Genomic DNA, 70986 nt, shown 5'->3' on the forward strand with positions numbered 1-70986 from the left:
ATCAAAGTACCTTTCCTAGGTATAAGTGATTTACATGATCTCATGGTCATAAGGACTAGGTAACTATGTATTGAAAGCTTATAGCAAATAACTTAATGACGAGATCTTATGCTACGCTTAATTGGGTGTGTCCATTACATCATTCATATAATGATATAACCTTGTTATTAATAACATCCAATGTTCATGATTATGAAACTAATCATCCATTAATCAACAAGCTAGTTTAAGAGGCATACTAGGGACTTCTCGTTGTCTACATATCACACATGTACTAATGTTTCGGTTAATACAATTATAGCATGACATATAAACATTTATCATAAACATAGAGATATAAATAATAACTACTTTTATTATTGCCTCTAGGGCATATCTCCTTCATTTAGGAACAAGGCCTAGGGATCATACTTTCACTAGTGGACACTCTCAACATTGATCACATAACAGAATAGATAAATGCATACTCTACACTCTCTTGTTGGATGATGAACACCATTGCGTAGGATTACACGAACCCTCAATGCCGGAGTTAACAAGCTCCACAATTCAATGTTCATATTTAAATAACCTTAGAGTGCATGAAAGATCAACACGACTAAACCAAGTACTAACATAGCATGCACACTGTCACCTTCACACTATGTAGGAGGAATAGATCACATCAATACCATCATAGCAATAGTTAACTTCACAATCTACAAGAGATCATGATCATAGCCTACGCCAAGTACTAACACGGATGCACACACTGTCACCATTACACCGTGCAGGAGGAATAAAACTACTTTAATAACATCACTAGAGTAGCACATAGAATAGTAGTGATACAAAACTCATATGAATCTCAATCATGTAAAGCAGCTCATGAGATTATTGTATTGAGGTACATGGGAGAGAGATGAACCACATAGCTACAGCGGAGCCCTCAGCCTCGGGGTGGATTACTCCCTCCTCATCATGGAGGCAGCGATGGCGGTGAAGATGGCGGTGAAGACGGCGGTGGAGATGGCTCCGGGGGCAATTCCCCGTCCCGACAGGTGCCGGAACGAGAGAGTTCGTCCCCCGAATTGGAGTTTCGCGACGGTGGCGGCGCCCCGGAGTCTTTCCGGAGTTTCGTCAATTGGTACTCGCGTTTTTAGGTCGAAAGGGGTTTTATAGGCGAAGAGGCGGCGCAGGAGGGCCGACAGGGTGGCCTCACCCTAGGCCGGCGCGGCCAGGGTCTGGCCCGCGCGGCCCTATGGTGTGGGGCCCCCCTGGCTCTCCTCCGACTCTCCTTCGGTGTTCTGGAGCCTTCCGGGGAAAATAGGAGGTTTGGCGTTGATTTTGTCCAATTCCGAGAATATTGCCCGAACAGCCTTTCTGGAACCAAAAACAGCAGAAAACAGCAACTGGCCTTTCGGCATCTCGTCAATAGGTTAGTTCCAGAAAATGCATAAATATGACATAAAGTGTGAACAAAACATGTCGGTATTGTCATAAAACAAGCATGGAACATCAGAAATTATAGATACGTTGGAGACGTATCACTCCTCCTCTACCACATGCTTCTTGCCCTCCACAATCTCTCTCATTTTTCCAGGGTCCATGGCTAAGTGTGTGCGTAGGTTTGTGTATTGCAGAGTTTTGTGCTTGCGTAGCACTGGTGGTGGCCATTTTATACCATACGGTCCCCTGTCCCCCTCTAAATCATGGCGCAACAATGGTAAGCACCAGATCCTCCATGAAGCTCTACCGTGACCAAATCTCAGCCAGATAGGAAGGTTTTGATACACCTTCCTCCCCTGCCACTGCAGATTTTGCGCTACCGACTTTTCCTCGATCTTAATAATCCTAGTATCTGCTCTGGCAAATTCCTTTCTGCTATATGGATCTTGATCGCCTCTATTTATCTCCATCGATTTATTTAATTCTACTACCAAATCATCCCCTTTATTGGATGTATCACCTTTAGCCTTGAGAAAAAAGATTCTTTCCGTTTCACTAAGATCAAGATCTCGAGACATATTTTGATTGACTTGCTCTAACAGATCTGCACGCGATTGTACAGGGATGGAATTAGGATTAGAGGTTACCTTGTAGACATTCATGTTTGACAGTGTTCTCCCCTCCAGGATTTCGAAGGATCTTCGTTTGAGATCCCTTATCTCCGGCATCAGGTGATCGTCATCTCCACCAAATTTGGGGGAGGAGATATTCCTGATTGATTTGGCCTTCCGGGCGATCTCATGAACGCGATTGCGGAAGACCTCTCGGTCCCAGAGGTCTACCTCACATGGCCGCACCCTCATGGGGGCGTCCGCTTTCGTGGGAGCCTTACCAGCATCCCAGTGGTACACCGCGGGCGGCATCGCCGGCACCGCCGCTGTCGTCGATCTCGACTGAAGCTGCTGTCTCTCTCTCTTTTTACTAGGATTATTAAGATCGAGGAAAAGTCGGTAGCGCAAAATCTGCAGTGGCAGGGGAGGAAGGTGTATCAAAACCTTCCTATCTGGCTGAGATTTGGTCACGGTAGAGCTTCATGGAGGATCTGGTGCTTACCATTGTTGCGCCATGATTTGGAGGGGGACAGGGGACCGTATGGTATAAAATGGCCACCACCAGTGCTACGCAAGCACAAAACTCTGCAATACACAAACCTACGCACACACTTAGCCATGGACCCTAGAAAAATGAGAGAGATTGTGGAGGGCAAGAAGCATGTGGTAGAGGAGGAGCTTAGCAGTGCTGCTGAAAATGGCACTCCACAGTGCAAGCTGATGCGAGATGCCATGAAGGGTGGCAACCAGGAAAGACCCTTGCAGATGTACAAGACAAGAATCACTGCTGCCGCGCTATCAGAAGCACTAAAAGAAGCTGCTGTGGGAGATGAGGATGCCATAGCTGTCGACTTTGATGAGGTAAAAAAGAATATGCAGTCACATCTTGTTGTCATTGGTAGATATGTCACTACGCAGATATACAGCATTCGGGGCCTGTTTGGGAGGATGAGGCAGATATGGCATCTTCGTGGAGGAATGGTGGAGAAAGAGCTTGACGGGAACAAATTCCTCATCAAGTTTGAGCAGAAGGGAGACTTCAATCATGTTCTGAAAGGTGGCCCATGGCTATACCAGGACTACCCACTGCTTCTCGCTGAGTATGATGGTAAGTCCTCGCTTGCTGATTTTCCTGTGAATTCAATGGTAGTGTGGGTGAGAGTTATGGATATCCCACCGGGAATGATGACTGAAAAGTGGGCTCGCAAGATGGGAGATCAACTTGGCACGTACAAGGAGATAGCCAAAGAGAGCAAGAATCAAGTATGGGACAAGTTCTACCGTGTCAGAATTGTGGTGGATGTAAATCACCCGATTCGGCGCTGGGTTAAGTTCCAGGACCAGAAAACAAAGGAGATGATAAGGTATGATGTAAAGTATGAGAGGATGCCTGTTTTCTGCTATTTTTGTGGTATTGTTGGTCATTCAGATAAGCATTGTCTGTTGCCGGAAGAGGAAAAGAGGGTGCGCTATTGTCTGGAGCAGAAGGCCTCACCATACAAGCCATTAGAGCACCGAAGCTTCTACCTGCCTGCTGAACCGGTAAAGGTGAAACGACATCTTCAATTTCAGTCTAAATCCATAGTTGATTGGCAGATTGGGGATGTTTCGAGTTAGCCAGGAGAGGGTGGAGAGTGATGTTGCTCCCGAGGACACGGAGGAAGATCATACTGAAAGAGCCAATCCCGAGGATGTGGTGCAGATGGTTGCAGCTGTGGAGAACCTGAAGATGCAAGAGGGTAAGGGCATAATTAATAATCAAATTGTTACTCGATGAACAAGTTAGCACCGTAGCGGAGCAACCTGATGGCGAAAAAACGCTGGGTGCGAAGGTCTCTGCCTGAACACAAAAAGCTGCAGGTGGCTCGTGCTCGCCCTGGTGGCCATCTCGCCCAGGAGGCGCTGGGGGATCCCAGGAAGTATCCACTCATGCGAGTTCCACCAATTGAAGAGTGTCTGCGGCCAGAGAGCAGCCTGCTGGAAGAGATCCGTGCTGACGCAGCACACACAACGCCCTCCTTCCTGAAGCAGAAAAGCAAGATCCTTGGCAAACGGCCGGGGTGCAATGACATGCTGATGCAAGATGCAGAGCACAACCTGGGCAGACGCCTAGGTGAAGAGAGTGACAAGAAGACCAGGGGTGAAGGACAGGCAACACTTGGTGGGCAGGTGGAAGAAGAAGATGAGAAGGAACAGGAGGCAACCAGCCATGGGGCCGCTGGTACCCTAACAGGCGCGGAAGAGCGTGCCTGTCAGGAGCCATGACGCTCATGGGCTGGAACTGTCACGGACTTGGCCCTCCCGCGACAGTTCAGGAACTAGAGAGGCTAGTGCATACTCATAAGCCTAAGGTGTTATTTCTTTCAGAAACTAGGCAAAATAAAGATTACGTGGAAGGGCTTAGATGGAGACTTGGCTTGAAACATGTAATCACCTTCAAAGAGAAGGGTAAGGGGGGAGGGTTAGCTTTGTTTTGGGATGAAAGCGTCCATGTTGAGTTGTTTAAGTTAAGTGAACGCCATATTGATGTAACCATTCATAACCTCCTTGTTGGTAATAAATGGAGATGCACTTTCGTCTATGGGGAACCTCGCACTCATGAAAGAATAAATATGTGGAATTTGTTAAAAAGGATTAAACCTCTCTTGCCAGGCCCCTGGTGCTTGCTGGGAGATTTTAATGAATGTATGTGGCAAGAAGAACATTTTTCTGCTCGCCGTAGAGGGGAGAAACAAATGATGGATTTTCGTGAAGTCCTCTCCTACTGTGATGTGCATGATTTGGGGTTTACTGGTAGACCATGGACCTTTGACAATAAGCAAGCTGGGCATAAGAATGTCCGTGTTCGGCTAGATCGGGCTGTTGCGGACACAGCATGGTCTGATATGTTTCCGAATTACCAGGTGCAGCACCTTACTTCTTCCAGATCAGATCATTGTCCAGTGCTACTGAAACTTGATTGCTCTGTTTCTATGAAGCATTCTCCTCCTGTACGTAGGTATGAATGTTACTGGGAGAGAGAAGCTTCGTTGAGTGAGGAGATAGCATGTGCTTGGAGCATGCACAAGCGGCCAAATGACCTTGGAGAGGTTGCAAACAATTTAAAAGGAGTCATGGATTCCTTACATGCTTGGAGTGGGCGCACGATTGGGTCAGTGTCAAAGCAACTGAGTAAAAAGAGAAAAGAATTGGAGAGAGTGTATGCAAGGACTGATGCAATCAGCAGAAATATAGCTAAAAGGCTTAGTGCAGAAATTGATGAACTACTAGAAAAAGAGGAGATACGTTGGAGGCAGAGATCTCGTGTCTCGTGGCTTAGAGTGGGGGACAGAAATACTAGTTGCTTCCATCGGCGGGCAACATGGAGACAGAAAAAGAACCGAATTGAGAAGCTACAGACAGAACAGGGCAAGGTAATAGGCTGATACGGAGCGAGATGGAGACCATGGCTACGGAATATTTTAGCAAGTTGTACCAGACAGACCCGACAGTGCAGCCAACAATCAGTACCCAATATTTTGAGCAAAAGGTGAGTGATATTGATAATGACGTTTTATGCGCTGATTTTATTGATGAGGAGATCAGCTATGCTTTGTTCCAAATTGGTCCTACAAAGGCGCCTGGACCAGATGGCTTCCCGGCATGCTTCTTCCAACGAAATTGGGGCACACTAAAGGAAGACATTATCAAAGTAGTTCAAAATTTCTTTGCTACGGGTGAAATGCTGGATGGGATTAATGACACAGCAATTGTCCTTATTCCCAAAATCAAGAATCCTCTGACACTTAAAGACTTTAGGCCAATCAGCCTATGCAATGTAATTTACAAGGTTGTGGCGAAATGCCTAGTAAATCGCATGCGGCCTCTGCTTCAAAATATTATTTTGGAAACACAAAGTGCTTTCGTCCCTGGCCGTATGATCTCGGATAATGCGATCATTGCATTTGAATGTATCCATTCCCTCCAAAAAAGATCAAAGGATGCTGGCAAGTTCTGTGCATACAAATTAGATCTCATGAAGGCCTATGATAGAGTTGACTGGAATTATTTAGAAGAAGCTTTGAAGAAATTTGGTTTCGCGGAAAAATGGATAAAGTGGATCATGACATGTGTTAAGTCAGTAAATTTCAGTGTCAAATTCAATGGGAAGCTTTTGAGTAAATTCAGGCCAACAAGGGGCCTAAGACAAGGGGATCCTTTATCCCCCTATCTTTTCCTCTTCGTTGCGGAAAGCCTCTCTTCCTTACTGAAGGAACAAATAAATATGGGTAGTATTCAAGAGCTCAAAATCTGTAGAAGAAGCCCTGGAATCTCACACCTATTATTCGCAGATGATAGCCTCCTCTTTTTCAAAGCCAATGAGGAGCAATCAACAATAATTAATGGAGTACTTCGAGCTTATGAGGCTAGTACTGGACAACTCCTCAGCCCAACCAAATGTTCCCTAATGTTGGGTCAGAATTGCACTGATGAAGAGGGACAGATTGTGGCATCTATCTTACAAGTTGAATCCACAAGCTTTGAAGAAAAATACCTTGGTCTCTGATACGTCCAAAACGTATCTACTTTCCCGAACACTTTTGCTATTGTTTGGCCTCTATTTTGTGTATTTTGGATGCAACTGACACGGACTAACGCAGTTTTCAGCAGAACTGCTCTGGTGTCTCGTTTTTGTGCAGAAATCCAACTTTCGGGAAAATCCTCGGAATTTATGCAGAAGGCCCTATTTTCCTAGAATAATGACGGAGCCAGAAGGACAATTGAGGTGGAGGCCCGAGGGCCCCACACCATAGGGCGGCGCGGCCCGGGGGGCCCGCGCGGCCCCGTGGTGTGGCCCCTCGGCCGGCCTCCGACGCCCCCTTCGGACTATTTATCGGTCTCGACCTAAAAACGCACGGGGAGAAGTCGAAGTCGCCGAAACCCTCCGAACGCCGCCACATCGCGAAACTCCGTCGCGGGAGCCGAAGTCTCCGTTCCGGCACTCCACCGGACGGGGAATTGGAGGAGATCATCACCGCCATCACCGCCAACGCCTCTACATCAACCAGCCATGTTTCCCCCATCCATGTGTGAGTAATTCCCCCGCTGTAGGCCGAAGGGGATGGTAGGGATTGGATGAGATTGGTCATGTAATAGCATAAGATTGTTAGGGCATAGTGCCTAGTGTCCGTAATTGGTACTTTGATGATATTGTTGCAACTTGTTATGCTTAATGCTTGTCACTAGGGCCCGAGTGCCATGATCTCAGATCTGAACATGTTATTGCTTCATCAAGATATTCATTGTTTATTGATCTTACCTGCAAGTTGTATACACATGTCGCTGTCCGGAACCGATGGCCCCGAAGTGATAAAAATCGGGACAACCGGAGGGAATGGTAGTGATGTGAGGATCACATGTGTTCACGGAGTGTTAATGCTTTGCTCCGGTACTCTATTAAAAGGAGTACCTTAATATCCAGTAGTTTCCCTTGAGGCCCGGCTGCCACCGGCTGGTAGGACAAAAGATGTTGTGCAAGTTTCTCATTGCGAGCACGCACGACTATATATGGAACACATGCCTATTGATTGCTTTGTACTTGGACACCGTTTTATTATTATCTCGCAAATGCCCTGCTATGATTGTTACATGAGTTTCTCTCATCCATGCAACGCCCGTTATCCGTCCCCGTGCCTACGGTATTTTAATCCTGCTCGTTTACTAAAATCACTACTCGCTGTCTTTGTTACTCTGCTGCTGTTATTTCACTACCGCTATCTGCTATAAAACTCAGCTACTATCGATAAACCCTTGCGAGCAAGTCCGTTTCCAGTGCAGCTGAATTGACAACTCCGCCGTTAAGGCTTCCAAGTGTTCTTTGTCTCCCCTTGTGTCGAATCAATAAATTGGGTTTTACTTCCCTCGAAGACCGTTGCGATCCCCTATACTTGTGGGTCATCAAGACTATTTTCCGGCACCGTTGCCGGGAGCATAGCTTTATTTGGAAGTTCACTTGGATTAATATTGTTCGCTGCAAATTCTCCATCATGGGTAAACCTCGCGATACTAAGATCGCCATATTACCATCCACTACAAGAAAAGGTACAATTCTGAATACCTCTGCTCGCTCTTGATTCACCATCCGTGATTGATAAACTTGTTTCACCGCCGCATGCTTCACATGCGGGTACTTCTGCTGAATCTGAAAACTCTCATAATATTGATAATGTTTCTGCCGTGCTTGATGATAGTGGTTCATTGGGATCTTTTCTAGATGCTACAATTGCTAGGTCTAGACAAATTGAAAATACTGAAACTCCTAATGCTACTACACCTGTTAATTCACCTGAACTTGATTATTTTAGTGATGATCCTGATGAAGATTATGTGGAGCTTAATGATGATTTTATTGAAAAATGCAATGCTACTACTGATGCAAGAAAAGTTAAAAAGTTGCTTGCAGAACATGCTGTTAGATATAAACTGTCTCCTGATCCTAAATTTGCCACATCTCCTATAAACATTAAGGATAAAGATTATGATTTTTCTCTTGATCTATCTCATATAGCTATTGTTGAGAAAACACCCTTTTGTGGTACTGAAAAAGAAAGTGCTCGTTGAACACATGACTGAGTTATCTACTCTAAGTAGCTTGTTTTCTGATGATGTCAAGATGCGTACTTACTTTGTTGCTAAAATCTTTCCATTCTCATTAAAGGATGACGCTAAAACTTGGTATAATAATTTGCCACCTAATTCTATTAGAAGTCCGAAAGAATTGCTTGATGTTTTCTTCCGCAAATACTTTCCTGCTAGTGCTCAACATATTGCTTTGCAGAGAATTTATAACTTTGATCAGGGAGATGAAGAGAAATTGCCTGAGGCTTGGGCTAGATTTTGCTCTCTTATTAGAGCTCAGCCTGATCATGATTTGGAAAAGCATGATTTACTTGATATATTTTATAGTGGACTAACCATTGAGTCTAGGGCATACCTGGATAGTTGTGCTGGTTGTGTTTTCGGAAAAGAACTCCGGATGACGGTCGAAGAACTATTGGCTAAAATAAGCCGGAATCATGATGATTGGACTACGCCTCGAACCAACTCCAACGCCAATATTGAAGAAGAGGGGTTTAATTAAATTGAATGATGAAGATATGAGGGAAGCCAAGAAGTCTCTCAAGGAGAAAGGTATTAAATCGAAGATGTGAAGAATCTACCTCCTATAGAAGATATATGTGAGATAATTCCCCCTTCATCCATGATTGAGGTAAACTCCCTTCAACGCTTTACTAGGGAGGATATTCCGTATTCGAAACCTCCTGCACAATGCTTAGATGAGTTTGATAATTATATTGTTAAGCAAGAAAATTTTAATATGAGAGTAGAGAATCATTTAATGGAAAATACTCGAGCTATTAGTGAATTGCATGATATTGTGGAGAGAACCTCCAATGATGTTAAGATGCTTGTTAAACATTTTCATATGATTCAAACTCAAATTGATCAACTCACTAAAGTGCAAAATGACTTGTTAGGGAATAATTCTAAAGAGAAACATGCTTATGAAGTAACAACTAGAGGTGGTGTCTCTACCCAGGATCCTCTATATCCTGAAGGGCATCCCAAAAGAATTGAACAAGATTCTCAACGTATTGAACCTAGTGCTCATTCTAAGAAGAAAAAGAAGAAGAAACATAAAAATGTTGTAGAATCCTCTCGAACTCGTTAATGATCCTAATAGTATTTCTATTTCTGATGCTGAAACTGAAAGTGGTAATGAACATGATAAAGATAATGATAAGAATGATACTCCTGATACAGAAGAGGTAGAAGAAGAACCTGAAAAGCATGTTAAAAATAAAAAGTATACTAAAGAAGATTTTATTGCTGAGAAACATGGTAATGAAAGAGAACCTTGGGTGCAAAAGCAAATGCCTTTTCCTGCTAAGAAACTAAAATCAAAGGAAGAAGAACATTATAATAAATTTTATGATTGGATGAAACCTTTATTCTTGCAAATCCCTTTGACTGATGCTATTAAATTGCCACCTTATTCAAAGTATATGAAAGATATTGTTACTAACAAAAGGAAAATCCCCAATGAGGAAATTTCCACTATGCTTGCTAATTACTCTTTCAATAGAAAAGTTCCAAAGAAGTTGGGCGATCCAGGTATACCTACTATTCCTTGTTCTATTAAGAATAATTATGTTAAAACTGCTCTATGTGACTTGGGAGCCGGTGTTAGTGTTATGCCTTTTTCTCTTTATAAGAGACTTTACTTAGATAAGTTGATACCTACTGATATATCTTTGCAAATGGCTGATAAATCTACTGCTATTCCTGTTGGTATATGTGAGGATGTTCCTGTTCAAGTTACTAATAACCGCTTGATATTAACCGATTTTGTTGTGTTGGAAATGCTCGAAGATGATAATATGTCTATTATTCTTGGGAGACCTTTTCTTAACACCGCAGGGGCTGTTATTGATTGCAATAAAGGAAAGGTTACTTTCAATGTTGATGATAGGGAGCATACCGTTTATTTTCCCAAGAGGATTGAGAAAGCGTGTGGAGTTAATACTATTTCTAATGTGAGAACTATCAAAGTGGGAACTATTGATTGTCCTATATATGAGCCTAAAGAAGAATATCAAACTCTTGTGATTGGATCCATATCAATACAATTCAAGGTAACATGATTGATTTGAGGTTTATTTCTTCTTATGCTATGTAAATTTATTTGTTGGCAAGACTTGATCAACCTTGTTAACAAATTCATTTTATATGCATAGAGGAACTAAACAACATTTCTTTCTTACTCCACTTGTTTTACTTGCTGTAGCACTACTTATTTTGCAAGATGCTTTAGTTGTTTAGATGTTTGAAAAAAAAAATCTTTTTCTGCCCTGTAATAATAATTTTAACACCCAAAAATGTGCATGGACACCATGGGATTGATCTCCACTTAGGCAAAAGCCTAAGCTTGGGGGGAGGTATACCGGCATCACTCATTCCTTGCATATTATGGTTGCTGGATACTTGTACATACTTGCTTTGTTCGTTTGAGTGGTTTTCTAATGAGAGGAAGATGATATTTGGGGAAGTGCTGCCTGAAAACAGATTCTGGACTGTTACTAGAAAAATTCGTACGCACATCCAGAGCGTTATTTTGAGCTGACAATTTTTGTGCAGGTTCCCCAGGTTGTTATCTAACTTTCATTAGTTGAACACTTTTCGATCTGAGCAACGTAAGATTTTTGTAAAAATCGATTTCTGTACTGCTGTCAGGTTTTGGCAGATTTCTGCCATCTCGCTTTTCTGTGTTTCTTTTAGTTTGCTATTTCTTGTTTTCGCCTTGTTTCCTTTCCAAAACACAAAAAGACCAAAAATATTTCTGTTGTTTCTCTTCATAATTTGTTTGCTTTGGTTTCTTGCATTTGTCTCACTTTATTTGTTATTGCCAGTTTGCTATAAGAAAACCCAAAAAGATTTTGCTTTGTTCGCTTGTTTCCTTTTGTTCTTGTTCTCAAATTCGAAAATACCAAAAATATTTGCTGTTCCTCTTTGGTTTGTAAAGTTCTTTATGAGTTCAATGGTCTTCGGTGGCTGGAGCGTGGTTTTCATTTCATATTATCCAAGCTACACAAGTGAAAATGCAATAATGACGATCTACGACAATCTGATTGTGGTAAGAGGCTGGTATGAACTCTATTTGTTGTCATTTTTGTACATATACTCATCCATGTGGGCATGCTTAGTTGGTTCATGTGAGGTATATGTTATTTGAGAAAGTCTAGTAGTTCATGATCTCTCATGTTTAGCTCCAATCTATTAATATGAGTAGCATGTCATGGATGTTTGCTTGCATTGTTTTATTCATAAGTAAGTATGGCATTGTGGTATCCTCCTCTGAATAATTCATTTATATCGACTTGGCACATGCTCACGCATGCATATGACTGAACAAAAAGTCAATTAAGCCTCGATGATCTATATTGCTCCAGAGTTCTTGTATCACTTTTATGCCTCCGTTAATTTATTTTGCCGCAAGCATGATTATGACAGTTACTGCTCTCTTGATTTGTCGCTCCCTAGTCTTTTGCTAGCCTTCACTTGTACTGAGCGGGAACGCTGCTCGTACTTCCAAACACCTGAAAACCAAGTTGTTCCAAAAGTGTCCACCATAAATACCTATGCATGGCATTTCAAACCATTCCAAGTAAATTCTCATGCGCTACCTTTAAAACCTTCAAAATGCTTCTCAATTTGTGTTTATGTTTCATAGCTCATGAGGAAGTATGTGGTGTTTAGCTTTCAACCTTGTCATTTACTTTTGACGGACTCTCATACGGACTAGTGGCACATCCGCTTATCCAATAACTTTGCAAAAAGAGCTGGCAATGGGATTCCCGATCCCGAATTAATTAACTTAAATAGACACTACTCCATGGTTTGTGATTGTTGGACGGCACCCGAAGGATTCGGTTAGCCATGGCTTGTGTAAGCAAAGGTTGGGGGAGTGTCATCATCATAATAAAACTAAAATAAAAAAGGCACTCCTTCATGGTATGAGATTGTTGGCAGGCACCCGAGGATTCGGTTAGCCATGGTTTGTGAAAGAAAGGTTGGAAGGAGTGCCAAATAAATATGCAATAATTCATGGGAGCCGCTCTTGAAAGTCCGGTTGGCGAGGTAGTTGGTGAACCCATTACCATTCGTTGACAACAACAAACACCTCTCAAAATAATTTTACTCCTGATTTATAAAAATGAAAAGCTCTAGCGCATGTTAATCCCTCGCTTCCCTCTGCGAAGGGTCAATCTTTTACTTTTATGTTGTGTCTCCATTATTTCTTTGAGCACTATCTTGAGAGCACAACTCGTCATTCTTAGTATAATATGCTTGTCTCAAAATATGATTGATTGTGGTATAACTTTGATGCATTTATCTTTTGACAATCACTACTTCTAGTCTTTCTATGAACTCCAGAGGTGCCCGGGCATTTATGTTTTGCCAATCAAATACAGGCAAGCGAGATACCACTTTATCATACTCTCTTATAAACATTGCAATCTTGCTTATATACATGATTCATAATGCTTATTATTAATTGTTGGTACCTCTTCATGATTGACATAGCTGTTAGATGATCTTATTTGCATGTATCTCATTATGAACTGCTTAAGTATTAGCCATAGCATGAGAATATATACATCATATGAGCAAATGTGTTCGTGAAATTTATTTTATCGCTCAGTTGTTAATCGAATTGCTTGAGGACAAGCAATAAGCTAAGCTTGGGGGAGTTGATACGTCCAAAACGTATCTACTTTCCCGAACACTTTTGCTATTGTTTGGCCTCTATTTTGTGTATTTTGGATGCAACTAACACGGACTAACGCTGTTTTCGAGCAGAAGCTGCTCCGGTGTCTCGTTTTTGTGCCAGAAATCCAACTTTCGGGAAAATCCTCGGAATTTATGCAGAAGGCCCTATTTTCCCAGAATAATGACGGAGCCAGAAGGACAATTGAGGTGGAGGCCCGAGGGCCCCACACCATAGGGCGGCGCGGCCCAGGGGGGGCCCGCGCGGCCCTGTGGTGTGGCCCCCTCGGCCGGCCTCCGACGCCCCCCTTCGGACTATTTATCGGTCTCGACCTAAAAACGCACGGGGAGAAGTCGAAGTCGCCAGAAACCCTCCAGAACGCCGCCACATCGCGAAACTCCGTCGCGGGAGCCAGAAGTCTCCGTTCTGACACTCCGCCGGGACGGGGAATTGGAGGAGATCATCACCGCCATCACCGCCAACGCCTCTACATCAACCAGCCATGTTTCCCCCATCCATGTGTGAGTAATTCCCCCGCTGTAGGCCGAAGGGGATGGTAGGGATTGGATGAGATTGGTCATGTAATAGCATAAGATTGTTAGGGCATAGTGCCTAGTGTCCGTAATTGGTACTTTGATGATATTGTTGCAACTTGTTATGCTTAATGCTTGTCACTAGGGCCCGAGTGCCATGATCTCAGATCTGAACATGTTATTGCTTCATCAAGATATTCATTGTTTATTGATCTTACCCGCAAGTTGTATACACATGTCGTCTGTCCGGAACCGATGGCCCCGAAGTGACGAAATCGGGACAACCGGAGGGAATGGTAGTGATGTGAGGATCACATGTGTTCACGGAGTGTTAATGCTTTGCTCCGGTACTCTATTAAAAGGAGTACCTTAATATCCGAGTAGTTTCCCTTGAGGCCCGGCTGCCACCGGCTGGTAGGACAAAAGATGTTGTGCAAGTTTCTCATTGCGAGCACGCACGACTATATATGGAACACATGCCTATTGATTGCTTTGTACTTGGACACCGTTTTATTATTATCTGCAAATGCCCTGCTATGATTGTTACATGAGTTTCTCGCATCCATGCAACGCCCGTTATCCGTCCCCGTGCCTACAGTATTTTAATCCTGATGTTTACTAAAATCACTACTGCTGTCTTTGTTACTCTGCTGCTGTTATTTCACTATCGCTATCTGCTATAAAGCTGTTACTCTTGATAAACCCTTGCGAGCAAGTCTGTTTCCAGGTGCGGCTGAATTGACAACTCCGCTGTTAAGGCTTCCAAGTGTTCTTTGTCTCCCCTTGTGTCGAATCAATAAATTGGGTTTTACTTCCCTCGAAGACTGTTGCGATCCCCTATACTTGTGGGTCATCAGTCTCCCAGTCCCAGAAGGTAGGATGAAACACGACAAATTTCAGCCAACTAAAGAGAGAATGCAAAAGAAATGTTCGGACTGGTCAGAAAAATATATGTCTGGTGCGGCGAAAGAAACTTTGGTGAAATCTGTGGCGCAAGCAATACCAACTCACGCCATGAGTGTTTTTAAGTTCCCGGCTGGGCTATGCGATGAACTCTCACAAATATTAAGGAATTTCTGGTGGGGGGATGAAGAAGACCGGAAAAGTGTTCATTGGATGGCGTGGGACAACATGACTAAGCCCAAGTGCAAACGAGGCATGGGATTTCGAGACCTCCGGTTGTTTAACCAAGCTCTACTCGCAAAACAGGCTTGGCGGCTTATAGAATATCCTGAAAGCCTTTGTGCCCGACTGTTGAAAGCGAAATATTTCCCGGTGGGAGATTTACTAGATACGGTGTTCATTAAAAATACTTCACCTTGCTGGCAGGGCATTACTCACGGGTTGGATCTTCTCAAGAAAGGGGTAATTTGGCGAATTAACACAGGAGAAAAAGTCAGAATTTGGCGAGACAACTGGGTGCCACGAGGGAACCTGAAAGTAATTGGAAATGTCTCAGGTTCAAGAAGAAGATTGGTATCAGATTTAATCAATCAAGATACAAAGACGTGGAAGAAGCAGTTAGTTAAATCCATCTTCCATCCCGCCGATGCAGACCATATCCTCCAAATTAAGCTACCAAAGGCATCGGGTGATGACTACATTACATGGAACTATGAAAAGCATGGCATCTTCACTGTAAAGAGCGCTTACAGGCTTGCCCTGGACCTACGGGACAACAACCACGGGGAAGGCATGAGCACTAAACAGGCTGGCGAACGTGACCTCTGGCGGCTGATTTGGAAGGCCAAAGTGCCACCCAAGGTCAGGGTCTTTGGTTGGAAACTAGCAACAAATACACTGGGAGTTCAAGTGCATAGATGCAGGAGGAAAATGGATATCTTACCCACATGCTCAATCTGTGGTACTGAAGCTGAAACAAGTTTCCATGCTATGATTGTCTGTACAAAAGCAAGGGCACTGAGGCAGAAAATGCGAGAAGAATGGGACCTTCCTCCCGACAGCAACCTAAGGTTCACAGGGGATGACTGGGCCATTGTTCTTCTCAGCCAAGTAGATGCTAGAATGCGGGCAAAACTCTTGTTTCTCTTGTGGAGAACCTGGCACCTACGAAATAACGTCATTTTTGGCGATGGTAACTGTTCGATTGCGCAATCGTCTGTCTTTCTCCAATCTTATTTAGCGTCCACAGATGATACTAGAGAGATTGAAGAAGTTATCGATCTCAAAGGGAAGAAACCTCTGTATTGCCCGAGTGATACTAGCAGTGATAAAAAGAACACCTCTTCTATCACCTGGACTTTTCCAGCCCAAGGTTGGTGTAAGCTAAATTTTGATGCGGGTTTTTCAGAAGACACAAACACAGGCTCATGGGGGGCAATCCTAAGGGACGAAGTTGGCAAAATCTTGCTGGCAGCCTGGGGTCGTATTGATCATTGTCCATCTGCGGAGGTAGCAGAAGCTGTGGCCGGTATTCAGAGTATTAAAGCCATCCTGCCTGTTTGTGACAGACCTGTGCATATAGAGAATGATTGTGCTGCAGTTATCGGTGCTCTACAAGCTCAGATGCAAGACAAGTCTGCTATATCTGGCTTGATTCGTGATATGAAGGACCTTCTTAGTTTCTTACCAGGTTTTGTAACCGCTAAGGTTGATCATGCAAACAATTTAGTTGCACACGAGTTAGCTAAACTAGGGCGTTCTGTATATGAGCCTGTGTTCTCTACTTCAGCCCCGCCGTGTGTGGTTGGTCTGATCAATAGAGATTGTAACTCTGTGCGTGGTTCTATTTAATATAAGCTGAAGTTTCAAAAAAAAAAAAGGATGCACACAGCCGTTTTGTTGTCTCAAATCAAAAGATAGAAAAAAAACTAGGCGAAATACATATCGAAGCGATGAATCATATGACGCCTATGGTATAGGTGGGGCTTCAATCCGTAGACTATGCTGCCACCCATGTAGGGAAAAATTATTCCTCGCCGTAGCCTCCAACCGTGTACAGACCTCCGCAAATAGGTCTCGGTTCTCCACTCGCTGAAGAGGTAACCACAAACGGAGAATACATGTACATCTGTAGATGACCTGCAACAAAGAACAATTCTTATTATTAAAAATCTTGTCATTTCTACTTAGCCAATGCGCACAGATAACTGCTAGCACCCCCACCCTAAGAAGCAACTTGAACCTTGAATCGATACCATGAAGCTAATTGCCAAAAACATTAGCCACACTAGTCGGAGGATACAGGGAAGATGCTACTTGGATGACTGACCATATAGATCTCTTAAATTGGCACTGAAAAAAGGTTTTTAATGGTTTGATCATGATGATAGAAAACACACCGTGTACTTTCATGCCAATTCCGCTTAACGAGATTGTCTTTGGTGAGAATAACTCCTCGACGAAGATACCATCCAATTTTTTTTATTTTTAATGGTATCTTCATCTTCCAAATTTTCTTATTATTATCAACTGGTAAATCAGAATGAAGGATCGCATTGTATACTGATTTGATCGAGAAGGTGCCATCTACATGAAGATTCCATCTAAATTCATCCGGTTCAGGTGATAGGTGAATATCTCCAAGCCGTTGAAGTAGTGAATTCCATGCCAATAGCCTTTGTCCAAGCAAAACCCGTCTGAACGTCACATTCGGAGGTGAGTAGCCATTACTGTGGTAATGGTATCACCTTTGCGACGAACAATACTATATAAAGCCAGGGCCGGCCCTGACCCTTGGCAGGGTTGGGCGATCGCCAAGGGCCCAGGCCTGGGGGGCCCAAGATGGAGGTTTTTTTTCTATGCTATATGGGCTGGAAAAAAAAAGGTCAGCATGCCCAAAAACGAAATACGTGAAGTTACTCTGTCCGCTCCTCCTCGAATCGCCCGATCAGCCCCTGGCCCCTGCGCACGTATCGCCCGAAGAGTCGCGGCGTCCGCGTGCGTATCGCACTATCGCCTCGCGCCCTCGCCTCGCCAGTCGCCAGTCCTCGCCGGCCGATCCAGGCAGGGGCTGCGCCGGCCGATCTTCCAGTCTTCCCTCCTTGCGTTCGGCTCGCCCGGCCACCGTGCCCGTCCAGCCTTTTTGTAAGTCCTCAACTGATTCCCGGCTAATTTTTTCTTGTAATCTAGAACTATTTTTAGGGTTTTAATTTGAGTTAAATTCATTCATCACTATAGGTGTTACAATGCCACCAAAACAATTGTCTGGTGCTGCGAAAAAAAGGAAGAGAAAGCAAGATGAAAAGATTAGGGAATCGCAAAGAGGCGATTTCAATAAGTATTTTCCGAGCTTAAAAGTAATGTTGATGTCAACAACAATAATCAGAGGCCAATATCTGATCTGGGACAAGCTGATGAGGATAATACAGATGGAGATATTGAGGTCCATGAACAGTCCTCAAATAATAGTAAGTAACTAACTAGCCAGTCCTTAAATAAACTAGCATCACGTTTTCCAAATGTAAGTAAGTAAGTAACTATTTTTTTTTTTTGAATGTAATTGCAGATGATGATGATAATGTTAATGAGGACAATATGGAGGAAGAAAATTTGCAGCCTTCATCTAATCCTAATGGTGATGATCAAGATGATTCTCTTTTATCTATGTATGATCCAAGAACATTGAAGGGGTAATTTCATTCTTCAAAACCTTCGGAGATAATGAGTTTGATAAGAGTATTGAGAGCGCGAAAGCCATTGCATCAGGTATGGGCATAGAACCAATATTTCGTACAAAACGTCAAAGTAAAAGGAAGGGGCATTTGATGAAATCAATGATGATGAGGAAGAATTACAACTATCAGCTATTGAATCCTTCAGAGTTAATTACTTTCTTGTAGTTGTTGATGCTGCAATTGCTTCACTGGAGGATCGGTTTGAGCAGTTGAACGCATTTGCAAAGGTGTTTGGTTTCTTATTCAACTCAAAAAATCTGAAGTCCTTGGATGATAGTAGTCTGCAAAATAATTGCACTACTTTTGCACAAACTTTTACTCATAATAAGGCGTGTGATGTTGATCTTGATGATTTTGTTTCGAGTTAAAGGTTCTCCAAGTAACATTGCCGGATGATTTGTCGGCGCTTGAGATTCTTCGGTTCGTTACAACTGCTGATTGCTATCCAAATGTGTCGGTTGCATATCGCATCCTCTTGACTATACTCGTGATCGTAGCCTCGGCTGAAAGAAGTTTCTCTAAACTGAAGCTACTAAAAAATTGTTTGAGGTCAACTATGTTACAAGATAGATTGAATGGCTTGGCTACATGTTGTATTGAGAAGGATATCTTGGAAAGCATTGATCTTGAAACAATTGTCAATGATTTTGCATCGAGGAATGCGCGGAGAAGCTTTTTGGAGAAGCATTGAAGCATAATTGTCAAAGTACTCATGGTAATTTGGTCTTTATTTGAGGTAATGAAACTAGTGCAAAATACATTTTATATTTTGTTGCCATTTTATAATTATTTGTACTGTAATATGCGCACAAAGTGAGAGTTTATATATATCTAGTTATACTACATATCGTTTTGAAAGGGCCCTTTTTTTTACGTCGCCCAAGGGCACCAAAATACATAGGGCCGGGGCTGTATAAAGCAGGATACTGTTCGTTTAAGCAAGCACTGTCTAACCAAATATCTTTCCAGAACCGTATCTTGCTCCATTCTTGATCAAGAAAGTACCATGACGAAAAAGGACATTTTTTGATACGCCGATCGAGCCAAGAACATGCCATTGGCTTCGAAATGAATTCATACTCTGCTTGAGGCTTCAGGATGATTGATTAACCATCTCCCAAAGCATGCAGAATTGAGCAATAGCTCAAACTGACTTTTATGTCCACAATCCACCTGCTGTTGAGCGTTGCCTTTTTATGCGATTTTAAGCCTCTCAATCAAACGGCATCTAGTACTCCGTAGTAATATTCCCCGGTCCCCATAATAAGCCATCAACCTCCAACGCATCCCATTCAGCAGCTGACGTGTTGCTTCCAGCTCCCATTCAGACAGTGACATTTGTTGCCAGGGAGGCTCGAAGGAGAGCAGAAAGGATGAAGAAGAGAGAAGCTGCGGTAAAAACTTGCAGCAATGCTAGCCTCAACCTACCTATCCCCTCCCTTCCTCCCCTTCCACCACCACACCGCCACCACCACCACGAGCGCGCACCTCCTCTCCGGCGACCCCAACCGCCGTGTCCGCCCACGGCACATGTCAGGTACGGCAACCGCCCATGGCATCTCTCTCCAGAAACAGGATATACTCCCTCCGGATACCTGCGACATAATACGCACTACAAGAAAGTCTTCGTCTCACGTCTCTTAATACTTGATTAACTTAATGGCGCTCGTTTACGTGTACCCTACCAGGTCCCGTGCTTCTTAAAGCCAAGACCGGCGATGGCGACGGCCGTGCAGACCTCCCCCTTCCCTCGCGTCGGCACGCGTAAGAAGCACACAATCGCCTTTCTCCTCCGCGCGCTACTGCTCATGTGCGTCGCGTTCCGCCGCGTCATCGCTCTGATCCGCATTTGTTGTCACATTGCCGTCTGCGTCCCGGTCGGAAGCGTCCTCGGCGTGGCGAAGATCCTCTTCGCGGCGGCGAACGAGCGGTCTCTCCGGTGCATGAACCAGACGGCGCTCGGGCGCAGCGTCACCGGAACCTTCACCGGGGACTTGGTGGTGGGTGCCATGGCGCATTCCTGGAGGGTGCTCATGCAGGGGCTCACGTCGCTCGTCTTCCTCTGCACGCGCGCTGACGAGTACGTTCGGCCGCCGCCGAGCCCGCTGGTATTGACGGCGCACGACAAGCCGGCTGCTCATGCTCAGCAGGTAAGAACGGCGATTCTGAGTCTCTCAAGTTTGCAAAGCATTTTGCATCTGTTGCACAGTTAATTTTGGGCTATTCGTTATTTTCATTTTCTAGCATAAATATTATAGTACTACGTGCCTTTGTTCCCAGCGGATTTTATGAGTATGATTTATCAAACAAATTTTTCTGGACATAATTCAGTGGCCGCAAGCTCTGTTCGTTTGATATAACTCTGTTCTATCCGCTTAGCCTTTTGGTTTTATACTCAGATAATCTTCAGTGTTTAACTAATACGTAGACAATGGATAGCAATGTGACTACCTGTAGCTACTCTTTCTAAGGTTCAAGTTAGCTCTGAGGATTGCAAAATCTACAAAGTTTCGTGAAATAACACGCCTTGATTCTCGATGTGATACATTTAAAAGATGCTAGCATGCTTAATTTGTACAGTTTGGTTAATTCTTTTTCGATAAAAGGCGCTTTATTACTTAAATTTTTTTAAGCATTACACACAGCCTCTGCATAGCGATGCACACAACCGTTCACATGTCTAAATGGTTCGTTTGGTTAATTCTTGGGGTCCTTACATACCAGTCCGTTGTACCTACAATAAACACAAAGACGATGACATCGCAAATTTCGTGGCAAGGCTTAATGTAATTGTGAGATACTAGGATAAAAGTTTGCTAAAAGATAACTGCAACACAAGTATGGAACTGATGATTGCACCAATCATTTCACCCAGGATCTGAACTGACGAAGAAGTATGGTAAAATGCTTTAACATTCTTCGTTGATTCTAGTTTCCACCATGTCTTAGATGTGGCATCGATGAATGCCAACTATATTTACTAATGGTGCGTTCGGGTTACGCAATAGATATCTCTAGCTTTAATGCCATATTATGCACCAACTGGGTGTAAATTAATAGAGAATGACAGTTTTTTTTTCGAAATGGGGATTAAGACCCCGGCTTCTGCATCAAGATGATGCACACGACCTTTTATTAAAAAGTTACGAGTACAAAATTTTAGAACATCTCAAGCATCGCCCAAGATTGATACAAGAATCAACCAACGAAAGAAACAAAGCAAAAAAAAAAAGACTACACATCAATGCAATCGCCTAGTGTGTCGCCAATCATCCCACAAGATATCCTGAGCGACCATCCGGAGCCGTGTACAGCCAGTAGCCATAGCATCCCGCTGCCCCTCTGGTGACAGCAGAGCCCACAGCTGAACACAATGTGCCACCATTTGGATAACCTGCAAAAGGTGAAAAGATTGTTTTTTGTTAAAAATAATATCATTCCCCCATATAGACCAACATAAGGCAGACACCCCAATACGGATGAATGCCTTAGATTGTCTATCAACTCCATTTAACCAATTACCAAACATATTCGTAATATTGGTAGGAGATGGAAGATCAAATGTGAAATTGACCGTACACCAAAGTAGTTTAGCTAAAGGACAAGTTATGAAGAGGTATTCAATAGTCTCCTGCTCTCCGTAAAAAAACACATTTCGTACACCCATTCCATCGATGTTTTAGTACTTAAACACCTATATGTCAAGTGTACCAACTATAAACAGAAGAAATTGACTATGATCGGTAGGGAAATGGTTGTCTTTTCGTAGATACTTTCTTGGTGTATGCAACCCCAAACTTTCCACAATTGTGCATTTATATTTCACCCTTTCTCACCGTTTTTGATAAATTTTAGTTTTCTTTTGTTTAAATATTTCTTGTTGTCTAAGCTCGAGTTTTGTACATAATCTTGTGAGAGGGCTCTAAACACAAGACACTGATATTGCACACAGACTCGAGCAGTCTTTTCTTTTTTTAGTTGCAATAGTTTTGACTGCTTATTTTTCTATCTACACTTTTATGATTTCTATAATTATTTATTTTTTGCAAGTTTGCGTTTAAAATTCTAGTTGCAAATTTCGTGTGTACTCAATTAGTTTGTGTTTATAATTATTTATTTCGAAATGTGCCATTGGATAGTTACAAATCATAAAATTTGAAACAGCAATATTTCCAGTTACATTTTTTAATTCAGAGATATGCATTTAGATCATTTTTAGGAAAGAATATGCATTTACTCAATTAGTTTCAAAATAATTGAAGTTTTAGTTTTGTACTACGTCAAACTAATTTAAGTTTGATAAAGTTCATAGAAAAGTGTGGCAATATTTACAACATCAAATTTATATGATATGAAAATTCATTTTATGATGAATGTAATAAAAATAATTGGCTACTTTAGATGTAGACATATTGTTTTACAAATCTGGTCAAACTTAAAGTAGTTTGACATGGGACAAAACTTGAGCTTTGATTATTTTGGAATGAAGTAGATTGTATCAGTGGCAGACGCAGGAAAAAACTAGAGGGTGGGCACACCTCCAATTTTTTTTTTTTTGCGCTTCCCTGATTGTGATAAAATTTTCTAAATGAGATCTCGCTTTGAACAAATAACATACAAAGCAAAAAAGCAGCATCCTTTGCAATACTATATTCGAGCCATTGGTACATGTAAAAACAAATCAGAGTGAATTGTCAATTTTTATCCTTAATTTTTCTTGTTGGCAAACCATGTTCACATGGTTGTCATGGGCCTTTCAAGATATAGCCTATCCAAACATCACCTTGGTCGTTAGCGTTATGTGTTAAAATAGGAATCCTTTCTCCCGGATCATATGGGAGAAATTGAGCATCATATGACTTTGGAGATTGTTGCTGGGTGATGGTGAATGTGAAGTTGCATCTTTGCTTCCGGTATCACTCTCGGTATTAAATTGGACCAGACTTGTGGAATCAACGAGCATCAACAAAAGCCAACATTTCTTCATTATCTACCACCAATGGTGATGGAGAAGGGGCAATCTTCTTTGCCTCATGTTTCCGGAAAAGTGCCGTAATGTGGCTATCCGGCATGCCTTTTCATAATCAATTCGACAATGATAATAGAAACAACAAATTTTATATTCCTTCCATCATATGAAACATGTTGAAAATTTATTTAAGTTTGAATGTATCAAGACACTAAATAGTATTAGATACATCCTAATTTTGATAAATCTTAGAGATGTTTCGTGAGACGGAAGGAGTATAAGATATGGATTGCCATTTCTAAATAGATTCAAATCAACTCGAGCGGATCTCCAGAGTCTAGAGTCCACTTGAGCGGAGAGACCGTAAGGATCAGACGGGACAGCTGAGCCGAAGCAGCTACGCCGGCAAGGGGGGCAGCTGCCCAGACGCCGGCCCAACGGCCATTATTAGTAGATGCAGGGGAGCGGCCAAGCGCCAGCAACGGCAGCGCGCGCTAGCCGGCGATGAAGGGGATCGACCGACCGGCAGGAAGGCGAAGGAGGCGAGCCTGTGAGGAGGAGAGGGATCGACCGAGACCTGCAGGAGGACTGCAGGAGGGGGGTCGACGACACGATGGGTTTCCTGGTCAACGAAGGTCGAAGGTGTCCTGAGCTCTTGGCGTCGTGCGGGTGTGATACTTTTCCCAGTTTCAATAAAAAAAAATCTGAAACTTAGGGTAGTAAAACAAAGTCTGAAATTTTGGGGTGGGGCACGGCCCACCCGGCCCACCCTGTGTGTCCGACCATGGATTGTATGCATAGTTTCGACTTTGGAGAGTGAAATTGCACATAAACATTTTCAATGCCATTTTGGGTTTAGAAACTTGCAATTATTGGGCATTTTTTAGCAACTTGTGTTTGATCTTCACGATATATTCACCAATTCACATTTTGAACTGGCAACCATATCAGGTGCATATTTCAGTTGTGGGAACAAACAAGATGAGGATTTCATGGGTCACCGACGACCGGAAGGCGCCGTCAGTGGTGGAGTACGGCAAATCTCGGGGGAACTACACGGCGTCGGCGACGGGCGACAACGCGACGTACCGCTACTTCTTATACAAGTCCGGCGCGATCCACCACGTCACGATCGGCCCTCTCGAGCCCAGCATGACCTACCATTACCGGTGCGGCAAGGCCGGCGACGAGTTCACCCTCCGGACCCCTCCGGCGTCCCTTCCCATCGAGCTCGTCGTCATCGGCGACCTCGGGCAGACGGGGTGGACTGCATCGACGCTGTCGCACATCAGCGGCGCGGACTACGACATGCTGCTGCTCCCGGGGGACCTGTCGTACGCGGACACGCAGCAGCCGCTGTGGGACTCGTTCGGGCGGCTCGTCCAGCCGCTGGCGAGCGCGCGGCCGTGGATGGTGACGGAGGGCAACCACGAGGTCGAGGCGCTCCCCGTGCTGGAGTTCGCGCCCTTCGTGGCCTACAACGCGCGGTGGCGCATGCCGTACGAGGAGAGCGGCTCGCGCTCCAACCTCTACTACTCCTTCGACGCGGCGGGCGGCGCGGCGCACGTCGTGATGCTGGGTTCCTACGTGGATTTCGAGGAAGGGTCGGAGCAGCACGCGTGGCTGGAGCGGGACCTCGCCGGCGTGGACCGCCGGAGGACGCCGTGGCTGATCGTGCTGCTGCACGCGCCGTGGTACAACACCAACCAGGCGCACCAGGGCGAGGGCGAGGCGATGCGCGCCGCCATGGAGAGGCTCCTCTACGAGGCCCGCGTCGACGTCGTCTTCTCCGGACACGTCCACGCCTACGAACGATTCGTAAGACTTTTACACTAGAATTGATCATCTTGTGGCGCTCCTATATTTCTTGGTCCGCTAATCAACTAAAACAATACTAACAATTTTGCTGATCAATTGCTGTTGAACTGAATTAGACGAGGATCTATGGCAACGAGGCCGACAGCCGAGGCCCGATGTACATCACCATTGGCGACGGCGGCAACAGGGAAGGTCTTGCCCTCAAGTACGCAATCGACCTCACTGACATCGAAATGTTGTTGGCGCCTTTGTCACTTTCTAATATTTGGAAGTGATTTGTTAATTTATTTGAAGGTTCATCAAGGATCACAAGTCGGCGCACCTGTCGGTGTTCCAGGAGGCGAGCTTCGGGCATGGGCGACTGAGGATCGTCAACGAGACGAGCGCCGTCTGGACGTGGCACCGCAACGATGACGCGTACGCAACCGTCCGCGACGAGGTCTGGCTGGAGAGCCTGGCTAGTCCAAAGCTGGTCATGGAACCCGCCAGACGTCGGCTTGACGAGTTGTAGGATGTTTCAGATTTTTTTTTTGATGTAAATGTTGCAGATTGTTAAACAGTAATGCTACACCTACAGACACACTCCTACGGAAATTTTCTTAAGGACTGATCTGTTAGTTGATAATTGGTGCCCCGGATGTTTTTAGCAACCACCCATGTTTCATCCAAAGGCACGGTTCCACGGTTATCCGTAACAGCCCATCCGTAAACGCCACAATTATGTAGTACGTACTGCTCACGTTTGTTTGTTGGGAGCTCATATCGCCCCGACTCCACCAAATACGGATACGCCCCCATGGCCTAACCAGGAGAGAAGCTCACACCGCCTCAAGCAAACAGTGGCCGGGTCATCGGAGTAGCCAATTGACGCTCATGTTTTATACTGCTTCTATTTCAAATTAGTTGACATAGATTTGATCGGATTTGTATCTAGACGTTTTAGACCATGTACTATGTGCATCCAAAGCGAATCATAGTGGCATATGATGCGGTTCATCATATAGTAGAGCATCGGTTCTTTAAGTCTGACAACAAAAGCGAACCAAGTATTTGATTCGGTTCCTTGCATGCATATGTGGGCCCCTTGGCAGGTATGTGAGGAAGAATGGTTGGATAGAGAGAAAAAACTGCTGGTAGTTTAATAGAAAGTAGGACCCACAGCCGGTTCACTACATAGCAACAAACTTGCTACCGGTTCCTATTCTGACACATTTTTCATTGAATCTATTCCACATTGTACATGGCCTTAGTATGTACATTTGCTCATTTGGGAATCAGTTGCATCTATTAATTTCGAACAAATAAAGTAATTTTTTACAAGACTCATAATATATCTTTTTGTATAGGGTTATATTTTTTCTAGCTTTTATCTGTTAGTAAAAAAAGAAATCAAAGTTACATCGATGATGCTCATAGTAAAAAGTAATATCATGCATATGATGTTAGTCTATATTTACAATGGATAGCTTCAAACCTCATCGATTTTGAAAACCTTCTTGATTTAGATCGAGAAAATAATACATATTTTATGAAACCATGCGTGATGGCTCGAGTCCATAGCATATCCAATTTTTGATTGGACCATTTGATAATTCTTGAATTAAAAATTTCCATTAGTTGACTATCCATAATACACGGAGATAAAAGCCCAGGAAAACATATGTCTGCTATCATGCAAGGTGTTATTAACTAGACTGTGAACTTTTTTTTCGCACGACGTTATGTTATGGTATCGGTTGATGCGTGCACACGTGCCGGTGATGATGAGTTCAAATGTCCGTCATTTTTTTTAAGTAACCACCTTCAACAAGGGCACGACAATATTGTATGGTGAGCGATCTTGTGTTTCCACCGGAGTGTGCATAATCATCGTTGAAGCCACATCTACCATCATCATTTGACCGGCTAATGACCGCTTTCATGCAAGAAAGAAATATCCTCGATGGAGTGGCGGTTTTACATGAGACGGTACATGAGATGCATACTAAGAAATTAAATGGTGTTATTCTGAAATTAGACTTTGAAAATGCTTATGACAAGGTCAAGTGGTCTTTCTTACCGCAGACGCTCAGGATGAAAGGTTTTTCTCCTGAATGGCGCGCTCTAATAAATAATTTCGTGTATGGAGGTAGTGTGGCGATCAGGATTAATGATGACACTGGCCACTATTTCCAAACTCGAAAAGGGTTACGCCAAGGGGATCCGTTATCACCAATGTTGTTCAACATTGTAGCGGGTATGCTGACTATACTTATAGAGAGAGCCAAGTCTGATGGTCAGATTGAGGGTGTGATTCCACATCTGGTTGATGGTGGTTTATCTATCCTTCAATATGCCGACGATACAATTCTGTTTGTGGATCACGATCTCGAAAAAGCTCGCAACCTGAAATTAATTTTGGCGGTTTTCGAGCAGTTGTCGGGATTAAAAATCAACTTCCATAAAAGTGAATTGTTCTGTTTCGGTGAAACCCAAAATGATACAACTCTGTATGCTGAGTTGTTTGGTTGTGGGCAAGGCCAATTTCCTATTCGCTATCTGGGTATTCCGATTCATTATCGGAGACTTACAATTGCTGAATGGAAAATAGTGGAAGAAAGATTACAAAAGCGCCTTAGTAGTTGGAAAGGTAAATTGTTGTCCCTAGGGGAAGATTGATACTCATTAATTCAGTACTGAAAAATATGGTACTGTATATGTTATCTTTCTTCCTATTGCCGAAAGGAATCCTGCACAAACTCGATTATTATCGATCCAGATTCTTTTGGCAAGGGAACAGCGAGAAAAAGAAATATCGACTGGTTAAATGGAGTATAGTTTGTAATCCCAAAGATCAAGGCGGGCTTGGAGTTCATGACCTAGAGGTTAAGAATTCAGCTCTGCTGGGTAAATGGCTTTTTAAGCTTCTTACAGAGGATGGGATTTGGCAAACTATTCTTAGGAGAAAATATATCGGTTCGAAGACGTTATCCCAAGTGGTTTGAAAACCTGGAGATTCACACTTCTGGGCTGGTCTCATGGCGACAAAAAATGTCTTTTTTCGTCATGGTACTTTCTCGATAAAGAATGGAGCACAAATACGGTTCTGGGAAGATGTTTGGTTACACAATGCCCCCCTAAGTGAACAGTATCCTGCGTTGTATAGTATTGTTCGTCGCCAAGGTGATACCATTGCCATAGTAATGGCTATCTCACCATCGAATGTGACGTTCAGACGAGTTTTGCTAGGACAAAGGCTTTTGGCATGGAATGCACTAATTCAAAGGCTGGGGGATATTAACTTATCACCTGAGCCGGATGAATTTAGGTGGAATTTACATGCAGATGGCTCTTTCTCAGTCAAATCTTTATACAGCGCCATTCTTCATTCTAATTTACCAGTTGATAATAATAAGAAAATTTGGAAGATGAACATACCATTAAAAATAATTTTTTTTTGGATGGTATCTTCATCGAGGAGTTATTCTCACCAAAGACAATCATGTTAAGCGAAATTGGCACAGAAGTACTCGATATGTTTTTTGTCATCAGGATGAAACCATAGAACACCTTTTCTTCCAGTGACAATTTGCGAGATCTATTTGGTTTGTCATCCAAATAGCATCTACCATGTATCCTCCGACTAGTGTGGTCAATGTCTTTGGCAATTGGCTTCATGGTATAGATTCAAGGTTCAAGTTGCTTCTTAGGGTGGGGGCGCTAGCAGTTATCTGGGCGCTTTGGCTGAGTAGAAATGACAAGATTTTTAACGATAAAAATTGCTCTTTGTTGCGGAGTCATCTACAGATGTACATGTATTCTCCGTTTGTGGTTACCTCTTCAGCGCATGGAGAACCGAGACCTATTTACGGAGGTCTGTACACAGTTGGAGGCTACGGCGAGGGATACTTTTTCCCTACATGGGTGGCAGCATAGTCTACGGATTGAAGCCCCACCCACACTTTAGGCGTTATATGATTCATTGTTGCGATATGTATTCCGCCTAGCATTTTCGTTTGATATCTTTTGAACTAAGACTCATAAACGGCTGTGTGCATCCTGGTTATGCAGAGGCTGGATGTAATTGCTTCTCAAAAAGTAATAAAGCATCTTTTATCGAAAAAATGACACCTTGCTAGCCAGAAACCACTAGAGGAGATGCTGGAACTTAGGACGTCTCATACCACCCTTCTTCCGTCCAATGTCGCAGCACCTTCGGTCCTCACCAATAGTCATGAATTGATGCCTCTGCAAGATACACAACACATAGTGTGTGCCAGTCTTGATTATGAATTGACGCCTCTAAGAGACACCATACGTAGCACATGTCAGAACATGCATGACTTATTGCATCTGCATAAGACGCCGTGTGTAGCATCCGCCAGCAACATGCATGACTTCGTCTCTGCATGAGACGCCTTCGCGTGACATGTTGTGTGTACCACCTGCTGACAACATGCATCACTTAACACCTCCACAAGGGATATCGTGCATAGCACCTACTGAGACGGATCGAACTCAATGTGAGGGTTAAAGGGGTGTCCCATAATGCTTCAAGGTACAAGAAAAGGGTGTAATATACTGCCATCGATGTCCGCAATGTGAAGCTGAATGCAATCACCATCTCAATATTCGACCGCCACATCATCCACATGACCACGGTGGCCACCACCATTGAAGAACCAAGGTTGATGCCCCTATTCTCACAATCACATGCCGCAATCGGATCGGGAAGATTCTCGTCATGCCGCACCAACCATATGGTGAGCATGTCGTGGAAACGCCGGAACCGGAGACGCATGATGAGTAAAGATGTCAACACCCGGATTTTTAAGTCCAGATGCCTATTATGCCATTCATCGCAATCCCAGGAATATTGTTTTTGCGAGACATAATAGATTGATATCACAACACATCATTCATTACAACACATAATCGTCTTACAACAGAGGATCACATGATCCAAGTCTTAATACAACATAGTGGATCTAGAGATCCTATTACAAAACACATAGCGGAAGCGAAGTAGTAGCGGTCGTGGTCCATCTATTCCACAGCAACCGTTGACGTCGGAGTGGTCCTAGTTGTCGTAGACGTCCTGCTGTCCTTCTTCCGGGTTCCGGTACTCTCTTCGTAGTCTGGCCATTTGAATAGCCAGGGACACAGCCCATGAGTACTTTAAAGTACTCGCAAACTAATACTAATGTAAGTACGAACATTTCTGGTAAGGGGGTGCTAAGCTCTAGTTTCTTTTGCATAAAGCCAATTTTAGTTCACAAGTATTTGAAAACAAAACCTTTCATGTGCTAACTAACTCAAGTGGGAACATTAGTGTCATTCCCACAACATTTGTTGTAATTCAAGTAAAATTCAACATTCACCTTTCAAAAGCAAAAATCACAAGTCATATGTCACATTTTGTGAAAATGGTCTGATGACGGAACAGTATGGCCTTTCCAACCGTCCTTAACCGTGGACGCGGCTATTCGAATAGGTTTACACTCTGCAGAGGTTGTACGCTTGTGCCACAACTTTTGATTACATCCGTCAGGGGTAACCCTGAATAATCGTAACTCAGTACGCGGATCATCAACCAAAACCTTTCACTTACATTTCCTAGTATAGGTACCTCTCCCCATGAGCTTGGCCTCCCAAGTGAAGACCAACCGTCAACCCGGGAACTCGCACAGTGGCTTGGGCCGGACATTCACCTCATCTTTAACGTCGTTTCGTTTGTGGTGGAGGCAGCTTTCGGCATAACCCCGATGACGCTTGTTTAGAGGGAACCCATACTAAGACACATAAACTTCCGGTTAAGCCCTACCCATAATCAGGTATTGTGGGGGTACTTGTAAATTGGAATGGTATCGCATCCGAACTCAACCATCAGTTTTTGTAAAGTTCACCATGTCATTCACAAGTCCTATTCACCTTCAAAATCTTTCAATAGAATGACTCATCATTCCAAGGTTTTCAAAGTCATTTCATACACACAGGTTCCCATCTAGAATAGCCAATTTTAATTTAGCACTAGCATCTAGGTATGAGGGGTGCTAAGTAATTTGCTTTGCTTCTAGGCTAACTTTGATACTCTTGTAGTAATCCAATACTAACCAAGTGAATCATGAATCAAAAAGTACTTTGATAAAACAAAAGTAAATAAAGCTTGTAAAGTAAAACTGGGAAATAGGATCATAAGCATAAAGTAAATGGGGTAATGCATTGCTCATGGTGAGCTTTGCACTTTGCAAGAGTATTATCTTGCCTTGGTTGGGGTATGGATCAAAATGTTCCTCCTTCTTCTCCGTAGATGTTCTCGTCGTCTCCTTCGTAGCCCTCGGTACTAGCGTCTAAAAATACGAATACGGGGTATACAATCACCACACAAGTTCAAGAGCTATAAAAAGCACACACATAAATCACACCAGCTATTCTAGCATTATCACATTGTCATCATGTGGGTTGATATGGTTTTATTCTTAAGAAAAATAATTTCCTCTCATTATATATGTAAATGATAGTTTCCTTTTAATTCTTGAGGAATAATTTCCTCTCATTGAATCTTCTTAAGATTTAATTTCTCAAACCATCACACATGAATTTATGTTGACCTAAGTCAACCATTCATCATCATCATTTGAGAAAATGATTTAAATGAGGTAGAGATACCTCATACCATTTAATAATGCCTATTATGATTTAAAATCTCCAGGTATTTCATGTGAGAGTATTTGACCAGGGGTTCAAACTTCATATGAAAATACTTGGGACAAGATTTAAATGAAGTGATACACCTCATATAATTTACACCAGTAACTAGCATCACTCATTACTATTAAGTGGGTAAATGTGTTGTTTTCTTATTTAGGAAAAATAATTTCCTCTCATACTAATTAAGGTGTTACTTTTAATTACTTAGAGAAATCATTTCCTCTCATTATCTTATTAAGATTTAATTTCTCTCATGAACAATATATGACCTAGGTTGACCAAAGTCAACCTCTTCATACTTATTATTTGAGAAAAAGATTTAAATGAGGTTCCATACCTTATGCTATTTAACTCCTATTTGATTGAATAGCCTCAAGTGAGCATATATGAGACCAAACAATAAGGGTCATCACATTACTTTAGGCCACTTGGTAAGTTGATTTAAATGAGGTGCTACACCTCATAGATTTGAAAACCTAATTTTGAACATAATTTAAATGAGGTGGTGCACCTCATGCATTTTAATAACACATAGTAATGATTTAATATCCTCAACTAATTCAATATGAGATTTAGCTAACCATGGTATCTACCTCATGTTGAATTAGTTGGGACAAGATTTAAATGAGAGGGAAGCTCTCATACATTTTAATTCTAGTATAGCAAAGATTTAATATCACCACAATTCCTATGAGACCTAAATGACCAGAGTCTCTACTTCATTTGGAAATGGTGGTGACCAGATTTAAATGAGAGAAACTCTCTTATAAGATTTCTTAATAGTTTTGGACAATATCTTTGACTAGAAATAGCCATATGGTCCTTTAATTAAACTAGGCCATGATCATTCAAAGTAAGCATGGCATATTTTTGCAGAAACAATTAGTACAAGTGAAATGTGAATTATAGGAGTTGGAATTAACTAAAAAGCATTTTTGGTTGATTTTTAATAATTATTCTAAGTCACAAAAGTCCCTGACTTGTTTATTTTGCTACTTTAATTATATAATAGATCTAGGGTTCAATCTAGTGGCATTGTGTAGATAAAATCCTAAGCTTTCCAAATATATAAAATTTGTAAAATTTGGCCAAGTATATTTGGAGTTATTAAATTTTTAGCAAGGCATCTGATAGCAATTTCACTGAAAAAGAATTAAAGCAATTTGAATTCAAACGGGGGCGGGAAGGAGATTGGGCCGGCCCAGCTGTGGCCTGGGCCACGCATGCATGGCGCATGCACGTCGGGTGCAGGCGACGCACGCGGTGCGCTGGATCGGGATCGGACGGCGCTGGTTCATCGCCTACCTCGCGATTCTGCAACCTTGCGGGGGCCGTATCTTTCACTTCGTAGCTCGGATTGAGGCGGGGTTAGGTGCGTTGGAAAGCTCTTTCCAAGGGCTACAACTTTGGTATAGGTGTTGGAGGCTATGGTGGCAAAAATCTGGGCACAGTATTGGTGTGGTCGCCGGCGAGCTTGTGGACGCCGGTGAGCTGCGAGGAGGGCGAGAGGGAGGCGCTAGGGGGCAGAAGGGGATGCTGCTGGGTTGTGTGGTGATGTCCAGGTCGAGGGGCGGGGTTTATATAGGCGCTAGAGAGGTGGGGCGTGACGTGGCCGGCATGGTGGCCATGTCGCCGGGCGCGTCATGTGCAGGGTTCTCTGGCCCGTGCCATGGCGTCAGCAGGGAGGTAGGGGGTAGTGGAGGACGCGTGCACAGTGGTGGAGTTGTTGGCGTTGTGTACAGGGCGCGCGAGGACGAGGCCGACGTGGGCATCCTCGCGTCATGGCGTCGTCCTGGCATGAGGGAGGGTCAACGACCATGTCTATCAGGTGAGTGGGAGAGAGTGGAGTGTGGTGGCGCAGTGGGAGCAGCTGGGTTGTAGTGTGCACGAAGAGGGAGGGTGATGTCCTCGGGTTGGTGACTATGGGCAATGGCATGATCATTGTGGTCATCCACTTGCTCTCCTTGACATAGGGTCATGTCTAGCAGGTGTCTAGGGTCAATTCCAAGGTGGGTGACAAGGTGAGAGAGAGGGAAAAGGGCCAGGGGTATGTAGTGTCATGGTGGTGATCATTTGGAGTGGCATGGTGTGGCATTGTTGTGTTTGGTGCCTTTCTTCTTGTCTCTGGTGCTTGGCTGGGTTGAGTGAGGTGATGGCATGGTACTAGACAAGGTGGGCATGATTGGAGAGGACTAGAGAGTGCACACTTGATTTATGCCAAAATGTGTGTGACATAGGTCATGTACTTGGCTTGTCTTGGTTCATGTGGATGATGTCAAGGCTAAGTGATGTCATGAGGGTGGTTGTGTGGTACTAGTGGTACTATGGATGAGCTCAAGAAGAGAGAGAGAGTGAGGTAGGCAATAGTGGTTGGAATAGTGTTTGTACTCTATGGCATTACATTGATTATTTGCTATGGACCCATGTGTGATGACTTTTGACCAATTTTTGTGATGGATGGGTTCTAAATGATGTTGGGCAGCCACTCAAGGCATTGGTTCGAAATTTGAGGTTGATTTGTGAAGATTCGAAAATTTGTTGGAATCTAGAATTTGCTTCAAAGTGGCATTTTGGTTTGACTATTGTGAGCAATGGTCAAAGATCTGGTCAAAGTGGTCAACATCAAAAGTGTTCATCTTGATGAGGTCTTGGATGAGGTGCAAAAAGTTGAGAGGGTTTGGTTTGAGAATCTCCTAATAGAAGGGCTCAAAGTGGGTAAGATAATATAAAGTGACAAATTGACCAATATCCTATGTAAGTTGCATTTGCAATTTTCTTTGATTTGATTTTGGTTTCTTTGATGCAATTGTGTTTGTTTATCATATATAAGAGTTTTACAAACAATAGATCAAGCAATGGTGGCCTTGGTTGAAGATTTGCAAATTTGGCCTTATGTGTATGTGAGTGAAATTGGGAATTCCTCACCATTTGATTTCTCTCCAATTTATTTGATATTTATTGACTCAAATGTGATTCTTATTAGTTTAGAAACATTTCCCAACCATTGAAACCATTCCAAAAGGTCTAGCTCAAAGATTTGCAAAATTGGCCATAACACATAAGAGGTGAGGTGTCAAATTTTATTATTTTTGTAAATTGTTCACCTTGCTTTACTTGGGCATGGGTTAGGGTTAATTTAGTGTTAGATTAGGTTTAGATATGGTTTCACACCATTTAGTCAAGGTAGAAGTGCATAGGTCAAGATTTGGGGAAATGGCTATGTGGCACATATGCCCCTATGCATATGTGGCATTTGATTTTTAATTTGATTGTTCTTGGCCCATTTGATATTGTTGAGTGTTGAAATGGTATATAGGAGTGATCCAACCATTCTCCACAAGTCTTAGGGTCAAGATCCTCAAATTCACAAATTTGCATTTTACTCTCATATGCCTCTATGACATTATTACTTTCTTTTTAAAATCATTTGTTTCACTTTGGATTGGGTTTGAGAAGTACTAGATAAGGTATATGAAGCTTTTCCAATCCTCTAATTAAAGTGGAAAGGCCTAGGGTAAAGTTTTATAAAAATAGCCATAGGCACATATGCCTCTTTCTTCTTTAATTTCCTTTTATTTTAATTTAACTAGGGTGGTGAAAAGAGGGGTGAGGTTTAGGGTTTAGTGGGGTTCACTATGGTTCACCACCATTTAGCATACATAAAAAAGGTAGGGTTCAAGATTTACCTGTTAGGGCTATATGCCCCCATATGTCTTTTATTTTATTTTGGGTTTCTCAAAATAGATCCAAATGATTTCTGGAGAAGATTAGGGTTTAAGGTTTTTCTTATTTGATTTCTTTCTCTTTTATTTTATTGGGTTGGTGACCTTCACTTGATCACATTAGGGTTTTAGGGTTTAGCACATAAGCATAAAAACACTCATCATGGCAAAACACAAGATTTAAACCAGATCTATATGTATCAATCTTATTTTAATAAAAATTTTTGTTGGTTCCAAAATTTGGAACTAGGGAAATTCATTTTGTTTGTTTTGAAATTTTTGGGTTGTTACAAAAGACTCCGGTAGCAGCGAGGGAAGGATATGTGCCGGTGGTGGCTTCCCTGGTAGGCAGATGACAGTTTTCTCATCCCTAAAGGCAGTGTATGATGATTGGTAATGCATTTTTTCGGCCAGCGATCATGTCACCATACATCAAAGTGACAAAATGAAATGCATTTTAATCAGGCCAGTGTAGACGTTACTTTCATGAATCAGCTCGACAGCATGTATATCAAGGTTGAAGAAATCCAAACCAGATTAGATTCTCATGTTGCTTCAACGCAACCGCATACGACAATGATGCAAGATACGTGGTTGGCCGATTGCTTGGCCTATAACTAACTGTGTGAATAAGTTTTGGCTGTTTCAATATTCGCATTTGTTGAATGAGGCATGTGCACTTGTGCAGTGATGTTACCATCAGCTGTCTACAAATGAAACCATGCCGGATTTGGAGACCTGTGATCGGACGTTTAACCCTGAAATATGATTGGATGCCCCTGAAACGTTTTTGCACAGAGATGAAAACTCAATGTTGAAGCATATATATATGCAGCAAATTTACCGGACCAATGGAACAGCTCCATACAGAAATCCCAGATTTTACAAGAAATAAATTCGTATGTTCATGGCATTCGTTTTTCTCGTGATCTAACTTTTAATAAGGATCGGCTCTTTTTCTATTACTCTCCCACTCGAGTCATCCTCCTTCTCTATAGAGTCCACATTTCTTTCACTTCCTCATACCATCTCTTGCGATGAGTCAGCATCTAATCAACTACCAGTTTGACCACCAGACCACCTTTATCGTCGGGCTTGCTTCTTACTGACGAACTCTACACTTTTCTCATTCCTCGATAGCTCCACCGTTTTCTAGATTATTTTCCATTTAATTACATTTTTTTGCGACTAAAAGCCTGATATTACAAAGTACTTCAATAAAAACGAAAATTACAACGAAATTGTTGAGATGCCCTTCATCCTCCAGACCATGTTGATGGCACGCCACCGCTGCCGCTCCTCCCTAAGTCGGCCTAACGTTGTTGGTTGTGGACGGGAGTCCCGAACGGGTCAAGAAGACCACATCTGTTCCAGAGATGAAGAAGGAATAACCGCCGATGAAGCTCCATGACGATTCGGAGATCCCCAACTAGAAGAAGTCCTTGAGAACCGCATCACTCGCAAAAACTTCTCGACGTCGCCGTCGAGATGGGGCTGAATCCAGGGATACTTTATTGAAAAAGATGCCCCGCCTCCACCTAAGCGCCGCCCCACTAAACCAAAACTCTAAAACCAGGGGAACGGAGCCCTCCCACTGATGGGGGCTGAGATCCACCTCGTCTCCATCGCACGAAGGCCACATAAGCGAGGGAGATCGTCGGTGGCGCCAACGGGAGGCGAAGAAACCCTAATCACCTCCTGAGCGTTTCTCAGGGCGAAGGGGTACTTTTACTCCTCCGGCCACTACCACTGAACCTTCACGTACTCACGACTACTCTCAGCCAAGCAGATATGCTGTTCGTGATCATTCCTCTACTGAGATTTTAGGCAGAAGTAGAAATGTTTTTTTCGTGTATGGCAGCTTGTAAGCATAACACGTTGGATCCGGTACCATTATCTCCTTGGCTAGTCCCTATCAAATGAAGATGTGTGTTTCAAACCCAAGTCAGATGGTTATGTGGAGAGCTATATGTAAGGCTCATCTTGATGCAAGATTTTTCCAATGGTTCATGGGAGAGACTATGATGAGAGTGTTACTCCAGTTGCTCACATGATTTCTGCTGCACTCTGATTGTCATAATGACAGACTCGTTCAAGGAAAATATCTCAAATGGATGTAAAAAATATCTTCCTTCATGGCGAGTTACATTATGAATTTTGTATGCCCTAACTGGTCATGTAAAAAAATCAAATGTCTTTAATTACGAGCTAAAGCAAGCCCCTCGTCCCGTACTCAAGCAGTTCAGTTTAGTGGTTCGTTTTGCTAGCTAATCTTCTAGTGAACATGACTCAGCACTTTCCGTTCATGCATCTGACCATGGAAATATTTTGCTTTTCTCTATGTGGATATTATATATATATGTTGATCACTGGAGATTATCATAAGTACAATATTGTTTTCATTATGAAAAGCTGGGTGAGAAAATTAAGGTGTCAGATTTTGGGTCTTTTGGTCACTTTGTAGGGATTAAGGTTTATCACAACGATAATGGTTATTCTCTCTCTCAACATCGTTACAATTAGTTGCATCCTACTGATGGAACTCCTCTAGAGGATAATACTCGCCATTGTCCTCTTGTGGAAAGCCTCGAGTAGTATCTCACCATGACTCGACCTTTTATTCATTTATTGGTTGAACTTGGTGTTTCAAGTGATGCACCCACAGCTTTTTTATTTGTAATAGTAGTGCTTGTTTTTAGATTTGCCGATATCTAGTAAAGAACAAGCTAACCAAACATATTGGTGTGCATGCATCACCTATGCGCTCACGCTACTAGCGGTCGACTTGGCAATTTTGGTCAGCAAACCCTAATCTAGAGAACAATATCTATTTCGTGTTCTGAAACTCAAGGTTTCATATCCACCTTGAGTTCGGGAGAGGGAGTGTTAAGAGTATTACTCTTGTATACTCCCTCTGTTATAAAAAGGAGAGAAAATTTTATAGTACTTCTATACATTTGGGTATACTATACATGTGGTGTATATATAGCAATCCCATGAGGTCTAGGTTGTCTGGTGTATATTTCATTTTCATTGACATCACTATCACTTTTTTTATTTGGAAACTTGTTATTTGGGTTTTGCAAGAATGCCCTAGAATCATATCGTTTAAAAAAATCCTGATCCAATACATGTTATCTTCTTGTATACCAAAAAAAACCTTTGTTGCTCGAGCTATGTGTTGCTTGTTTGTTGAAAACTATGAGAACAACATTTAAAAGTTTCAAAATAATACAAAAAGGGTCAAGATGTACATAAGGACACGTACATACATATGAATGTAAAATCTCAATGCGAAATACCTCACACTTTGGGCAACAAAAACTGATTAATTCTGAAAAGATGGGGTTTTGAAAATATGCATTTTTTATTTAGATCCACTCCGCAGTTTTTTCATTTTTGTGTAGCACAGACTATAAGGTATTTCATATTGAGATTTAACAGGCTTGAAGGATACATCTTTATCTACATCGAGATTTGCTTTCAAAATTTTGTGTAACTTTGAAATGCCGTTTCAATATTTTGAAAAAAAGAGCTATATGTATTATACATTTGTTATTTTCTTTCTTTTGTGCTGAAATAACGTGTGGTTGCGTGTGGGCAACTAACAATGCAGGTCGAGAGATACTCTAGTAATATAGTGGACCACACACCCCAGGCGGTCTTAGAGCATCTTCACTCGTCCCTCCAAGAGCCTCCCAGGATCTCTTTTTTTATCACCGGCGTTGCCTTTTTGTCCCACTTGCCTCCCTCACCTCCCCCACCAGGAGCCTAATTTTCGCCGGACTGGGCCGTTTTTCGCCCGATGATCCCAACCCAAACCCAACGTGATGGGGGGAAGGGGGCGTGCGGGGGCTCTGGCGGAAGTAAAAAAGACAAGTGGGCCAGTTCTGTCGGTGTCACAACGCCTTCTCTACCCCATATTCTCTCTCCCCCACCTCTTCGCCGCACTCTCCCCCACCGCATCGCCGCATACCCTCTGCTTCTCCCCCGTCTATAGAAAAGTTGTTTGCCGCCCCGCCAACGTCCACCATCGTCCTTCCGCTTCGCCGCCCCGCCAACCTCCTCCCTGCTACCCGCGGCTCCACGTCTGTTCGCCAACGCAGAAGCTCCATGGTCGGCTGCGTTTCCAGCACGCCCTCGAGGTGTTCGGCTTTTTTCATGCTCGGCCATGGAAGGGGGTTCAGACAATGATGCGCAGGTTTTCGCTGAGCTGATGGAAGAGGAGGCCGAGGCAGATGCCGTGGAGGACGAGGAACATATGCAGATCGTCACCTGCCTAGCCAGCCTATGCGCGCGGAATGGGAAGCTGCATCGTGTCGGCATGACACGAGGTCGCCGGAAGTGCAAGCCAAGGCAGGGCATGGAGGGCTACTCCATGTTGTACGCCAGCTACTTCGCAGATGATCCATTGCGCGACACGGCGGTGTTTCGGCGGTGTTTCAGGATGAGCCGACTGCTCTTCCTCGACATTGTGGAGGCCCTCAGAGACTACGATCCCTACTTCAAATGCAAGAAGGACTGCACTGGCATGGTAGGATTTTCCTCACTCCAGAAGTGTACGATGGCTATGAGGTTGCCCGCATATGGAGCTTCGGGTGACACAACCTATGAATACGTGCGCATGGCCGAGTCGAGCGCCCTTGATTGCTTGTACACTACATGGCCATGGTTGTTGTGTTTGGACCAACATACCTGAGATCACCCAATGGCCAATACACTGCTTGGATCCTTGCAATCAATGAAGCAAGAGGATTTCCTGAGATATTTGAAAACATTAACTGCATGTATTGGAAATTAAAGAACTGCCCATTTGCCTGGCAGGAAATGTACAAGGGCCACAATGAAAGTTACAGTATCATACTTGAAGCAGTGGCCACTCAAGTTCTCTGGATTTGGCCCTCCTTCTTCGGTATGGCATGATCCCACAATGATACCAACATGTTAGTTTGTTCCCCTATCTTTGCCAAGCTTGTCGAGTGTCATGATCCCCTAGTGAACTTTGAGATCAATGGCACCACTACAACAAGGGATACTACTTGGCAGATGGCATCTATCTAAGATGGTCAATATTTGTGAAGACTATCTCGAGCCCTTTTCTCCAAAAGCATGCCAACTATGCCACACAACAAGAAGTTTGCAAAAAGGATGTCGAGCGGGTATTGATTTGTATGTCGAACTATGTGTCATTTTTTGCCCAAAACCAGCCGAGCTCATTATCTTAGCACCAGAATGCGCCCACAGGCCAAAGTTGCCTTCAGTCCGAGGCAAAATAGCACCGGATTTCAGCATAGGACACTTCTTTTCTTGTAAGGAAAAGTGGGGGAGGGGGGCACTTCATATTTTTACAGGCTTGTAGGATACATCTTTAACTACATCCAGATTTGCTTCCAAAAATTCCTGAAACTTTGAAATGTCATTTCAATATTTTCAAAAAAACGAGCTACATATATTATACATTTGTTAGTTTCTTTCTTTTGTGCTGAAATAACACGTGGTTGCGTGTAGGCAAGTAACAATGCAGGTTGAAAGATACTCTAGTACCCTTAGTGGGGCCCACCCCACACGATCATATAATGAAAATGGGGTATGCAGAATGGATCATTACAGCCGGTGTCGCTTTACTACGACGAAGCGAAGAACAGTGACAAATATTCCAAAAAAAGGTGCCAAATGGATGAACAGAGAGATCTTTCCGACAAAGTAGTCGGAACAATCTACTTTTCGGGGCAACTGGACCAAGAGTGCAAGACAGTGACGCGCGGTGTTTTTTTCTCCATCCATCAGAAAACCTCATGAAGATGGCCGCCTAACCACTCCGCACCATCGGTTAAAAGTTAAAACTAGGCCGCAGGCGCCTTAATCCTCCGAGGCCAGCAACGAAGGAGACCGCTGTTGGCCGCAGTATAGAGTACAGCGGCGACGGCGGCGAACATGGTAGGGGCGGCGGACGGGAAGCTGGTGATAGGAGACTTGAGGGTGCTGAAGCCATTGGCGCACCTGCTGATCGGGCTGGTGCTGTACTGGGTGGCCGAGGAGATGACGGTGCCGGTGATCGTCGACGTCACCACCGCGGCGCTCTGCCCCGGCGACGGCAGCAGCTGCCCGGAGGCCATCTACCTCACCGGCCTCCACCAAACGGTCAGCTCACGCACACACCCCGCTCTATCTCTGACTCTGCTTCGGTCAACGAAATGGCAGACACTTTTCGCCATGGCTTTCCCTTTGAATTTGATCATTGTAATTCGCATGAACTAACTGATGTGCTTCAGTCTTCGGGCAAAACACACAGTACAAAGTTCTTTTTTATTTCTTACAGAAAATAAGTCACAATCAAATCAATCAGTACATAGTTCGTCTCATCGTTGGGCTGTGTCATGTGCAGGTTGGAGGCATTTTCAGAGCGGTAGGGTTCACTCTGATGGGGCAGCTTGCTGACGAATACGGCAGGAAGCCTCTTCTCATCCTCGCCGCCTCCGCCTCCATCATCCCTTACAGTAACTACACAATTCACTTCTTATAAGACTTCTGAACACTTGATCTTTCCTTTTAGAAGGTAGGCTCAAGATGAGCTCTGCTTTAACTTAATATAAAGCCACACACTTGATCTTTCCTAACTCTTGTATTCATGCTTGTTGCAGGTGTGCTTGCTTTGAGCAGCACCAAGGTCGCCGTGTATGTCTATCTTGTTCTGCGCACTATCTCCTTCATGGTCGGCCAAGGGACCATAACCTGCCTCGCATTGGCGTACACGGTAAGAACCGAGATGGATTCTGGTTGCCACAGAAATCTCAGCATCACTCTGTTCCAGGATTCCAAAATCTGAACATTTCTCTGCTAAATTAGGCGGATTTGGTCGAACCGTCTAAGCGAGCGTTCGCTTTCGGTTGCCTGACCGGGATCCTGTCCGCTTCGCATTCCCTAGGGAACGTCTTCTCCAGGTTTCTGCCCGAGCAGTGGATTTTTCAGGTTGTCAACTCGATGAAGTTCATCTCCATTAATTTGTTTGTTGACCTGATTTCAGTTTCTCAAATGCTGCAACCGGTTGTGCGTTGACAGGTCTCGGTTCTTTTGTTGCTTTGTTCCGCGATCTACATGAAGATGTGTCTGGTTGAGACACTTCAGAAAGCTCCCTCTGGTTCCTGTCGGCGTCTGTCCTTGTTGTCTTTGGTTCTCAGTTTACCACAGCAGCGTTGGGCGTCCATCAAGGAGAACATTAGCTTGGTTAAAACCAAGTAAGCGATTGGTTTTTTATATTTTTATTGGTATACTACTAATATTTTGCATTGTTCAGTAGAAAGTACTGAATTTATTATGGTTCATGAATTTAGTGGTCGAAAAACAAATCTGTTTTTAAATAACTAATGAAGCAAATTAATAAGTCTTGGCTATGCTCCACATTCTTCTGAAAAATAACAATCCTACAATACACTTCTGCATAGCACTTGCAAATGAACAAGCCTTGTTGAATTGGTGCATGCACGACATCTGCACTTAGACCAGCCTTGCAAGTTAAACTTTATTTTTCTAGTGTACTATGGTATTTAATCATATCTTTTAAAGCTCGCGATACTTCTAGCATTCAAGATTTGATAATTTTGATACAGCTTAACTTACCTATGTTGTTGTTTTGACAGTGACACACTTAGGCGAGTCACATACATTTCTTTCTTCTATGAATTGGGAATGATTGCCATTAGCGATGTTCTACTGGTAATCATACGACTCTGTACTATTTTTATTGTACGGTGTTCAGAAACTTGTAGGCCATTTCATCTTCATCTTATGTTTTGCAGTATTATCTGAAGTCAGTATTTGGTTTTGACAAGAACCAGTTCTCTGAAATTCTAATGGTGGTTGGAATTGGCTCAATCTTTTCTCAGGTACTACTTTAGAACTAAGAGCTACCCTTTCCGATGCATTTCCTAGTCGATAAAAATGCAGTTTGTAGTAACAAGTTTCAAACTGTAGATTGTGATACTCCCAGTTATGATCCATGCAATTGGCGAAAAGGGAGTTTTATGCATTTCAGTACTTGCATCGGTTGCTTATGTGAGTATATTAAATTTATTTGCTTTATTATCAAATACTTCGTTTGCAGAACTTAGCACTGTATTCTGAAAAATATTTCTTCAGGCTACGTTGTACGGTTTGGCATGGAGTTGGTGGGTATGTACTTGGGCACATATACCTCAGTTCACTGATTTCCCAAAAATGTTGTTGGAGTCACTGACTACAAATGTTTCTCTCTTTTATCCTAATCGACCTTGCAGGTTCCATATTTTGCTTCTTCACTGGGTATCATCTATGTTATGGTCAAACCGGCTGTAAGTAACTACCCTGTGTTCTCACTTTTCACCTATACCTCAAATATAAAAAAAATCGATAAAGAAATATAGGGAATTAAAGGCCTCAAATGAACAAAATTTGCAGCAGTACATTCAGTAATATTTTAATCTTCTGATGCATTTCAGTTATATTTGTTTTAGAACAACCATTTCAGTTATATTAAGTATGCTTAATATAGAACTTCTTATTACATCTACAGACTTATGCAATCATCTCAAGAGAAGTAGTGTCAGCTGACCAGGTATATTCGAACCAGCGAAACATTTCTTGCCTCCATCTTTTAATCCCAACATGATACCTAAATGACTAATTTTCCTCCGTCACTGGCGGCTTTGACCTTTGCAGGGAAAGGCACAAGGATTCAACGCAACAGTGAAATCCACAGCTGTACTGATGGCACCGTTGTTCATGAGCCCTCTGACCTGTAAGCCATCAGTTAGTTCTCTATCATATCCCATATGCATGAACTGTGGTTTGATCTCTTCCTTTTCCACAACTCGTTTCCAGCCTACTTCCTTTCAGAAGAAGCGCCATTCAACTGCAAAGGTTTCAGTTTCCTGGTCGCCGGTTTCTTCTTGGTCAGTCAGTATTCTTGAGTATTACTATGCTCACAAAAGTGGGAAACTACATACCTTAACTTAAACCATTTCTACAGGCAATATCCTTGGCGTTTGCTTGGATGCTTGACCCAGAAAGCAAGGACAGCACAGGACTTTCAGGTGCAGATCAGCTTAATCAGGAAGCAGTGCAAGCACCACTGTTGGCACAGCCATGACGAAGGCCTAAGGAATTATGGATCTGAAGAATGCTTATTTGCAGCTCCAGTCGATAACTAGAGTAATCCTGTAGCAGTGGGCGGTGTTACCAGTTTCTGCCACAAAATTAGCTTCAGATCAGTATCAATGATCTCCCCTGTCTGCCTCTTCCATAATCCTATTCATTTTCAGAGAGTTTTTGTTTTTTCTGCTTGCCGGGTAGCCTTTGTAGCAGGTTGTACAGTTTTTACCCCGTCTTAGTTTGAACGGGGATTGGTCGGGGTAACGTTGAACATACATGTCACCATGTGTATAATTATTTAATTAACCATAGGCACTTTGTACTAAACACTGATGTATACAACCTTTGTAATCAATGTGTCTATAATTATTTAATTTACCATTGATACTTTGTAATAAACAGTAATGTATATAAATTTTCTAATAGAAAGACTGAAGGCTCGAGCAGAGCCCGGCTTTAAATTAATGAAGCCACAACATACAACTGCAGGTTCAGATACAACTCACACCGGTAAACCGAAGGATAACAAAGCTCACGGTCTAACACACCCATGTACCCCAACACATGAAAGGCAAACACACATAGTCGTAATACAAGATAAGATAAAGGAAGTGAAGAATGCTATGTCTGCATCCTGGAGGAGGCGTGGAGCTCGCGTAATCTGCCAATGGTCAACTCCACCGCTTTCCGGTCTTATCTCCTAGCCACTTGCTTCTACACCTGGAGATAGAGAGACATTTTGTATATGTAGTCAGCAGGTTGGCTAGGGAAGCGCCCCTCGATGGTAAATTTGTTTCTTATGTTCCATAGGGACCAGCACAGCGTCGCACAGCTAATCCACTAGACCCGTTTTGTTTGGCCTCTGCACTGCTGGAAGAGCCTATAAACATCCGCCAAACACGTGGGGTTCCAAGTACATTGCAGTATTACCCTAACTGCGCTCCACAAGAATCTGGCTAGGACACAAGTGAAGAAGATGTGGTTCGTGTCTTCCATCTCTCCACAAAGGGCACATCTCCCCGAAGATGGCCCCCTCCGCCTACGAATATTGTCGTTGGAGGGTAGGCGTTTATGCATAAGCTGCCAAAGGAAGATCCTGATCTTGAGAGGAACAACAATCCTCCAGAGCACCCCATAGTGTTTCCGTGGCGTGCCTTGACACAACCTGAGGTAAAGGGAGCGCACCGAGAATTCTCCAGAGGGTTCGAGAGACCACCGGATGGTATCCTGCCCGGCCCTCAGACCCAACGTCTGGAGATCCCTCTGGATGTCATTGAGCTCCCTTCGCTCAAGACTGCCAAGCTCCCTGCGAAGGGGAATGTCTCAAAACCCGTTGGCCGCGGCTTGTGCCACCGAGGCTTCTAGGTCTGCCGTGATGGCGAAAAGGGCTGGGAATCTGTCCCGAAAGGGTCTCGGTCCTAACCACCAATCGTGCCAGAACCGGGTCGACGTCCCACTGACCACCTGATGCTTTCTCCCCAAAAAGAGTACTCGCTTGTCCTTCTGGAGCGTGTTCCAGAATTGTGATCCTCTTGGGTGCGAGTCTACCCATATGTCCCTACCGTTAAGGTACTTGCTGTGAATGATATCCGCCCACAAGCCATGGGCCCCACTCATGATTCTCCAAACCCATTTCACCATGAGGCAAACGTTCATGAGTTTGGTGTCCATAATGCCTAGTCCCCCCATGGACTTGGGCATGCACAGCGCGTCCCACCTGACCCAGTGATACTTCTTCTTTGGGCCATTAGCTTCCCAAAAGAATTTCGCGTGATGTTTACGGATGACGTCGTGGATGCCATCTCCCAGCATGCACACACCCATGGCGTGCAGGGGCAGGCTGGACAAGCAGGCGTTCACCAGGATAAGCCGTGCCGCCGAGGACATGAATTTGCCCGTCCACGAGTCTGCCCGCTTAGCGACCTTGGCTGTCAGTGGTCAGATGGGAAGACCAAGGTATGTGAAGGGAAAAGACCCTTGTTTACAGTTTAACATGTTGGCAATCCTCTGCTTCTCCAGGTCCGAGGTCCCCATGACCATGACCTCACTCTTGTGAAAGTTAATGCGGAGCCCTGGCATGTTCTCAAAACAGAGAAGGAGGAACTTCAAGTTGGCGATGGCCAGATCCTCCGGCTGGATCATGATGATCGTGTCATCTGCGTATTGCAGATGGGATACCCCTCCTGGAATAATGTGCGGGATAACACCCTCGATGTGACCCGCAGCTTGTGCTTTGTCCAAAATCGCGGCGAGAGCCTCGGCTACAAAGTCGAAAATGAGTGGGGATAGCGGGTCCCCTTGACGCACACCCCGCCCATTCCTGAAGTAGTTGCCTACCTCACCGTTGATGGTGATCGCCGTTTGGCCCCCCGAGACCAAACTGAGCACCAGGTGGACCCACCCTGGGTCAAACCCCTTCTGGAGGAGCACCTCCCGGAGAAAGGACCAATTGACTCGATCGTAAGCTTTCTCGAAGTCAAGTTTCAAGAAGACTCCCCTAAGTCTCTTGGATTTCGTCTCGTGGATGATCTCCTGAAGGGAAATAATCCCCTCATAGATGTGTCTGCCTTTTATGAAGGCCGTCTGGGTTCTACAAATGGATCTGTGCGCTATGGGAGAAAACCGGATCGCGTACGCTTTAGCTACATAAATTTTCTAATCGATGAGCCAATTTTTTTTTATCACAAATTGCAATGTACAATAAGATTCGGTTCTCTTCGGCCTCCCTAGAAGGAGCAGGATTCTAAGCCGTTTCTCTGGGGAGATTTGCTTATTTGCCACACATTATTTTGATCTTTGCGTTTTACACTGACTATTTGATCATTTGCTATTTCTTCTCATTTAGCAATTTCTTATTACTTTTAACTCCGAAAATCATTTTCAGAAGACCTTTGTACCCGTGTGGAAAATAATCAAAGCAAGTACTGGGTGGACCGAACCGGTTCAGCTCGATCGATTGAACCAACAACCAAGGGCTGAGGCTGTTCATCCTGTTTGTCTTGTTCGTGGGTAACAGAGGAGAAACAGGGGAAGTGAGGCGGGAGCGCCGCCGGCTACCTCAATCGCACCAAGGGCGGCGCGGCCACAAACGGCGACCACGATTCAGGTAACCCAATCCTGTCCCCAGACCTCATTCCCATCAATTTGGCCTAGGAGAAGGCCTGCCGCTTTATTGATTGTTACTGCTTACATATCTCTCACACTGTCACACACCATCCGGTGGAAACTGAAACCACATGTGCCTACAGCCTACCAGTAGCAAGATGAATAGAGCTCCTCGCCAGGTTGTGTGCATCAACATTTCCTGTCCTCTTTTCATGGATCGACTCGACCTTCTCAAAAGTCCTGGTTCTTGCTTTAATTTCCTTAACGACATGGCCATAAGAGCCCATGCCTCCCCCCTCCCCCGCACATCGTTGGTGCAGTCTGATGAAGAAGCAAGTCAGCTGCCACTGCTAACCCTTCCCTGCAGCCCGTAGCTTCAGGTCTTGTTTACTTCTATGGTATTTCCACACCCTAGAGGTTTGGGGATGGTAGGGAAATCGGTGAAACCCCCCATTTCACCCAATCCCCACATTTACCCACATTTCCCCTTATTTCCCAACCCCATAACAACACCCTCTAGTTACTTTGAATTTGGGGATGAGAGGGGATACGAAAGAATTGAGCTCAGGAAAAAAAAAACTTTACACCCCACAACATGACAATGTACAATCACACATGTAAAAACTCAATCTTTGCACTACGTGTATGATTGTCTATTGCACGACTAGTTCATAACCAAATATTAGTCCTTATTTTGCACGAAAATACAAGGAAATCGGTAAACATGAACTCAATGTCATTCAAATTTTATTGAACATGAACAGAGTTTAAATATATGCTCGACAGATCGGAGCTAAAACACATGCCTCGTTACGTTTACAAGAATATTTTGCCAGGTATAATCTTTTTATTGGATCATTCATTCGTCCAGCAGCTTCCAAACATTGTCATCGACACCAACCTGTTACAAAAAGTACAACTTGGTCAAATCATCAGCCATGCTTGTCAATTCACCCAGCAACCAAGAATGTACAAGAACCATCATAAGGATAGGCTCCAAGAAACATTCATCGACAAGAATGTACAAACACTTGAACTGGATACTTTTGACAGCAATGGCCATGTAAATATGCTAGCTGACATGACACTAACAAGTAAAAGTATTAGAGGCTTAAACTTTGATTCATTCCAACTTGAGTTCAGAACAGTATAAAGGCATTTGGTCAAGCAAATACAAAAGAAATCTTCTAGTTCAGAACAGTATAAGCCATGTATGGCTAGATAGGCCGGCACCATCACTGTCTAAATATATAATCCATGTACTTAAACAAATGAACTCAACATCACTTGTTAATATCAAGCAGAAAATGAACTCAACAGCACTGCCTGGGCTACGCAAAATCAAATAGGAAAATAAGTTGACATAAATGAATCAACTATTGATTTTTGTTAGCTATGCACTCAAACATGACAACAAATAGTAATTCTAGAAGCGCGCAATGGAAATGCAAATCAGAGGATAGACAATACAGAGTAGCATCAGGCATCATAACTTAACACAGCTAGGCATCATACAAAAATGGTCAAGCATGGAGCCAGATGGAGCAGATGCAAAATTTGAATTCATCTTGAATAAATCCAGTATAGGCACAACCAATACAGTATAGAGGCATTTGGTTAAGCAAATAAAAATCAGGGACAGTGAATGATTCATGCTGTAAGTTTGCACATATCAGATGTGAAAAATCAAAGTAAAAGTAGTAGAAGCTATTTAAGGTAGGCATGGATGGAGCTAAGATTCTATCAGGAATACCACTTGGCAATCCAGACCATGCCATTTTCAAATACAGAGTAATCACTTTATCTTACAAATAAAGTGCAAGCAGCTAAATAAAATAAACCACAACTAGCAAAAACAAGGCAGAATAAATAAATATTGTGAGTATCACTTTATCTTGAAAAGGGCAAAATAAATAAATGCTGCAACTTAAGAAGCCCATACAGGCAGCAGCAGTACAGTTTCATTGTGTGAAAATCCATACATTGCACAAGCTAATCAAGCTTGACATTTGAATACAGGAGGGTATCCCTGGTTAGCGGTATGTTCATGAGCAAACAGATCCCTGGTTAGCTAAGGAGTTAAATGTTGAAGGCTGATTTTTTGAGTGCAGAGTTAGGAGGAATATGGTATAGGTTAATACTAACAGGTGGTTTCCTGATTTAGTCTGAATTTTAGAGAAAATTGCAGAGGCAGCAAAGATGAAGAGAAAACGATCCTAACTTTTGCCACAGGGAAAGTGAAAGCGCAGGTTACCAAAGCAGCAAAGCGTGTGTTTTGGCGAAGAAACCAGAAGACGTTCCAGAAACCATATCCAAGCACAGGATGATCAGCTAGACAGAGCAAACAAATCCTTAGAACACCACCGCAAGCATGAAGCCAAATCCCTGCTCCTCCAGCAAAGGCAGCACCGATCCAGGAGCAGCCACCACACAATCAGTACCAGGCGCGTCCATCGCAGATGTTGTACCTACCTGCATGAAATCTCTCCTGCGCCCGCACCCCATGGCCATTGGAGCCACCAGCTCCCGGAGCTCCGTCGCGGACGGCGGTGACACCAAGAAACACTAGGGAGGAGGGGAAAGGGGAGGAGGCGCGAGGACTTACCGGGGACCAGTCGCCGGAGGAGGATCTCGTCGGCGCCTTCTTGATTTGCTAGTTCTTTCCCCGCCGCCGTCGCCTTTCCCCGCCGCATGTCTCTGCCGTTGCATCGCCTCCGTCGCTCGTTCCCCTTTTCACGACAGAATACACGGGGGTCGACCTCGTGGGTCGTGGCTGAGAAAACCGGAGGGTGCAGCTTACTGGGTCGGGATGATCCGGGATGGGCTGGAATGTTACCCAAAAAAACCAGAGAAGTAAACGGACCGTTCGGTAACTTTCGGAATTCGGTCGTGGGCCGGTATTTTACCCTTCCAAACCCAAAAATATCATACAAGTAAACAAGGCCTCAAGGGTGTCCAGGTCCAGTAAATACAAGTAGTTTTCTTTTAAAGGAGATGGCTGATATGAGCGAGGATCTTTTCCTAGAAGAACAAGAGCAAGGGGATGATCACAAACAAGTAACTACGGCTAGAACTAAACGTACATACAGGAAGCGTGAGCCTTCGAACTCAGTTGTTCGTAGGAGCATGCGGCTGAAAAATAAAAAAGTTAATGAAAGGGGGGTTTTGGAATAGCGGCGGTTTTGGGGACACGGCAAAACATTTGTTTGTTCGTGAAACCTTTCAAGAATATAAATTAGACTTTTTTGCGATCTCAGAAACTGGAAGAGATTCTTTTTCCGTACCTTTCCTTACGCACCTCGCAGGGGGGTGCGACATTCATTGGTACTGCCTACCACCGATCGGGCGCTCGGGTGGTATGCTCGTAGGCATAAATAATCAAACATTAAAAGTTAAAAATGTGACGACAGGTGATAGATGTGTAAGTTTTCACGTCGCAAATAAATCTGATAATTTTGAATGGGCTTCAGTAGCTGTTTACGGAGCGGCCCAGGATGCTCAGAAAGCAGATTTTCTGGCGGAGTTGGTGCGCTTTTGTGAGGATGACTCTATACCGATTTTAGTTGGAGGAGATTTTAACATTATTCGCAGACAAAATGAGAAGAATAATGACAACTTTAATGGGAGATGGCCTCTCATGTTTAATGCAATTATCGAAAGCCTACTTTTGAAAGAGATAGCTTTATCAGGAAGGCAATTTACTTGGGCAAATCGCAGAGACACGCCCACCTTTGAGAAGCTTGATAGAGTCCTAGTAAGTGTTCCATGGGAACTAAAATTCCCTTTAGTGTCGGTTCAAGCACTCGCTAGAGCGGGGTCGGTTCATACACCTCTCTTGTTAGATACTGGGGAGCAGGCACATTTAGGGAATAAAAAACATTTCTCATTCGAGCTAGCTTGGTTAAAACATGAAGGCTTCCGAGATTTGATAACCAAAGAATGGTCAAAAAGAGTGCTCGGAAAAACGGCCATTGAGATTTGGCAAAACAAAATTCGCAATCTACGAAAATTCTTAAGAGGATGGGCAAAAAACTTGAGCGGGGTTTATAGAAATGAGAGAGATAGATTAATTAAAATCATAGAGGAGCTTGACCTGAAAGCGGAAACTTTAGTTCTTACCATGGCTGAAAATTCTAGCTTGAGGGAAGCCAATGATCTTTTGGGAAAGCTCAGGAGAGATGAGGAATTAAAATGGGCGCAACGTGCAAAGGTTAAACATGTGCAAGAGGGGGGGAATAACACAAAGTATTTCCACCTCATAGCAAACGGCAAACATAGACGCAAGAAAATTTATCAACTAGAACAAGATGAGGAAACTATCATAGGACAGGAAAACCTCATGAGGTATATCAATGATTATTACAAGAGTCTTTTTGGGGATCCTGAACCAAGCAATGTCTGTCTAGAGGAATCGGTGAATGGTGACATTCCTAAGTTAACTAACCAAGAAAATAATTTTCTCATCACCGACTTCACAGAGAAGGAGGTTCATGAGGCAATAATGCGGATGGAGAAGAATAAGGCCCGGGACCGGATGGATTTCCAGCTGAATTCTATCGGTCATTTTGGGAGATTATTAAACATGACCTTTTAGCTCTCTTTGCTGATTTCAAACAAGGAAGGCTACCGCTGCACAAATTGAACTTTGGGAATATCATTTTGCAACCGAAAAAAGAGAATGCAATTCGGATCCAGCAATACCGCCCAATATGCTTACTAAATGTCAGTTTTAAATTTTTTACCAAGGTAGGTACAAATAGAATTACGGGCATTGCGCACAAAGTGATTAGGCCTACGCAAACGGCATTTATGCCAGGTCGTCATCTTGGAAGGAGTCCTGGTGCTCCACGAAACTGTTCATGAAATTCATCGTAAAAAATTAGATGGAGTAATTATGAAAATAGATTTTGAAAAGGCGTATGATAAAGTTAAATGGGACTTTCTTCAACAAGTGTTACGCATGAAAGGTTTTGATCCGACATGGTGTCAATGGATCAACCAGTATGTGAGTAAAGGAAGTGTTGGAATTAAAGTTAATGATCAATTAGGCCACTACTTTCAAACTAGAAAGGGATTAAGACGGGGTGATCCGTTATCACCAATTCTTTTTAATATCGTAGCGGACATTTTGGCCATCCTAATTGCAAGAGCAAAAGAGGATGGACGAGATAGGTGGCCTAATTCCGGACTTAGTTGAAGGAGGAGTCTCAATTCTTCAATATGCGGACGATACGATTATTTTCATGGAACACGGTTTTGATAAGGCTATGCATATGAAATTGATACTTAGCTTTTTTGAGCAACTATCGGGACTGAAAATAAATTATCACAAGAGTGAAATTTATTGCTTTGGTCAGGCCAAAGAAGCAGAAAATGAATATAAAAATCTTTTTGGATGTGAGGCAGGCTCATTTCCACTAAAATATCTAGGCATACCTATTCATTACCTTAAGCTCAAGAATAGTGAATGGAAACCGATTGAGGATCGCTTTGAAAGGAAGCTTGCGAATTGGTTGGGTAAACTTTTATCTTATGGGGATAGATTGATTCTTATTAACTCGGTTCTCACAAGCCTACCCATGTTCATGTTATCTTTCTTTGAAATTCCTAAGGGAGTACGAAAGAGATTAGACTTTTTTCGTAGCAGATTTTTTTGGGATAGTGATGGTCTGAAGAATAAGTACAGACTTACAAAGTGGAATATCATTTTTCGGCCCAAGGACCAAGGTGGTCTAGGCATTGAGGTATTAGAAATTAAGAATAAATGCCTCCTTACTAAATGGCTATATAAAATACTTCATGGAGACGGGGTATGGCATGAGTTAATCATGAACAAATACTTGCATTCAAAAACACTATCTCAGGTTCAAACAAAAGATTCGGACTCACCGTTTTGGAAGGGTTTAATGAAAGTGAAAGATGATTTCTTCAGTAGAGGTCAATTTCAGGTAGAAAATGGGTTGGAAACTCGATTTTGGAAAGATTCTTGGTTGGGTAATGAACCTCTGTCCATTCAATATCCCTCGCTTTACAATATAGTGCAAAACAAAAATGTCACAGTAGCCTCTGTCCTAACTAATACCCCTCCCCTTAATATTCGGTTTAGGAGAAGCCTTACAGGAAATAAATGGGGACGGTGGCTACACCTTGTTGAGCGGCTCATGCATATCCAGTTAAATGATCAAGAAGATAATTTTACTTGGAAGTTGACAAGCAATGGTGTTTTTACAGTAAAATCACTATATTTAGATCTCATGAATGACAACACTCAATTTTTGCATAAGGATATTTGGAAGTTGAAAGTACCACTAAAAATAAGAATTTTTATGTGGTTTCTTCACCGCAAAGTTATTCTAACAAAAGATAATCTAGCGAGGCGTAATTGGCACGGTAGTTTGAAATGTTGCTTTTGTAATCAAGATGAAACAATAGAACATCTCTTTATATCTTGCCCGTTGGTTAAAATTATGTGGCGCATAATACACATAGCTTTGAATATCACACCTCCCAACAATATTACACATCTCTTCGGTGATGGCTGTTGGGTGTTGATAAACATGAAAAAATGCAAATCCAAGTTGGAGCTTGTGCACTACTATGGGCTATATGGAACACTAGGAATGACTATGTGTTTAACAAAACAAACAAAATATCTTTTTTGCAGGTTATTCCCCTCACTACACACTGGATCCGTACGTGGTCCTTGCTACAGCCGGAGGAGCGGCGACAGGATATGGCTATTGGGTGCAGCCGTTTGGAGATGGTTGCTCGGGATTTGTTCAACCAGTTCAGCTGGCGACCTGTTTTTAGAGTGACATGTTGATTAGACACATCACGTATCTCTTAGTTTTATTTCGATGGTTGATTCATGTAGCGACCTTATGTGATCCTTGAATTGTAACAGACACGATACCAAATAATGAAATAAATGAGGCCGTATGCATCAATTGATGCAGAGGCTGGGGTATTCCCATTTCGAAAAAAAGGTCCGTAACTCCAACCAAAATCACAGAGGATGCTCCCAAGAAAGCTCCGTCTTCTCTTTGAGCCACCGCCCCGATCGCAGAAGTAGCATAGTTCTTGGATGTTGAGGCATCTACATTGACTTTCGCCATTCCCGCCAGCGACGGGATCCAAGCTGGCCTTCGTGTTTCCCTTGCTTGCACCTTGGACGTTGCTGGTGCAGTCACCTGCAAGTCTGAGAGAAACCGCTCGAAGAAACAGTTTGTCGAGAGCCGGCTTTGAAACATCCCTTCATAGAGTGCCTTCCTCCGCGCATGCCACAAGGCCCATAGGGTGACGATCACCCTTGTGAGATCGCTGTGCGGTAGGGCTTTGAAAACCTTGCTAGCCACACCTTCACGAAATTCTCCTGGACATTACAAATAAGTGTTAGACTAACTAGTTAGATGCCCATGCGTTGTTACGGAACTAAAGACTTAAACACAACGACATATAGATATCGAATAAAAAAGTATTAAGATTACGAAGAATTCCGTCAAAGTATTCCCTATTGTGAGAATGTTAAACTATGCAGGTTCAAATTATGAACAAGAGTCGCATATCATTCATATTTTAGAAGAAAGTTCAGGACAAATACACATCAATATCTTTGTAGTCATCTTTTATGCCTATTTAGAATTGTCATGAATAAAATTCAGAAGAAACTTATAATACACCAAGACAAAGGTGTATTTTATCTCACAAGCAGCAAGGAATACTAACGAATCATAACAATAATTACCAAAAGTGAAATAACATTCCTGACATGTGACCAAAAAACCGTAGCAACTATTGCAAGTTGTCAAACCGTTTAAACACTCTGAAAGCAAAAAATAACAGACAACTTCCAAACGCAAAACAATCCTAGAAATCCACATTTATTGGCAGATTCTGGTTGCATGTGGGAGGGAGCGGGGCGACTCCTCCTAGCTTTCTAGAATACTTATTATGCCTTCAACTTGTTCTCAATAGTTGTTGAGTGTGAGGTCACGAGGATCTTTTCATAGTCCATGAAAACATCACAGAAAAGGTTAGTACTGAAGATAAACATTTATAATCAAGGAGAGATTTCAGTCATGATAGTGGTACGTGATTATACTAGCTCTGATTCTGTAATACTCCCTCCGTTCCTTTCTATAGTGCCTATTGTTTTTTGGCACGGAAATTAGCGCAAGCAAATTTATTGACACAAAACCCCCAGCGCTATTTGAGAGAAAAAAAGGAAACTGGAAACAGATCGGAGACGTGATCTGCTCCCTACGCGCGACCTACTCCTTCCTAATCTCACGTGATCTGTATTTGCTATTTCCTTAACAGACGCGTGCGTGATCTACTCCTTCCTAATCTCACGTCCAGATTTTCTCTACGTGATTGCATAGCAGATTTTGTCAACGTGAACAGATTCTTTCTAGATTTTCTGGACGGAAACAAATCGGTGGAAGGGGTTATTTGCAAAAAAATACAGCTTTCCTCTTATATTCTGAAACAATTGCGAAAAAACAATAGGCATTACAGAAAGGAACGGAGGGAGTATGCTTCAAAGTGCATGTCCATCGTGGAGTCTTCTTAAGGGTGAACCTGGCTAGAAAAGAGAGCAACACCAACAACCATGGAGTTGCTTGGATAACAGAAGCGATAGTCAAAGAAGAATAAGAGCCATATTTTCCAGGTCCATTTAATCAACAAGGGAACCTTCAGCAAAAAAAAACCCGGCCTGCTTAAGCGTGCAAATACATCTAGCAGGGGAAAATGCCAGCGATAGAGAAGATGGTGAAAATAAAATGGGCGAGGAGTCAAAGTGGGTCTGGTCTATGCATAGGCGAGTTGATGCAGTGTGGCAGAAGGCGTTTGGTGACGATGGTTGTTGACTCGTAGATGTAGCCACTGCCACCTTGCCTGTCGATATAGCATCGGCGTGTGACTCCTCTTCCTCTTCTGCGCGCTCAAGTTTCTCTCTGCTGCCCTCAAAACCCTGCATCAGTATTGGAGCCAGAATACATTCAGATTAATCCTCCTTAGTATTGTTTCTCATCAGTACTGGACCATCATTTGGGACCTCAAAGATTTGAATAGTTACTATTTATACTCAGCAATTTACACGACTAAAGAATTTGGACCAAAGCTGCACTCCACCGTTTGCTGCTATGATTGATTTGCTAGCTTTAGTTACATTAATTTTAAGACGCTCGGACACTTGAGTTCAAATACTGAAAAACTAATCAGAGCTAAGCATGATTTACATATTGCTTATAGGACTAACCATTATTTTTGGACAGGTGTTCAGTGTAACAGCTCATGATTCCATTTGACAGTTCGAAAAAGAAAAGAAAGATACTGTTCCAGTTTATGTCAAACAAAATTACAGAAGAAACAGTAAGCTTTTAGAAAGCTAATATTGTAGAAAAGAATGGAATAACTTAGCGAAATCGGTAATCATTTTGGTAAATGTGTACCAAAAAACATCTGAATGTAGAAATCAGGGAAGGAAGCAGTAGCATATAAACAACAATATATCAAGGAAAACATTGTTTGATATTATGCAAGAATATGCAGAGTAAAGAGTTGTTCACGTTGGAGTCAGAGCAGTGTTTATGTAACCAGTGTTTATGCAGAGTAAAGAATTGTTCATATGAGAGAACTTTTTGTACCTCCATTGTAAGATTCAAAGTTCCCACAGTGAGATCCAACTGGGATGAAGTTCACAAGCACTCCTTAAATCCAACAAAAAATATACAATCAAGTCGATATGTATCAATCCTTCATAAGATTCAGAGTGTAGCTTGGGAATCGATCGACCTGAACCGTGGCTGTCGATCGATCAAGAAATAAAACTCAGTCCCACTAAACTGATGTCGTACATGCAAAGGGAGAAACAAAATGCTCTTAGAAACTCAAAAAGAACACACCTGTGAGATCATCTTAACCTGCCACAACGGCATGCCACCTTCCACGACCCATTGCAGAGGAAGGACAATCCATGTAATGAGAAGGCTATTCAGTTCAGTATGTTTTTTACGATAAAAAGCTGATCTGATAACCTATGTATGTGAATATCACAGAAACATAATAACTATCTACATAGAGAAAAGGGAAGCATGTTTAACACCTTATGGACAATTGGAGTTCTCCGTCTCCTTGCACTTGCGCACCATGTCAAGGAAGGAGTCCATTTGGACGGACGTCCATCCCTCTCGCTGTTGCATAATAGGAGCAATATTCATTCTGGACCTCGCGGAGCTCCCCTGCGGCAAGTGAAGCGTGGAGCAGAGCGTAGCATCGATGCAGCACTCAAACGTGGGTGGCCACCACTCGGCAGCATCGGCGCCGATGGACTCGAAGGCCAGATATAGAATACAGAACACATGCCTAATACATCACCTTTGCTCCATGGTAGTGGATCACTCACAAACCTGATGCCTAGTTTCTATGAATTTATCATGTCTCAAAAGTCAAAACCAGACTTTCCTCAAGTGCATACTCGGTGATGCACTACTGCTTCAGTATCATCTTGCCCGCAGAGGCAGGGCAACGTTAATCCGATGAGAGCGCATCGTCACGGCTAACATAAGAAATTCAATTTTAGAGTTATTTTCAACAATATGTATGTTCATTCATAATTTACACAACAAAAATGATACAAAATCCACTGAATGAAAAAAAAAATGAATATTGCAATGAACGATCATACTTGGTCTAGTATTAGCAGAGTAGCAGACTGCAGGTAACACCAATTGAGAACAAGCAAGTGCGACCCCCTTTGCCCTATCTCACAGCTCTCCACGATATCCCCGTCGCGCACTCGCGCTGGGCGAAAATTCTACCGCCTCGCCAGCCGATATGTACTGCAGTAGTACTACCACACAGCACGAGCACTGGAGCTGTACTGCAAGCGAGCGAGGACAAAAACGGCTGAACCTTTGCTATCCTCTCACCTTCGCTCTCTCCCTCCCCAAATCCCTAATTTCTCCCCCCTCCCAATCTTCCTGGCGGCGGCAGCGAGCGAGCAGGCGGCTGCATTTACCGGGACTAGCGGCGGCGAGCGGGCAGCAGAGCTGCGACGACAAGGTCAAGAACCCCGGCGGCCGCCTCCCCCACCACCGGGAAAAGGAGAGGAAGGGGAAAGGGACCCCCTTTTCCTCGCCCCGGCGGTCATCCGGGAGAAGGATGACCTGTGTGCCTCCAGATGTGCTGCTGCCGCGACATGGAAGCCGGCCTGCTGATGCTGCTCTCCTCCGATGTCGGGGACGACCGGCTGCTGCTGCACGCCCGTGAATAGTGGCGATTGGCGATTGAGTACTCCTTGATGTCAGGTCCGTTCCCCACTAGATTCATTCCTGCTACAATTGCTGCCTTGATTTTAACCTTCAGAAGACAAAATTTGCAAAATGGGTGTTCCAACTTGCAAGTCCTTATATCAGATCCAAGGGAGCTGAGGCATGTTCATTTATCTCCTTTGCAGTCCAGTACTACGATTAATTTTGTATTTCCCAAATGGATCTGCAACGAGTTTATCACCCTTTTATTCATTTCTTCTAATGGATCATCATGCCTTTTGCCTTTACGGTCACCCCTAAACTTTAATGGTCTCTAGCAGTATACCTAATAACTTACTATTTCCACAGAGAATCCAACATAACTAAGGAGTGATTTGACAAAGTTCTGAAAGCTGGTTCTAATGTTGTATTTACCACCAGGGGAATTGATGATATGTCTTTGAAGGTACTTTTCATCAACTCGGGCATAACCGGTTGCTGCTCATGTTCTTAATATGATTTTGTATATGCTTTCTTACGCACTTTTGATATTAGCTGGGCTAAGAATATGATGCAGCGCCTCAAGAGTTGCTTAAAGATGATATACCATACTCGATTTTGAATATAGCTTCAGCAAACTGTTGAAGTGTAATATAACTATAATTTAGAGAATATGATGCAGAGCATTTGTTCCTATGCTCTTCCTTGTCAGAGGATGCTCTTCTCGATGATGGTGATAATGCAAGGTAGCGGTGGCCTGTTAATATCAAGACCCACGAAGCAGTGATGCGAAAATGTTCAAGCAACTCACTCAAGAGCATGGTGTTTACTCTGGCAGGTACATATTTCTTATTTGATTGTACCTTTGGCCTGTTATTATCTTCTTTTTTACTTCTGGCCTAACGAGTTTCAGGTCGTGTCGCTCTGTTCCGTGGTGCGTGTCTCTTCGGTTACAGTATTACCGTTTTAGGGTGCCCTTTTCTTACGACTGTTCTATATGCTAACTGCCTTTGATCATCGCTATAAGTTGTCTCATGTGGAGGTTGTGGACAGATCGCAGTTTGTTGGTGCCTGGCCGTACGCCTCTGGTGTAAGATCGGCGATAGCACTGAAACATGCTCCAGCCACAATTTATATATGATCAAAAGCCATAATTAGCTTCAGACTATCAGCATAACTAGGCCATATATATTTAGAGGACACTGTTTCTACTTTTGGGCATACAGTTTTTGTCATCTTTGCATACCATGTTTCCTCTTTTATGCGCTGGATTAGGAAAAAAAATCTTTGGGTTGCAAATAGCACAGCAATGTGTTCTTTGTTTATCTGTCAGTGAGAAAATCCAAGATCTTGTCTTGGCTAAAAGAGAGTTATGTGGATGGTGTTCCTCCCACTGAGCAGCATACAATGGTATCTTCTGGTGTTTTTACAGAAGAGAGTTGAGTGAGAAATGGAATATGGTAGGAAAAGGTAATAATGCTTGGTATGTAAGTCCGTTTGTATAAATTGCAAGAACTATATGACCTTGATCACACCTTTGTTCAACAGTTGTTTTTGCTCATATTTCCTTTTGAACTTCTTAGGTATATATTTGGTGATCATAGGCCTATACTGGTTAATTGTTAGCAATTGCTTCAAAAACCTGTTAAAGTTAGTAATTGCTTTTGGACCATAGGTATGAACACATGTCATTTTCATTAAGTCAAGTGTCCCACCTGAAGCCTCTTGGTAACAAAAATACGTTTACTTATGAAATATCTTTCAAAATACGGAATATGTATTGCGGGAAATCTGTGATAAAATGGGTCATGATGGGATGTATGCAAACTTTTGTTTCAGAAAACAGGGTACCAGGTCCAGGCTAGACAGGTGGTTAACCCTCTTTGTGATATCATACATTTTCTTGCAATTCAAGGACTTACAGCTTAGGCCTTGAATCAGTTTGTGGTTTACCTTGCATCTTTTTGTGCCTTGTGCTCACAACAAATTGATGCATCTTCTTTTGCATAGGAGAAGTGGTAAATACGTTTGTACGCATATAATGCCCGGTTTATAGGTTGATAATTATAGTGAATAAGATGTAGGTGCATATTCTGTTGCAATTCAAATTGGAAGCAGATGATTTATTGATTGGAATTTTCTATCTGTGTTCTGGTGTGCTTGTCTTATCTATGCATTTGAAACTAGCAAACTATGTCTTTTCAAGATAGTAAAATTGAGGAAAACGGATTCAGTTCTTCAATAGAAAGATAATCGTTAAGACAGCTATGTACTCTTGCATTCTAATTAGCATTAAAGGCCTTGAGAAAGGCTGGCCCTGCAACCCTATTGGCCCACTCTGCAGAACCGAACCTGAAACTGATGTTTGCCTCCTCGCCAACTGCCCCTTTGGGCTTTTCGGCTTGATTGGTGGCAGCTGTCTTCTAATAAGCTTTTTGTTCAGCACTGCAAGGCCTGGAGCTCCATCATGCAGCTGCTGTGGTGGACATGGAAGGAAAGAAATGATAGCATCTTCCGGCGTCGCACTTTGCTGCTGCCGAAATCTCTAGACAGATTCCGTGGGGACCTGTCGATGTGGTCGGATGCTCCAAAATGCTGAACCTAGGAAGACCACGTGAATGCCTAAATATTTGTCATTCTGTTGGTTGCTGAACGGCCGGCTGGGTGCTGCTGAGTCTCTGGTGCTTTCTATTCTTTTTTCTTTAGTTTTTTCGGTTTCGTTCCTAGCTTGGTTCGGTCACCCTTCAAACCCTGTAACTCTGCTCTAATCTATAATCAATGAAAAGCTGCGCTGACAACCTTTTCGTCTAGAAATGTTTCAGCTTCTCAGCCTTTTATTCTTGTTGTTCCAAGATTGTAAAATTGAGGAGAAAAGAATGCAGTTGTTCAACAGAAAGTAAATTGTTGCGACGGCTCTGCATATGTTCTACTCTTGCATTCTAAGTATCAAAGGCCTTTGTCTTTTCTATTTATTTTCTGAAGACTCTGGGTAATACACGCAATTAGGCAACAATGTATGATCTTTCATGTCTTCAGTTTTCAATGCACTTGTGAATTATACACTCTTATGTTGTTTGATACCTGAGTACACTGTTATCTGTGTGTTACCAAATACGAGGACAGAAAGATCCCCACGTGAAGAAAAGATCTTGAAACGTGAAGCTAATAAGAGAAAAGCTGAGAAAAGAAGATTAGCTCAGTGCAAATATTAGGGATAGAAGGTGTCGTGATTTGCTTGCACCTGACCAGAGAGGAGCTGCCCCATGGGGCAGCCCAACCACTAGTAATTTAGAATTTCCCAGCCACAAGGTTTTTGTATTAGCATTTCCCATTTACATCAGAGTACAGTTTCAACTAACAATTATACTACCAGTATCAAATGGATTACACGCTGCAGTCTAGTAGAATTTCAGTGATAAATTTCATGCCAAGTGAATAACCTAGGCAATCCAGAAGTTGATCCATCCTAAAATATAAATATATGAACATGGACCAACGCAGAAATAAAACAGAACCTTGTTTTTGTCAGCGATTCCCCCAAGGTCGCAGGATTTGCAACCCAGCAGCAGCTAGACTCTCTACTGCAAACCCAAAAAATTGCAGTTTTCTCAGAGTCATTTCATCAAATACGTCACCAGCAAGAGATATATAATACAGTAGATAGACGAGAGGGAGAGAGGCTCGTAACAGAGAGCAGCAGGACGAGAGCTAGCCATAGGAGGTACATGTTTGGATGAGCAGCGTCCTTGTGAGGATACAGAGGGAGGGCCGCCCGTCGTGTACAAGGCGAGGTCGACGCCGCTTTGCGCCGGACATGGGGCAGAGGACAGCGAGCTAGTCTTGATTGCCAATGGGCAGCACGGGGTGGGTGGCTCCCCAATTACGAGATGGAATAATAAGATGCGTGCTATGTGCAAACATCTCTCTGGTTGGACTGCCCATATGGTTGAGATTCTTAAAAAAGAAAAGGCTCGCTTATCAGTTGTGATCAAGGGAAAAAATAGCGCGCTATAACAAAATAGCGCCGACCAAATAATACGCTACGCTAATAGCGCGCTATAGCACGCTATAGCGCCGGAATGATGTAGCGTGGGCTGTCTAAAAACGCTATAGCGTGCTATTAGCGTCGAAATAGCGCTCTATTTTTTTCCATGGTTGTGATTGATGAGCTAGAGGTTTTGGCGGAGGTTAGACCGCTATCTCCGCAAGAGATTGAACTCAAGAATCAATCCAATGCGCAGATAGCGAGTCTTTTTCGCGAAGAGGAGCTTAAATGGTATCAACATTCTAAAGCCCAATTCATATTGGAAGGAGATTCAAATACGCGATATTTCCATGGCGTCACCAATGGGAGACATCGGAAAAAACGTATTGATTCTCTGATACAAGATGAAGGGTTGATTGAAGGCCATGAGCAACTCAAATCTTACATTACAAATTATTATAAACGTTTGTTTGGTCCTCCGGAGGAAAGTGGATTTTCTTTAAACGAGAACTTAACGGATGATATACCCCAAGTATCTATGGAAGAAAATGGGCTTCTGACTGCACCTTATTCGGAGGAAGAGGTTCAGAAGGCAATTTTTCAAATGGAATGTAATAAAGCACCGGGTCTAGATGGTTTCCCAGCTGAGTTTTACCAAACTTTTTGGGATACTATTAAACCGGACCTTCTAGCTCTGTTCAGTGCTCTGCATATGGGTCAACTAGAACTATTTCGTCTAAATTTTGGTGAAGTAATTTTGTTAACGAAATTTAATGAGGCAGAAAGGATTCAACAATATAGACCTATCTTCCTTTGAAACTTAAGTTTCAAGATTTTCACGAAAGTGGCCACCATTAGACTTAATACGGTCGCAGATCATGTTATCCGTCCATCACAGACCGCTTTCATGCAAGGAAGAAATATCCTGGATGGAGTGGCGGTTTTGCATGAGACACATGAAATGCACACTAAGAAATTACATGGGGTTATTTTAAAGTTAGATTTTGAAAAGGCGTATGATAAGGTCAAGTGGTCTTTCCTACAACAGACTCTTAGGATGAAAGGTTTTTCACTTGAGTGGCGTGCTCTAATCAATGATTTCGTGTATGGAGGAAGTGTAGGAATCCGGGTTAATGATGAGACCGGACACTATTTCCACACACGAAAAGGGCTACGCCAGGGGATCCGTTGTCACTAATGTTGTTTAACATTATAACGGATATGCTGGCTATCCTGATAGAGCGGGCCAAGTCTGATGGTCAGATTGAAGGAGTGATTCCATATCTGGTCGATGGTGGCTTATCTATCCTTCAATATGCCGATGATACAATTCTATTTATGGATCATGATCACGAAAAAGCTCGTAATCTGAAATTAATTTTGGCAGCTTTTGAGCAGTTATCGGGATTAAAAATCAATTTCCATAAAATTGAATTGTTTTGCTTCGGTGCTTCGGTGATGCCCAAAACGAAACGACTCAATATGCAGAGTTATTTGGTTGCGGGCAAGGCCAGTTTCCTATTCGCTATTTGGGTATTCCGATTCATTATCGAAGACTCACAATTGCTGAATGGAAAATAGTGGAAGAAAGATTACAAACATGCCTTAGTAGTTGGAAAGGTAAATTGTTGTCCCTGGGAGGAAGATTGGTACTCATTAATTCAGTACTGACAAATTTGGTACTGTATATGTTATCATTCTTCCTAGTACCAAAAGGAATTCTGCATAAACTCGATTATTATCGATCCAGATTCTTTTGGCAAGGGGACAGCGAGAAAAAGAAATATCGACTGGTTAAATGGAGTATAGTTTGTAGTCCCAAAGATCAAGGAGGGCTTGGAGTTCATGACCTGGAAGTCAAGAATTCAGCCCTACTAGGTAAATGGTTGTTTAAGCTTCTTACTGAGGATGGGATTTGGCAAACTATTCTTATGAGAAAGTATATGGGCTCGAAGACGTTATCCCAAGTGCTCTGAAAACTAGGGGATTCACATTTCTGGGCTTGCCTTATGGAGGCAAAGAATGTCTTTTTCCGCTATGGTACTTTTTCGATCAAGAATGGATCACAGATACGGTTCTGGGAGGACATTTGGTTAGACAATGATCCCTTAAGTGAACAGTATCCTGCTTTGTATAGTATTGTTCGTCGTAAAAGTGATACCATTGCCACGGTAATGGCTACCTCACCTCCGAATGTGACTTTCAGACGAGTGTTATTAGGGCAAAGGCTGTCGGCATGGAATTCCCTGATTGACCGGTTAGGAGAGATACAACTATCACCCGAAACGGACGAATTTAGGTGGAATCTTACTGTAGATGGCACTTTCTCGGTAAAATCACTCTACAATGCGATCCTTCATTCTGATATACCAGTTGATAATAATAAGAAGATTTGGAAGATGAAGATACCATTAAAAATTAAAATATTTGGATGGTACCTTCTTCGAGGATTTATTCTCACCAAAGACAATCTTGTTAAGCGGAATTGACATGGAAGTACACGGTGTGTTTTCTGTCAACGGGACGAAACTAATAAACACCTTTTTCTTCCAGTGCCAATTTGCGAGATCTATATGGTCAGTCATCCAAGTAGCGTCTACCCTGTATCCTCCGACTAGTGTGGCCAATTGTAATAACCCAGAACATAGGATCAACGAAGGGTAGATTTAGAAATGGGATGTGCATTTCATCGCAAAACGGGGGAAATTTTCGCGCCTTATTGCAACTAAACCTAAGAGGGATCGAGGTTCTATCTCGAATTGCAATTAGGGTTTGGCAAGTCGAGGTGTGAATTTGGACATGACCTCTTTTGTATCTTGTTGATTTTGGATTTTGAATTTCATATGACAAGTAATATACAATTAATAACTTAAGATTAAACAATAAGTAAAAGTAAATATGGAATATGAATTCATAATTTCAAATCAACTCATAAATTCAAATGACTTTGGAATTTCAAATTGAAATTTAAATACAACACAACCAAGCTCATAGAGAAACCTTGAGCTTTATTGATATATAGAAAAACACATACATTGTCTTTACAATATTTTTATTACAAGAATTTGATGTAAAATAAACAGAAATAAAAAGAAGATTACATCATTGATCTTAAACAACAATTCTAGTCTAAGGACTTGGAAGAATTGCTTCTGGGTCATATCCATCTTCAAAACCTGAAAAATAGAACAACAATACTAGCCAGGGGTGAAATCATCAGCACATATGCAGTTTGGACAGAAACCAAGTGTCATGTGCACTTGTGCTTGTCCAAAACCTTGGATAGCACAAGGATAAGGAGAAGCATACCAAACCTGAGCACACTCAGGGGCTCAAGTTTCACCATATGAGCTCACAGCTCATGAGTTGCTGTGCAAGCAACAACAAGGCAAGGCAAGGCCTAGTCACCATGCCAAGCCAGGCTTGGGTGGCATGACCAGAGAAGAAGGACCAGAGGTATAAGTAGGGCAGAAACCCTAAAAACAATGCAAAGTCGACAGATAAACATTCACCAGGCAACCAGAGAAAGAAATAGGATAGAGTTCATCATGTTCTTGCTCAAGAACAGCACCAACCATCATAGAACCAACCATCCATCCAAAAATCACCAAGCAATCAACCAGCAAGCATGGTGACATAAGGAGGAGATCAACCAAGAGATGGAGGTGAAGGGCTGTGAACATAAATTAACCAGAAGTCTGCATCAACACAAAATCTCTTTCTAGGAGCTGGAACAAGGTATACCTAGTTCCTGGAGTGGATCCAGTGGATCCAATCCATTATTCATGCAAGACACGTGTCATGGGCTTGAGCATATGCTCAAGGGGAGATCATCACTTGGTTTTCACCAAGGATCACTGGCAGAAGAGGAACCCACTAAAACTAGAACCATCCAGATACAGATCTTGTGCACATAAGCTAGAGTACATGCACAGATGCACACACCAGCAAGAACACATGCACATATAGCACCAGTAGATAGATTACCAGGAATAGCAGCTACCAAGGACTATCCAGTGAAATCCTAAGCAAGTAACCATCAGGAAAACCCTAGATTTCTTCACAGGCAAGCATATTGGCATTCATATTAATTATGATCCCCAAATATGCAAGCAAAGATGAGTAGCCAACAGATCTAGTCAACTATGTGAGCAACCAGTCAGTAGCAAGGCTACTGAGGTCACAACAAACACAAAACCATCCAAAGTAAAGCCAAACATTAAATCATCACTATCTAGTAATGGATTCAGACTCCATTTGTTTTCCAATTAATCATGGAAAATCAAATCATGCATAACAAGTCATTTAATCAACACTGCATAAGCAGTTCATCAATAAATAATTCATCCAGGAATGAATACATAATTAATCCATGCACAAGTATATAGTAGCATCACTGAAAGGCAGCAACACACACACACACACAACATCATAAGCATGCTTGAGTAGCAGCATCAGTAAGCAAACCATCCATTTAGCAACAGAAACCATCAGTAACCAGCCACTGACATTTAATTGATCAAATGGATCAATTAGATCAAGTCAAGCAACACAGAGAGTCTAGCCAGCAGGAATTACTTATCCAATAGATCATTGGATCTTACAGTAGGCACAGAAGCATTTCACAGGAACACACAGCAAAATACCTAGACAAGCAAGTAAAGCATACCAGTAAGCCTAGGTAGCATGGTAGAGCATTTTGAACATGGAATAGAAAGAGATAGCATGGCAGAAGACAGGGAGAAGTGCAACAATAGCCATGAACAGCAAGCAGCATACATCTGGTCAATAACAAGAGATGGTTGGATTGACCAGGGCTTGTCGAGGAGAAGCATAGCATGCATAGACAACAGCAGCAGGCCCTGTGTGATCATTGGATCAACAGGAGGCCTGGGAGCAAGAGGAAGAAGGAGCATAGTGGCATGGAGGCGCACAGACAAGGGGATGAGAAGGAGGAGGAGCAGGAGAGCTTACCAGCGCTAGGAAGCAGAAGCCACGGCATGGCGAGGCAGTGCCCGCGCGGCCGTAGCAGCTGCAAGTCCAGGGAAGGCGCCGACGAACACACGAGCAGCACAGCACCCCGGGGAACAACGGCACAGGCGCTGCGAGCACAACACCCGCGCCAGGACAATCTCAGGGGCACGCTAGCATCGACGGCGAAGACCACAGCTCGCCGGAGACCATCAATCGCCGGAGGCGATTAGTCTCCAGATCTGGCCGGGAGGCGATCCGGAGGAGGAGGAAGAAATCGACGAAACCACGCGGACAGATCGATAGATCGTCGCACGGTGGTTCAGGCGGTGTCGGCAGCGAGGTCAGGGGCGGCCGGACTTGGCCGGAGCATGGTACACCGGGGGCTAGGGTTTCGAGCGAGAGAGAGAGATGGGCGAGTGAGTGAGCGAGGTGGGCCGAGTCGGTTCCACCGAACCGATTTGGGCATGCCTTAACGGGCCGTCCCAAATAGGCCAATTAAGTGGGCTGGCCCAAATAGGCCAGGGGGTGATACGTCCAATTTGCATCACTATTTTATATCATAATTTGCTGTTATTCATTGATATATTTCATATTGGGACACAATACTTATGTTATTTCATCTATTTTGCATGTTTCATGACGAACAAGCATGTTGGGTGAACAAATTACAGCTTGGGCAATTGACAAATAAAGAGAGCATGACAATGCACATACATATCATGATGAGTATAGTGAGATTTAATTGGGCATTACGACAAAGTACATAGACCGCCATCCAACCGCATCTATGCCTAAAAAGTCCACCTTCAGTGTTATCATCCGAACCCCTCCAAGCATTAAGTTGCAAAGCAACAGACAATTGCATTAAGTATGGTGCGTAATGTAATCAACAACTACATCCTTAGACATAGCATCAATGTTTTATCCCTAGTGGCAACAAGACAACACAACCTTAGAACTTTCTGTCACCGTCCTGGTGTCAATGCAGCATGAACCCACTATCGAGCATAAGTACTCCCTCTTGGAGTTAAAAGCATCTACTTGGCCAGAGCATCTACTAATAACGGAGAGCATGCAAGATCATAAACAACACATAAGCATAACTTTGATAATCAACATAACAAGTATTCTCTATTCATCGGATCCCAACAAACGCAACATATAGAATTACATATAGATGATCTTGATCATGATAGGCAGCTCACAAGATCCGACAATGATAGCACAATGGGGAGAAGACAACCATCTAGCTACCGCTATGGACCCATAGTCCAGGGGTAGACTACTCACTCATCACTCCGGAGGCGACCATGGCGGTGTAGAGTCCTCCGGGAGATGATTCCCTCTCCGGCAGGGTGCCGGAGGCGATCTCCGTGATCCCCCGAGATGGGATCGGCGGCGACGGCGTCTCCGCGAATGTTTTCCGTATCGTGGCTCTCTGCACCGGGGGTTTCGTCACGAGGCTATTTGTAGGCGGAAGGGCAAGTCAAGAGGCGGCACGGGGGCCCACACCACAGGCCGGCGCGGCCAAGGGGGGCCGCGCCGCCCTAGGGTTTGGCTCCCCGTGGCCCCTCTTCGTCTCTCCTTCGGACTTCCGGAAGCTTCGTGAGAAAATAGGCCTCCGGGCTTTTATTTCGTCCAATTCCGAGAATATTTCTTTACTAGGATTTCTGAAACCAAAAACAGTCAGAAACAAAGAATCGGCACTTCGGCATCTTGTTAATAGGTTAGTTCCGTAAAATGCACGAATATGATATAAAGTGTGCATAAAACATGTAGATAACATCAATAATGTGGCATGGAACACAAGAAATTATCGATACGTTGGAGACGTATCAGCATCCCTAAGTTTAGTTCTCGCTCGTCCCGAGCAGGTAAAACGATAACAAAGATAATTTCTGGAGTGACATGCCATCATAAACTTGATCATACTATTTGTAAAGCATATGTAGAGAATGCAGCGATCAAAACAATGTGTATGACATGAGTAAACAAGTGAATCATAAAGCAAAGACTTTTCATGAATAGCACTTCAAGACAAGCATCAATAAGTCTTGCATAAGAGTTAACTCATAAAGCAATAATTCAAAGTAAAGGTATTGAAGCAACACAAAGAAGATTAAGTTTCAGCGGTTGCTTTCAACTTGTAACATGTATATCTCATGGATATTGTCAACATAGAGTAATATAATAAGTGCAATAAGCAAGTATGTAAGAATCAATGCACAGTTCACACAAGTGTTTGCTTCTTGAGGTGGAGAGAAATAGGTGAACTCGACTCAACATTGAAAGTAAAAGAATGGTCCTCATAGAGGAAAAGCATCGATTGCTATATTTGTGCTAGAGCTTTGATTTTGAAAACATGAAACAATTTTGTCAACGGTAGTAATAAAGCATATGCATCATGTAAATTATATCTTATAAGTTGCAAGCCTCATGCATAGTGTACTAATAGTGCTCGCACCTTGTCCTAATTAGCTTGGACTACCTGGATTATCACCGCAATACATATGCTTTAACCAAGTATCACAAAGGGGTACCTCTATGCCGCCCGTACAAAGGTCTAAGGAGAAAGCTCGCATTTGGATTTCTCGCTTTTGATTATTCTCAACTTAGACATCCATACCGGGACAACATAGACAACAGATAATGGACTCCTCTTTTAATGCTTTAAGCATTCAACAACAATTAATTCTTTTCTCATTAGAGATTTGAGGATGTTTGTCCAAAACTGAAACTTCCACCATGGAACATGGCTTTAGTTAGCGGCCCAATGTTCTTCTCTCACAATATGCATGCTCAAACCATTCAACTCTGTAGATCGC

The 70986-nt window shown here is 43.0% G+C and overlaps 2 protein-coding genes and 1 long non-coding RNA gene across 3 annotated transcripts; all 3 read left to right on the forward strand.

The window, feature by feature from the left end:
• The first annotated feature begins 19921 nt into the window (after nucleotides 1-19921).
• LOC124654244 (purple acid phosphatase 22-like) lies at nucleotides 19922-25920 on the forward strand. The gene is made up of 5 exons (XM_047193260.1): nucleotides 19922-20054; nucleotides 20206-20667; nucleotides 24438-25304; nucleotides 25421-25509; nucleotides 25599-25920. Exons 2-5 carry the CDS (start codon nucleotides 20236-20238, stop codon nucleotides 25813-25815), a joined length of 1605 nt encoding a protein of 534 aa, XP_047049216.1. The 5' UTR covers nucleotides 19922-20054; nucleotides 20206-20235; the 3' UTR covers nucleotides 25816-25920.
• A 15695-nt stretch (nucleotides 25921-41615) lies between these two features.
• LOC124653461 (tetracycline resistance protein, class H-like) lies at nucleotides 41616-45169 on the forward strand. The gene is made up of 14 exons (XM_047192523.1): nucleotides 41616-41857; nucleotides 42102-42213; nucleotides 42358-42470; nucleotides 42563-42685; nucleotides 42776-42951; nucleotides 43354-43429; nucleotides 43513-43599; nucleotides 43688-43768; nucleotides 43853-43885; nucleotides 43990-44043; nucleotides 44265-44306; nucleotides 44411-44489; nucleotides 44573-44643; nucleotides 44721-45169. The coding sequence occupies exons 1-14, from the start codon at nucleotides 41651-41653 to the stop codon at nucleotides 44838-44840; spliced, it is 1374 nt and encodes a 457-aa protein (XP_047048479.1). The 5' UTR covers nucleotides 41616-41650; the 3' UTR covers nucleotides 44841-45169.
• A 14810-nt stretch (nucleotides 45170-59979) lies between these two features.
• Nucleotides 59980-62016, forward strand: LOC124658018. The gene is made up of 3 exons (XR_006988971.1): nucleotides 59980-60040; nucleotides 60536-60672; nucleotides 61646-62016. It is a non-coding gene; the product is annotated as an uncharacterized LOC124658018 (long non-coding RNA).
• The last annotated feature ends 8970 nt before the right edge of the window (nucleotides 62017-70986 follow it).

Source organism: Lolium rigidum, chromosome 5, assembly GCF_022539505.1.
Source record: "Lolium rigidum isolate FL_2022 chromosome 5, APGP_CSIRO_Lrig_0.1, whole genome shotgun sequence".
Taxonomy (NCBI): Eukaryota; Viridiplantae; Streptophyta; class Magnoliopsida; order Poales; family Poaceae; genus Lolium; species Lolium rigidum.

Excerpts from the sequence above, each read along its gene's own strand:
- LOC124654244 (XM_047193260.1), top strand. The coding sequence starts at position 20,236 with ATGGCGACGGCCGTGCAGACCTCCCCCTTCCCTCGCGTCGGCACGCGT. Across the intron at positions 25,305-25,420 it reads TCCACGCCTACGAACGATTC|ACGAGGATCTATGGCAACGA; the intron begins GTAAGACTTTTA and ends GAACTGAATTAG. Across the intron at positions 25,510-25,598 it reads AGGGAAGGTCTTGCCCTCAA|GTTCATCAAGGATCACAAGT; the intron begins GTACGCAATCGA and ends ATTTATTTGAAG.
- LOC124653461 (XM_047192523.1), top strand. The coding sequence starts at position 41,651 with ATGGTAGGGGCGGCGGACGGGAAGCTGGTGATAGGAGACTTGAGGGTG. Across the intron at positions 42,214-42,357 it reads CGCCTCCATCATCCCTTACA|GTGTGCTTGCTTTGAGCAGC; the intron begins GTAACTACACAA and ends TGCTTGTTGCAG. Across the intron at positions 42,686-42,775 it reads CCGAGCAGTGGATTTTTCAG|GTCTCGGTTCTTTTGTTGCT; the intron begins GTTGTCAACTCG and ends GTGCGTTGACAG.